We start from the raw sequence: 72,089 nt of genomic DNA, 5'->3' as shown, positions 1-72,089 counted from the left end.
TCTTTTCGCCAAAGATTCTCGTTCAGTCGTCATCAGCTGAAGCTTCGAATACATCAGATTCAAATTGGTAGAGAAATGGTCATTATGTTCAATGTAGCCCTCTTCCAATATATATCACCGATTTCAAATTTGTACAGATCTATGGAGTCTTGCCATTTGCAGGCTACCATTCCATCAAATAAATTTGAGCTTTTATCCAATTATTTGCACTCTTAATTGTTTCAATTCAACAAATGTTTTGCATGTTTTAATTGATAAAATGTCATTGTTTTAAACAAACAAAATTTTTGTTCATAAAAATTGTTTTTTAACAAAGTGAACATTCACAACGATGAAAGGATACTTAAGAATTTCTCAGTGCTCTCCCAAGGGTGGCATGATTTCCAACAGGGTAAGACATTTGTTCATATTCCTGGCATGGCTGTATCCTCTTTCTCCAGATTGTTGTTGGGGTGCTCCCCAAGCGGAACTTCTGTTGAGTATTTGTTCCCCTAAGCAAGGTATTTGTTGTGTTTTCACCCGAACATGATTGTTGAGCAGAGCCTTTATTATGACTCCTCCTCATTCAGAGTAATTGTTGAAGACTTCAATTTTCCTCTTCAACAATATTCTCTCCCCAGCATGGGTGCTTTCCTCTCGGAAGATTCGGTAGTTGGTGGGTTGACATGCCGGTACTTCTTCATTTTCCTCGGATAGATCCCCAACGGAGTTGTTGGTATGATGTACTTCATCTATGCTATCTCCCCCCATCAGAGTGTTTTGTTGAGGTTTTCACCTCTCCTCCCTTCAGCAGAGCAGTGATTCTTTCCTCCTCAGTAGTTGTGATTTCTTTTGGAAGGTTCAATATTTGGTGGTTGATCCCCAGTTCTCCTTCTCTGTCTCAGATAAATCCCCAGTAGATTTGTGGTGTGGTGGATTGTATATGTGATGACCCCATCATGCAGAGATTTGGTGATTTCCTGATGTTTCTGATCCCCAGTAGAGTGGCTCGTGTGGCAGAATCTACTTGTGTGATCTTTTCTCCCTCAGTGGGTTTCCCCCAGTGGAGTTGTTTGGAGTTGCTTTCGTGGCAGTTTTCGTCGGTGCAGTGGGCTCCTTTTCCCAGTTGAGACTGATGATCCCCCTGCAGAAACCTCGTGATTTCTCCACTTCCCCAACAGAGTTGCTTTCGTGGCAGTTTCTGCCTGCTGTGAACTTCTGATCCCTAGTTGGGTTGATTGATGATCCATCGCTCAGAGATTTTGTGATTTCTTGATATCTCTGGTTTTTTCCCAGCAGATCTTTGCTTTTTAGCATTCAGATCTCCAACAGATTGGCTTTCCAGTTGGATTTCTTGGTTTTTTCCTCTGGAAGTGTAGTACCGGGCGTTTGATTCCTGGATCTGTTTGTGTTAGATATGTCTGTTTTGTTAGCATTCATCAAACATAAATCACGCATATTCATGCATACTTTCAACATTCAGATATTCATGTTGCATTTTTTGCCATATATCTTTGTTTGTTGTCTCCTGCTGATTGGTGATATAGATCTCTCCAAGCAGATGTCGGGTGTTTAATCTCTCAATACAGAGTCAGCCCCATAAGCAGAAAGTGTCTGTCTTTTCTTCTGCAGTTCCCCACTGAGATATATCCTCATGGATGACGGTTGTTTCCGTTTCCTCCCAACACATATATATTGGGATGGGTTTTCCCTATTGAGTTATATCCTCATTAGGATGAGTCTTGATTCAGTTTGCCTTTGTGGTTTGATCCTGAATTGGAAATTTTTCCAACTGTCTCTTGTGCTTCCCTGTGGAATAGATGAATAAATTGCCCAGTAACCGGCAATAGTTCATCTTATCCCCAACGGGGTTTGGGCTTCTACCCAGTAACCGGTAGTTATAAGTCCTATCTTTTTGGGCGTCTACCCAGTAACCGGTAGTTGTAAGTCCTATCTTTATGGTTTTCTACCCAGTAACCGGTAGTTGTAAATCCTATATACCTTTTTCCCTCTTTGTGGAATCTGTGGTTGTTTACCCAGAGATTGGTATTTGTGAAATTTTTGTTCCTCGGCAAGAGTCGATGGTTTTCTACCCAGTATTCGGTAGTTGTAAATCCTATTTTCTTGCTCTCCAGCAGAGTTTGTGGTCTTCTACCCAGTAACTGGTAGTTATAAACCCTATTTTGTTTCCCCGTGCGGAGTTGTGATCCTTTCACTCCCCACGCAGAGGCTTTGGTTTTCTACCCAGTATTCGGTAGTTGCAAACCCTACTTTTGTATCCTCATCAGAGTTTTGGCCCTCTACCCAGTAACTGGTAGTTGTAAGTCCTATCTCTATTCCCCTAGCAGAGGTAACCTTTGTGGTTCATCCTGGTTAATGGTGGATTTTGTGGTCTTCTACCCAGTATTCGGTAGTTGTAAATCCTATGTTGTTGTTGTCTCCCTAGTGGAGTTTGTGCTTCCTTCTGGAATAGTTGGGATAATTGCTCAATATATTCAGCAATCATTCACCCTATCCTCAGCTGAGTCTTTGGTTTTCTACCCAGTAGTCGGTAGTGGTAAACCTCTTGTTTCCTCAGCCAGAGTCTTTGGTCTTCTACCCAGTATTCGGTAGTTGTAAATCCTTTGTTTACCCCTTTGCAGAGTTAACCTTGTTGTTCATCCTAACCGATGATGGTTACTCTTGTTGGTTATCCTCATCCAGTATTCGATGTTGATATTCCCTTGTCTGGGTAATTGCTCTGAGTAAGCAATTGTATCCCCAGCATGTTTTTGTGGATAATTGTCGTATGCTAGCAATTTTATCCTCAGCGGGTCCTTTCACCGTTTGCCAGTGATTTGTTCCCCGGATCATTGATTTTTATCAATGCATCCCCGGTGAGTCCTCTTTCATTTACCCTTTTGATTGGTAATGATTGTTGCTCCCTTCGATCAGTCATCATTATATACCTAGTTTTGGTATCCCGATGCCTTTCTTGTCGGTTGATTTATCCTTTATTAACCCAGTAACAGGTTGTGGATAATCTTCCGTGCGAGTGTGTTATCCATGTTCTGACGGTAATGGATAATATATCTCATGCACTCTTCAGTCGAAACCTGTTGTGTTTCCCCGGTCGAGTAAGATTCGTGTTCCCTTTGTGGAATCGAATATTCTTTGTTTCCCCTTTTTAAGCGTATCTCCCAATAGCCGGTGATATGTTTCCTGGATAATTGCCGTATGCTTGCAATTTATCCCCATGTGAGTTATCTTTCGTCTACCCTGTTGTTGTTGGTAACGAGTGTTTCTCTTTTCGATCGGTCACCTATTATATACCCAGTAACCGGTATCCCTGGTGTTCCTTCCATGCGAGTATATTATCTACGTTCTGACGGTAATAGATAATATATCTCATGCGAGTATACTATCCACGTTCTGACGGTAATGGATAATATATCTCATGCACTCTTTGGTTGAAGCCTTCTGTCCTTCCCCGTTTGAGTAAGTTTCATTTTCCCGTTGTGGAGTCGAATGTCCATCCTGTATGTCGATTTGCTTTTTCAAGCCCTCCTTTCGGATGATGAGTGTCTTGGCAGTAAAAACCAATTCACGCTTTGGTTGGTCACCTATTATATACCCAGTAATCGGTATCTCTGGTGTTCCTTCCTTTCTGCTCCCTATTATGACCTTGGTCCCCTGCGGAGTCTGATTTTCCTGAGTTGATATGCCTTTTTCAGGTCTTCCTCAGATGTTTTGGTTGATTGATATCTCTCACCCTTATATCAGTCTTAGATATTCTTTCTTCCTGAGCTTGTTGTTCTTTCATCCAGTAACCGGTGTTTAGATCACATGTCTCTTTGAGTTTGTTACCCAGTAATTGGTAACACCTCATCCCTGTTGTTTTCCCTTGGAGAGTCTTTGTTAGGCATTCCCCAACAGAGTTTTTGTTGTGATTTGCCCTTTTGCTGTATTGGCATAACTCCCCAATATATGCAATTTTACCTGGAAGGAAGGTTCTGTGTGAATCTTTTCCCCAGTCTGCGTCCGGATTTTTATCCGAAGTATCCTTTGTGGATAGTTGTGCTGTATTGGCGTTTTCCCCAATACACGCGTTTTCGGGTCAACTTGAGTCTTTCCAATGGATTTGTTCCCTTTGGAAACTCTTTTCCCCAGTTTGAGTCCTTAACTCCCCGGTAAAGTCTCCAGTCGAGTCGTGTCCTGCTCACGCAGTGTCAAGTTCTTGCTTTCCCTAATTCAGAGTCGTGTCCTGCTCACGCGTTCTTTTCTTATCCCCATGAGAGTCCTGTTAGAGTCTCTATTCCTGGTGAGTGTATTACTCCGATGGATCGTCTTTTCTTCTTTGTGGACCTATATCTCCACAGAATTTGTTTGTTTTACATGCATACATCTGCATCATGAGGTCTCTTAGGGACCGCGTCGAGATGAAGTTTTTAACCTTCACTTCTCCGGCTACAATGACCTTAAATAGGGGCATCTGTAAGACCTCAATTTTGTCCCTAAGATCCCTCATGGCATCATATCATAACATTACATAGCCTCAAGGATCATTGGACACCTTGCTTACTTCCCTGTGGGTAGGATCCCTTTGAGAGTGATTCTTGATCACCAAGCATTGCTTGCATTTGTGTATCATTGCTTTTCTCTTAATCACTAACCAAAAATGTACAAAAATATGTCATCTAACCTTTGTTACTTGCAGCTTAAGCAGTCAACAGGTCAAGGCAGTTCAGGTGAATCATGGTACAAAGAGCAGATGGTATTTTATTGATATATGAATCATGTGATCATTATATGGAGCTTATATGAGCTATAGGTTCATTTTGAAGCAAATTCCCAAGTGGCAAAGGCCCCAAATTCATCAGAACATTTTCAGGTCATCTAAGGACCAATGCAGTCAACTGAAAAGTCAACTGTGGGTTTTGAATGTGAGAATTGAGTTTCTTCATCCCATTCATGTCCAAACAATGCTTATTCATCATGTCAAACTTCAAAATTGAAGAATTTGAGGTCAAGCCAAAAGTTTCCCAAAATGGAAAGTGACCTATAATTTCAACTTTCCAAAAATGAAAAGTTTTTGGTCCAACTTCAACTCAACTTTCCAACGTCAAGGAAGCTTCAAACGAAATTTTGTCCAACATGAAAGTTGAAGATCTCTCTCTCCCATTTCCAAAAAGTCCAAGATCATGAGCATCTGATGAATGGTTAAGGAGATATGGTCCAATCATTGCCAAGTGTGCATGGAACTTCAAATGGCCATATCTTTTGATTCATAATTCCAAATTTGGTGCCTCTTTTTCTAAAATGCTTGTCATGACATGAAGTTTCCAAAACATCCATCACATTGCATGAACTTCCATCATATGATCATTTGCTATTTCAAGTCAATTTTGGAGGGAAAATGGCCAATTCAAAAATGGTGCATCATGGGAACTTTCTACCATTGCCAATGTGTTTAAAAAATGATTTTGAGTGACTTTGATCAAGCACATGACACTGTTCACGTGGGTTTACTACATGCACCATGCAATTTTCAAATTTTGTCAAAACACCTTATTTTGCTAATCTCTAATTAACCAATTGCTAATTACATTTCAGTATGATTAGTACAGCATATAAATACCATAATCATAACAGAATTCGGGACTTTTCACCATTTTTGAGATCTAGAAATTTTTCCCTCCAATTTTTTCTCTTCATCATAATTCAAATTTTTCTCACATAACCTTGCCATATTATTGCATATTCTTGTTCTCTGGCTTTGATATAGTGCAGATCAAGCTTTGGATTGTTGAATTCGTGTGGAAATTGTGCATAGCAAGATCAAGAACTCAATAATGGAAGTTGTTTGGTGAGCTAGATCTACACGTTTCCAAGCTTCAAATTCTTCATCAATCATCATAACAAGTGCCATGGAGTTGATTTGGACCATTACAAGCCTTGGATCGTGCGTTTTCAAGAACTGTTCTTCAAGAGGTCATATTTACGAGCTTCTTAATTCACTATTTTGTATGCATAATCTTGTAGAACATTGAACGCTGAGCAATCTGATATGAATTTTGTGTGATTTAGTGCAATATTGAGTGAGTTATATGTGATGGAAGTTTGATGCATCAATTTTATTTTGCTCGATCTGCATTTGTTGTGATGATTTAGCATGAATTGACATTGGATTATTGATGTACGTTGCATGAGCTTTGATTTGGTATAATTTTTGATGAATTCTGGAAAATTCTGGAAAAATATTTTGAAGCTCATACTGTTCATCATCGTCTTCGCGAGGAAGACGATGTTTTCCAGCTTAGCGACGGCCTAGCGTCCGGTTAGCGTCCACTCTGGTTCGCTAGGGTTTTTCGTGTGAAACGACTGTGTTTCAGTCAATGGCGCGCGTTTTTGAATCTGGACCGAGTTCGATTCCAACTGGCTCCACTTTTTCAAATTTCGCTCCCATTTATCCAATTCCCTCCATATTTCATGTATATGCTTCATTTTTATTTGAATTTTTTTTGTTAACTTTGAAAAATCATATAAAATTGAAAAATGCTCCAAATAATCCCTGGTTTTTTTGCTACTTGTTCATTGAGATGTCCTTTATTTTATGATGTTAATTTCTGAAGTTGTGCATGGCTGGATTTTGAATTGTGTTAGAATATGTGAACATGTGTACATTTGTGACCTTGCTCCATTCATCTTATCATGAAATGCTTGATATTGATCCAAATGCTTTGAAATTTTGCATGATTGTTCCTAACATGTTAATGGATGTTTGAGGCTTGGTTTGGTATTTTTCTCATTTTTCCATTTCTGTTTTATGCACATGTTTGTATGGTGTGACAATATGTGTCACACAATTTGATGATCAACTTGTGCAATTTTATTTCCATATCAAATGACCTTTGTTGATTCTGATTTTTTGTATGATGATTGTATTGGATGTGTTGAATGCTCATGATTTTTTTCTGAATTATTTGAATCATTTCTGTTTTGATTTGGAATTTTCATTCTCAATGTCCATTTGAATGCTTTGAAATTGTCTTTGACTTCCCTTGCACATGAAATGACTTTGCTTGATGATTTTGTTTTGGTCCTTTTTAGGACATGTTAATATGTGGTTGAAGTTGCATTGTGTTGAATATTAGCCCCTGTTTTGAATTTTTTCTTCACCTTTGACCCTAGGCTTTGACCTAGTGGTTTGTACTTACATGTGAGCTTTGAATTTCAGGACCAAGCACCTAATCTCCATGGTTGATGTTGCCTCATCATTTGAATGTTGATATTTGCTATTGATTGCTAACATTTGGTTGTTTTGTAGGTTGATGATAATTCACTTGAGTTTGCCTTATGCCTTATTTGTTGTACCTTGGGATTGTCTGTTTGTTGTTGACTGTTGTCTGTTTGTCTGAATACTGTACTGATTTGTTTAGTTGTTTACACAGGTACCTAAGTTGCTTTAAGTTCATTTGAACTTTGCTTTGCTTGTGGTTGGCATACCACTTAGGTATTTTCCTTGATCTTCATGTAGTCTGGAAGACCCGCTGTTATTGGCAGGCACCTGTCTGAAGCCCTCCTTAAGAGGCCATGTTCTTGTTTGTTTAATTTTGTACCAAGCAGGTTAAGTCCTCTTAAGAGGCAATTGGCAGATAAAAGGGATGTGTAATCCATCCCCTGCTCCTCAGTTGTGTCATTCATTTTGCTCACACCATGTGTTGATGCACTTTGAATAAAAAACCCAAAAATCTTGTAGTGTCAGTCATGTGGAGAAGAGTTCCTTCATTCTGAGCTCCCACACTTTCTATTGATTAAAGCTCTCCCAGGCCAGGGATAAGAGCTATGAGGCATAACCCTCATCTCCATTTCATCTGCTTCACCCTAACTCTCAATGTTAGGGTTAAGAGCTCAAAACACCCATTTCCAGTTGGCTTGTTTGTCGAGGTTGATGTGACCCCTTGACTAAAGCCTAACCTTGCTTGAGCCTATTGATTGTGTATAGTGTGTGATAAGTGACTGCTTGTTTGCTTATTTGCCTATATGTGCATAATTGTTTGTGTGTGCCTCTGTGAATTGTTTTCATCTTTGAGCATTAATTGTATAGCATTTCATGATCATTGTTCATATTTTGTGACATCTTGTTTTGTCCATTGAGGAGTCAATTGTAAGTCCATTTATTGGCAGTTGTTTCCTGTGATCTGGTAGGAGTTGGAACTAAGACCATTGATTGACATTCCATTTCCTTGGAGTCGAGTGTAAGACCATTTATTGGCAACTTGTTTCCTCTTGCTTATTGCATTTGTTTTCTTTGTTTTGTGAGACTGGTATAAGTCCATAGATTGGCATCTGGTATCCATGTTTTCTTTGTTTTGTGAGACTCGTATAAGTCCATAGATTGGCATCTGGTATCCATGTTTTTCTTTGTGTTGTGGAGGTGGACATAAGACCATTGATTGGCACTCCATTTCCTATTTTTGTCTTGTGAGGAGTCAGATGTAAGACCATTGATTGGCTATCTGATTCCTGTGATCATTTTGTGGAGTCAGGTATAAGACCATTGATTGGCAACTTGTTTCCTATTCTGTTTTCTTTTGTGGAGTCGGACGTAAGACCATTTATTGGAACTCCGTTTCCCATTTGCTTTCGGAGTTGGATGTAAGACCATTTATTGGCATTCCATTTCCAGTTTTGTTCTCTTTGAACCTGCTTACTTGTTTATTGTGTTTGTTGCCTTTTCCAAAGGAATCACTTGGATCATCTACATATGATTTCAAGAGGTGAACTCTTAAGAAGTTTTGCATCCCTTAACCTCCCCCCTTTTGTTCTTAAACCTCCATTTGCATGTTAACCCAAACCAGAAAACTTTGTGCAAACATTTTCACTTCTTTTCAAATTAGAAACCTAGGCCTTAGGCCTTTGATTTTGAAACTTCATTTTTAACAATACTTCTTCTGAATTGAATCTAATGTCAACTTTGACTTCATTTTGTGAATAATCCTAAATGGTTAATTTCACTCACTCAATTGCTTTTGTGGCTTTTGTCCACTTCCTGATAAGTTTTCATACATTAGCCATAGATCTCAATTATCTTAGTGGTTGATGTGAATCTCACCTTTTGTCCTTAGTGATTGAATTGTAAGACTTCCTTGCTTATTATAGGGCATGGCCCCTCACTAGCAAGTTGAAGCTTTTCTCACATGGTGGACTTGTGGTTGTATAGGTTGAGTTTTCTCCCATAATGAAAGACCTTAAGGCTTTTGTTTAAAATCAATCCACTTACTTTTTGGAAATCTTTTAGCCGAACTACGAGGTTTTGATCCTGTAAAGGTACGTAGGCAATGGTTATCCATCCAAACACAAAAATAATAAAAATTGTATATTCTTCTCTCATCCTCCCAATCAATGTTTGCATAATAAATATTTTCATAAACAATCATCTAATACAACAAGTTGTGAAAAGAGGTTCCCTAGGAGTACCTAGGATGCATTGGGTGCCTAACACCTTCCCTTTGCATAATTACCCCCTTACCCAGATCTCTGACCTTTTATTGGTTTTCTATGCGTAAAACTTCTTAGGCTTTTGTTCGCTTTTTAGCCATTCCTTTGGATAGATAAAAGTGCGGTGGCGACTCTATCTTTGTATGCTTTGCTTTTGATTTAGTCAATAAATCATAAAGTGACGAATACACCGCTACATGAGCATATTTAATTAAAGGCCTAATTGACTATGTCAATGATACTTATATTTTCATTAATCCTTATGTAGGTTACCATGACAGCAAACACCTCTAACAACATCCTGCGATCAATCCTTGATAAGGAAAAATTGTCTGGGACAAATTTTCTGGATTGGCACCGAAACCTGAGGATTGTCCTCAAACATGATAAAAAGCTGTATGTCTTGGAGACACCTGTTCCTGAAGAGGAACCTCCTAGTTCTGCACCTAAGGCAGAAAGAGATGCTTATAAGAAGCATGTCGATGATGCCAATGAAACTGCTTGTCTCATGCTGGCTACCATGAACTCAGAATTGCAAAAGCAACATGAGAACATGTCAGCGTTCGATATGATCGAACACCTGAAGATGCTCTATCAAGAGCAAGCAAGGCATGAGAGGTTTGAAGTTTCAAAAGCCCTTTTTCAAAGCAAGTTAGTTGAGGGAGCCCCTGTAGGTCCCCATGTACTCAAGATGATTGGGTATGTGGAAAACCTTGAGAGATTGGGTTTTCCCCTCGAAAAGGAACTTGCAACTGATTTGATCTTGCAATCGTTGCCAGATAGTTTCAGTCAATTTGTCCTAAATTTCAATATGATTGATATGGACAAATCTCTTCCTAAACTGCTCGCCATGTTAAGAACTGCCGAGCAGAATCTGAAGTCAAAAGGAAAGTCCATTCTGATGATCGGAAATGGAAAGAGCCAGAACAAAAGACCCACCAAGCAGGATGATAAAGGGAAATGCAAGGAAGTTGCCAAACCCAAACCCATTGCTCCTGCTTTGAAGCCTAGTGGAGGCATAGCAAAGGAAGGCACCTGCTTCCATTGCGGTAAGACCGGACACTGGAAGAGAAACTGCCCAAAGTACCTGGAAGATAAGAAGAATGGAGTAGAGACTTCAACTTCAGGTATTTTTGTTATTGAAATTAATTTATCTACTTCTGCATCATGGGTATTAGATACTGGATGCGGTTCTCACATTTGTACCAATGTGCAGGGGCTAAAAAGGAGTAGAGATTTAGCAAAAGGTGAAGTTGACCTACGAGTTGGCAATGGAGCAAAGGTTGCTGCTTTAGCCGTAGAAACTTATGTATTGACTTTACCTAGTGGTTTAATAATTCAGTTAGAGAACTGTTATTATGTACCTGCAATTAGAAGGAATATTATTTTTGTCTCTTGTTTAGACAAGTTTGGTTTTTCATTTATCATAAAGAACAATTGTTGCTCCATTTATTTGAATGATATATTCTATGCTACTGCACAAATGAACAATGGACTATATGTCCTTGATCTTCAAATGCCTATTTATAACATTAATACTAAAAGGATGAAACCTAATGAGTTAAATCCAACTTACCTTTGGCATTGTCGATTAGGCCACATAAATGAGAAACACATTTCCTAACTCCATAAAGATGGACTCTTAGACTCTTTTGATTATGAATCATATGAGACATGCAAATCTTGTTTAATTGGAAAGATGACGAAGTCTCCATTCACAGGAAAAGGTGAAAGAGATAATGATCTTTTGGCCCTCATACATACTGATGTATGTGGACCATTGAACATACCATCCAGAGGAGGTTTTCATTACTTCATCACATTTACTGATGATTTCAGTAGATATGGTTATGTGTATTTAATGAAACACAAATCAGAGTCCTTTGAAAAGTTCAAGGAATTCAAGAATGAAGTACAAAAACAAATAGGTAATAATATTAAAACTATTCGATCAGATCGAGGTGGTGAGTATTTAAGCCTAGAGTTTGATGACCATCTGAAAGAGTGTGGGATCATATCCCAACTTACTCCTCCTAAAACACCTCAATGGAACGGCGTATCTGAGAGAAGAAATCAAACCTTGTTAGACATGGTCCGATCCATGATGAGTCACGCCGATCTTCCAAACTCCTTTTGGGGACATGCACTATTGACAGCAGCTTACACACTTAACCGTGTTCCATCCAAAAAGGTTGAGAAAACACCATATGAGATATGGAGTGGTAAGAAACCACATATGTCTTACATGAAGATTTGAGGTTGCGAAGTTTATGTGAAACGATAAATTTCAACTAAGCTTTAGCCCAAATATGAAAAATGCTTATTTGTGGGGTATCCTAAAGAAACAAGAGGGTATTACTTCTACAATCCTTCTGAGGGCAAAGTGTTTGTCGCTCGAATTGGAGTTTTCCTAGAAAAGAATTTTATTTCCAAAGGAATCAGTGGGAGGAAAGTAGAGCTTGAAGAAATTCAAGAACCACAAAGCATTGATACACCTATGGAGGAATTAGAGCAGGAAACACAAGTAGTTGTGGAAGAGCAACCTGCTCAAGTAGAACAATACCAACATAGGTCAAGCAGGATACGTCACCTACCTAAGAGATATGGATATCTCATAAATGATCAAGGTGATGTATTACTCATGGATCAAGATGAGCCTGTGACCTACCAAGAGGCAATAACTGGTCCCGAATCTGAGAAGTGGCTAGAAGCCATGAAATATGAAATGGATTCCATGTACACAAGCCATGTTTGGACCTTGGTAGAGCCTCCTGTAGGAGTTAACCCTATAGGATGCAAGTGGGTCTTCAAAAAGAAGACTGACATGGATGGTAAAGTACATACCTATAAGGTAAGACTGGTCGCAAAATGATATAAACAAATTCATGGGGTTGACTATGATGAAACCTTTTCACCAGTTGCAAGGCTTAAATCTGTTCGGATTTTACTTGCTATTGCTGCATATCATGATTATGAAATATGGCAGATGGATGTCAAAACTGCTTTCCTAAATGGGAATATACTTGAGGATGTGTACATGACACAACCTGAAGGATTTGACATACCAGAAGAAGCCCAAAAGATATGTAAGTTAGAAAGATCAATCTATGGATTGAAGCAAGCTTCCAAAAGCTGGAATCTTTGTTTTAATGAAACAGTAAAATAATATGGATTCATCAAGAATGAGGATGAGCCTTGTGTCTATAATAAGGTTAGTGGGAGCATGATCGTCTCCCTGATATTATATGTAGATGACATATTACTCATTGGAAACATTGTCCCTACCCTACAACAAGTAAAGTCTTGGTTGGGGAAATGCTTTTCTGTGAAGGACCTGGGTGAAGCATCCTATATCTTAGGAATCAGGATCTATAGAGATAGATCATAAAAACTGCTTAGCCTAAGTCAGAGTACATACATAGGCAAAAGTGCTGAGACGCTTTAATATGCATGATTCCGAGAAAGGATTCATGCCTATGCAACATGGCATGTGTCTATCAAAAACACAATCCCCTTCAACTAAGGAAGAAAGGGATCGCAAGAATAAGATTCCATATGCATTTGCAATAGGATCTATCATGTATGCCATGTTATGTACTAGACCAGATGCCTCGTATGCTTTAAGTGCAATGAGTAGGTACCAATCTGATCCCGATGATGCTCATTGGGTAGTGAAGTTAGTAGAAATATACCCGAACATATCGCACGTTCGAACATACAACAGAGTCTCCATCGAACTTTATTTATCCCCAAAGGGAACAGAAAACATCAATAAAACTCGAGGGAAAAAAAGATATATCGGGTAAGGAAGTCGGTTATGCAAGGGGAAGGTATTAGCACCCCAAATATCCATGGTACTCCATGGGAACCATTTTGACTGTTCTCGCTCGAATAGGTGTTATCTAAAGATTACTCGCAAAAGAATGGGAAAAGGAAAAGAAATAGATAAAGTGCTCGGTGAGGATTAGGGCCCTCATGCCTACGTATCCTCATAGTGCAATGAGGAATTCAAAGCTTCGTAGTCCAAGGAACTAGAGGCTAGAGGTGGAAAGAAGCGTGATAGAAGGTATGATTTGAACCGAAGGATTGTGTTGTTTAAACTCCAAAAAGGGGTGACGACGTGAACCAAAGAGTAAACAGGTATGAACCGACAAGTGAGGGCGTAGAGCACTTATATCACTATACTGGAACCACCGAAAAGAGAGGAATTAGGTGTTTGGGATGAGAGCCAAATAACTCTTGGTTCACAAGGTGACGCCAGAAGGAGCACAAAGAAGTAATGTATTTGGCTCAAAGAATAAGTATATCACATTGAGTGAATGAAGGTAGAATATGAGTGTATCCTTGAGATGAATGAAGTGGAGTGACCAAAGTCACAGAATAGAGTATCTGGTGATAAGTGACTGAAGAAATATTGTTTGAAATCGAAAAGTGAAAGTGTATTGGAATCCATAAGAGAGATGAGATTTCTACCATAGAGGGAAACAACGTTAACCGATACGTGGACTAGCAGGCCGCCACTGTAGGGTTTTGGCTAAAAAAGAAGGAATTAAATGTTTGGGATAAGAGCCAAACAACTCTAGGTATGAAATGCAGACTATTCGTTAGGCGTCCTAAAAGGGTGTATATGGAATTCCAAAGAAAGTGTATTTCTATGTCAATGAGACAGATATGTCACTGGGTGAACGGTTTATGATCGAAGGTAGATAATGGAGGGTGAAAGATATGAGTGATGCCCTAAGGCGGAAGATGGAATAATTAGAAGTATGCTCGCCAAGGATTCACATCCTCATGCCTACGTATTCTCATTGTGAATGAGAAAATCAGAGCAATCGTAGTTCGGAACTACGAGAATAGAGGGAGAGGGATGTTTGTCTAAGCAACAAGGACTCACAAGACAAACACCAAGTCAAGGAAGGATTATAGTACTGGAGTGCAAGGAGTTGTGTGTCACTTGCTGGGGAATTGGCAATTCGAGATCAACTCAGGATAGTATCTTGGATCCAAGAGAAGGATAGACTCTTAATCGAAGAGCAAAGTGGCATGTTAGCCGAAAAAGAATGAATTAAATGTTTGGGATGAGATCCAAACAAATCTCAATTGAAGATATGGACTGTCTTCAGGACGTCCTAAAAGGATGGACAAGGAGTCCAAGAAGAAATATGATTGATCTCAAAAGGATGGTATAAATTGCATGAATGAAGAATGATTGATTGGATAGAAAAGATAAGTTGATAAATAAGATAGCTCGCGAAGAAAACGGGTTCTCCTGCCTACAGTGCAATAAGGAAATCAGAGTTTTCGTAGTTCATCCCACTAGGGATGAAAAGAAATTGATTGGAGGCAAGAAGAAATGGATGATTGAAATTGAAGTGATTAGAAATGGAATGATTGAGAGTGGAAAATTGATAGACTTGATAGTTACTGTATGAGAATCACACTAAAGTCTATGGGTAAAGGTGGATACGATAAGCAACGAGCCAAACGTCTCACACCCAAAGATATCCAGAATGAGTGTAGGAAAGCTCGAATCTCATTCCTTCTTTACCACTTAAGGCTCGTGGCATGTAATTCTCTTCTTAAACTTCAAGTGAAGAGAGAGGAGTCTTTGTAGTTGTTTCTTGTTTTGATGATGAAGACCTTATCAATCGTTCGATCGAATCGTACTAAAGTCTATGAATGGAGGTGAATACGATGAGCGCTGGGTCATATGTCCCATACCGAAAGATACTCAGAATGGGGGTAGGAATACTCCAGTCCCACTCCTTCTCCATTACTTAAGGCTCGTATCGTACAACTTGATTCAAGATTGATAAGTTGTTGATTGTTGTTCTTACTTTTATTGTTTTTTCCTTTTTTGTGAGAGACTTATCAATCGTATTATTAGAATTGTGATAAAGTCTATGAATAGAGGTGAATACAATAAGCGCTGTGTCATACGTCCCATACCCAAAAATACTCAAAATGGGGGTAGGAATACTCAAGTCCCACTCCTTCTCTATTGCTTAAGGCTCGTGTCACACTCTTCTAACTTTGACTTAAGAAGTGTTGAAGATGCCACGTTTGATGTGCTTGAATAATCCGCTACTTGGTATGACTAAGGATGCATTGATTGAAGATCTTGTCTTGAGGCCTTGAGCTCCACAACTTGGAAGAAAAGTCTTATTAAGTGACCGAGGGTCTTTTGGTCACTCAAATTAGACTGTGGGATTATACAAGTTCAAAGGATTTAATTAATCAAAATTGCTTTTGATCAATTTAATCATGGGTTTTGCTATGTTTTTAGGGAAATAAGTTTGGATCTAATCAAAGTTAGTAATTGTTAGAAACTATCCTAAGGGATCATGCATTGATTTATTAAAATTGAATCAAAATTCTATGTTAAAGGTCATAAGGGAGCATGTACATATTAGTCAAAATATTGATTAAAATTCTATGTTAAGTCCTAAAATTGTAAGGAAATGATTAACTTCTATGTCACATTCTAGTCCTAAAGGGATCATGCAATTCTAGCACAAAAGTACAAAATTAGGCCCATAAGGGCAAAATGGTCAATTGCAAAATACATCAAATTCTAACCATGGTTTAAAGTTGATTAAATCCTAAAGATTGAATTCTAATCCTAATGTTGAAAATGGAATGATTCTAAATTCAATCAAAGACCAATTAAAATCTAATCAAGTTCCTAATTAAAATTCTAATAAAAGTCCTAATTAAAATTCTAATAAAACCCTAATTAAAAGCTAAAATCCTAAAAATCAAGATTTTATTTCTAATTGTCAAACTTAACCTAATTGATCTAATATTATCCTAATTAACCTAATTACATTGCAAAAATCAATTAAGAAAATAAAAGAAAAAAAGCAATTAAAATGGGGGTATGACTTGAAAATAGGAGTGTAAAACAAGACTTGATTAATGGGCTACAGGATGAGCCCAATGTTGTTTTTTGCTCAACAAGAAAATCTAAAAAATTGGGGGTGTGAATTATTAGTCAGGCTAATGGGCTACCAGATAAGCCCATTGCTGGTTTTTTTGTTCAGCCAAAGAAAATCCAAGACAGGGTGCGCGTAGCAAAAGTGGAAATGGGCCATTTGAGCCCAAAACGCGTCCAAGCGCTCACAACTGAGTGACCAAAAGACCCTCGGTCACTTAGAAAAAGTGGCGTGAAAAGGAAATTTCTATGGGCCTCAATGATTGAGCCCACTACCTCATCTCTGTTGACTTATCCAAGTCAACAGAGTTTGAAACTCAACTCAAAGCGCGTGTTTTCTCACCCTCAGTCTCACTATGCATCCACCGTGGACCACTACGCTGGCGGCTGTCGCCGGCGACGATGGTAGCTAAAACCTAAATTCTAACCACCATTTTATACACAAAGATGCGCTGATGATGAAATTGGGGCCGGTTGTGGTAATTGATGCTGCATTGGCCAAATCGAAGAAATTTTGGGAAGAACCCTAGGTCTCTAATCTCAAATTAAATGGAGTTCATCACGAATTAATCTCTAACACCATAGGGCTTTCACTCCCTAGCCTCAAAGCTATGCTCTAATATGCTAAATGCAAGAAAATACCACAGAAGAGAAATGGACTTACCAGAGAAGACGATCGGGAACTTCAGCAGGTGAGTTCTTGATCTCGTTTTGCACGTTCCTTATTCCTCTTTCTTCTTTTTCTTTTTCTTCTTCTTCTGAATTGAGAATCATGAGCAATGAAGTTGTTAAGCTCAAGCTAAATTGAAGCTTTAATGTGAAGCTTCAATGGATTTTTGAGGGAGAGAGAGCAAGAGCGAGAGAGAGAGAGAGAGAGAGAGAGAGAGAGAGAGAGAGAGAGAGAGAGAGAGAGAGAGCTTTGGTGAGGGTGAGGTAAGAGATTGCAGAGATAATTCACACAGGTTCACACAACGTTCCAAGGGTTCAAAAATGAGAGAGGTGAATTGTTTTAAATAGAGTTTAGGTTTGGAGTTAGGTTAGGGTTGGAATGAGGTTTTGATTCAGTTAGATTTAGGTTAGGAGTTAGTTAACCTTAGCTCACTGAGTTTGAATTGAACTCAGTTATTTATACATGCCTCAGTTAGTTAAGTTGACTTTAGTTGGTTAATGAATGAAGTGAATTTTGACTGGCTATTGTAGGTTAGAAGGAGATTGAGATTAAGCTGAAGTGTTTTTTAAGGACCTGCTATCCAAGTTACAAGTTGATTCAAAGTGACTTTGGCTTGGCTTGAAATGAAGGGTAATTTTTGTGTAGGTGAATGTTAGTGATTTATGAGAAAAGTTATGTTATGTGTACCAATGCCTTGCAAGCTCTGATGTCCATGTGTCTTTCGCATAACCCCTCAATGGTTTCACTGCAAAGTTGGTTCATGTTATTCATTGTAGGTTTTGAGCATAATCATTGAACCACACTCATGGTACAACTTGGTCATGGCATGTTAACTGGTTAGTAATGAACTGTTAGTACACTCCCTGTGATAACTTGATGCTTGATATTTGATGACTGGCAGGATATTATAGTCATGGTTGTTACACCATTAAACTCAAGCTGCAGGTAGCTTGAAAGTGAATGAATTCTGCAAACAAAGCAAGGGCAGTGCTGTAGGTGATTGCTGATGATAATGACCTTGTATGTCAATGCACTTCATGCTGGTTTAAGTGTTTATCCATACTATCCTTGTCCTGTTGTCCACTATGCTATTGTTTACAACTTTAGTATTTTCTTGTCAGGTTTTGTTTTGTTTTGGGTAGCATAGCTTCCATATTCAACAATGCATTTCCCCATTGGTTTTGATGTGCAATAGACCCCGATTTGGACAATTTTGCAACATGCTTTTACCCTGGCTCTGTGGATGCAGGATCGCTTATGAACCTTGTTATTGTGGCTTTATGTTAGCTGCCACACATACTATGATGATGTTGTTGTATTATGGCATGTGTGATGTCTAGTCAAATTAAGTTAGGTATTGTGAAATGGTTTTGGTTAATTATTTTGGATTTTCTTTGGCATGGTTTTGCAACTGGTTCAGTTGAGACCATGACACTTGAACTGCATGATTTTTTTCACTGAACTGTTTTGGATTGTTGGACAGGGTGTTGGTGTGCTTGGAACAAGCTTTGAAGGTTTGGCTTGGTGCAAGTTGGACCTAGCAAGTTTGGCATGAATTTAGAACAGGTTTGTTACAAGTTCATAGGTTGCATTAGGTCAGCAACCAGTTCCTTGCTGCAAGTTAACTTGGTGCTCATGATATGCTGTGGCAGGTAACCTTGTAAGTTGCTAACTTGTGTTCTCTTCCATTTGACTCAGATGCTGCAACATGGGTGGTTCTGCAGCGGTGAAGCCTTGCTGTTGAGATGCTTATTGCTAGATTAATGTCATGATATGCCTCAGGTTCAGACTTGGCCTCATGGTTGTTGTATCCAGTTTGTTCATGGCCTGATTATGCTTGCAATGCACATGTATGATCTATGTTGAAACCTCATTTTCTGCATATGGTGTATGCTTAGTCCTGTTTATGATGGTTGATGTTGGATGAACAAGGATGCTGGTTGCAGCCTGTTGTAATTTCACTAGAAGGTCTGATGGGATGTAGGTGCATGAGATGTTTGAATATGCCATGTTGTGATTTTTTTGTCTATGTTAGTATAGTTGTTTGCAATGCATTCTGCAGGTCTGGGTTTGTGTTACAGGGGCATGTTGATCAATGTGTGGATGGTTAGCTGCTCATGATATAGGTTAGGTTGTTTCATGGTATGTCAACAACATTTCATGGCTTGTGCATTGATGGAGTTTCTTGTTGGTTATGACTTGGTTGACAGGTTTTGGAAATTTCCTGGTTTGTTGCAAGTTGATGTACATTCAGATAGTGACTTACATTGGTGTTTGCTTCTTGCTTGTTGGCATGTTGCAAGATGAATGAGAAGGCTGCATATGCAGGGCCTGGTTGAATGAGGCTACTGGATTTTGGCACAATGGTTTGTGGGCATAAACATGATGTGTGGATTTTGCAGTGGTTGTGCAGCAGCAAGCAAGGTAGGACAAGGTTCATGTACCTGCAACCATGGTGAGCCTTTCCTTCTTGTTGAGTTTTGGATTCAGTCAAGTATCATAATGCACTTCAAGGTATCTCAGGCCATGTTTATGTGGTTGTGTGAATGTAGGACATGTTTGGCCAGATAGAGTTAGGGTTGGAAGTGCAGCAAAGCATAGGTCATGACATGGTGGACATGAAATTGAACATGAGCCAAATTACTTGAAAATGAAGAAACCAAACAAAAGTATATCAAATCAAGACCTTTGGATGATGCATCAAGGCCAAATGGGTTAGATTAGGTTTTTGATGGTAAAAAATAGGGAGGTTGACTTCGGTCAAAGTTGACAAAAAAGTCAACTGTTGACGAAAGTTAACAATTGGTCAAACTTTATTTTTTGGAATTTTCTTTGTAAATGGACAATGGATTGATGATCATGGTGAAATTTAGGGTATTAGGGTCTTGGGTTGACTTGGGTCAAAGTTGACCAAAAACTCAACTGTTGACCAAAGTCAACAATTGGTCAAAATGTCAAATTTTGTATTTTCTTGTGTGGAATCACATATAATGGTATAAAATGACATGGAATAGATTGAAATGGATTAACAAATGGTTTGAAGTTGGTTTCCAAATTGTTTTTGTTTTATGACTTGGATGTTGGACTTTGGAAAAATAACTTGACTGATAATGTACATGAACAAGGCCATCAAATGAGACCATAAGGTTAGGGTTTTGACATAGTGTCCATGAACCAATGGCATGACCAACAAGTGGCTTGAAACACAAGGGGTTTGGTTGCTCAGATGATCAGGACCAAAGGTATATCCACAACCATATGAATAGAATCATTGACTTGGGACAAGACCAATATTCCAAGAAGGGTTAGGCCAAGCAAAAATGACAAGGGTGAAGATGGAAGGGTCATGAATGCCCAATGAAGCCACCAAGTTCATCTGATTCCCCATCTTCTGATTAGGGCTTTGGAGACCAAGATTGTCTGGTCACACATTTGTTGAAATCAAACCTTCACCACCATCATTAGGGTTTCACATCCCCCATTCTGATGATGTGATTAGACCATTCCCTTGATCTTTGATATCTATACAAACCCTAGCTTTATGGGCCAAGTTTCTTCTGAATCCATGGTGAATGATGCATGTGGATGAATTATGAATGTATGCAAGTCATCTCCTGATCAAGTGATTGGATGCATAGGTGAGAAAGGGGAGGGCAAATTTTAGGGTACAACAGTTGCCCCTATTTAATCTTCTTGGACCTGAATGCAGGAATTGCAGAAGCTTTTCAGGTATTCAAGGTAGAAGAGGATGAAATACCTAAGTGCCCTAAATTTTCTAGAACATGTGGTTGAAGTCCTATTACCGGTGTGGGGAAGATGCTTTATGTAGTGCATGATGTATGATTATTTTTTATGATGCATGTTTTTTCTTGTTTGCCGTATGTCGAGATGAATCTTTCTTGTGATGGGAACTCCGACTCGTCACCGAAAATTAGAACATGATTGCCGAGAAGTTTGATGGGTGCCAATACTTCCATTACGAAATTCCCTGCCTGTTGAGGAAAACTGAAAGGCCGAGACTCCCACTGTGTCCCAGCTGATTGAATATCACAGGTATCCAAGCAACACTACTGTTGAGTAACCGATCACCTATCAGGTTTATCGGGTTTCAACGGTAATGCAAAGTGTTTCTCTCTAGTGTAGCTTTTTATTATTCCCTGAAATTTTAAAGCATTATGCGAGTAAGACAAGCCAATTATTTTGCATACAAAACATAGAGTAACACGTTCGATGGAATAACTGAATTTTATTGATATGGAATCTGTACATATGGTGAGTACAAGGATGCAGACGCCCTTAATGAGGACGTTGCAAAAATTGAAAAAAATAATTGAAATGGAAATGGGAAATATTTTTGTATGATTTACTCCATTGATTACAACATTGGCCTTAGTATACCATATAATCTGAACCCTAAGACCTTGCATCGAATGGAGGTGATTGGATCAGTCCTTGACCCTCTGATATCTAGCTTATAGCGTGTGGACTCAAGGATCATAGTCAATGCCCTTATCCCTAACTTTTGCCTGGATCTTTCAATTCTTTTTGTCCACCGGGATGCTCCTTTTTGTCTAAGTCGCCCTTTCGGGTTTTTGGCCAAACGAGCTTCATATGTATTCCCTAACTTTTGCATGGACAAATCATTTTTTGGTCCATCGGGATAGCCATTTTTGCCTAGATTCACCTTGCGGAGGTTAATCTAGCGGGATTTCATCATTTCTTTTTAGGCATAATATTTTTTGACTATGTCTGCATTCACGGGCGAAGGCAATCTTCCCCATCCATTGTTGTGAGGATTAGAGACCCACATGACAAGGCCTTTTTGACTACAAAAGGTCCCTCATAGTTGGGACTCCATTTGCCTCGTGGGTCTGAGTGAATAACAAAATACCTCTTGAGCACGAGGTCTTCAACGTGGTACACACGAGGAAGAACCTTCATGTCAAAAGCTTGTTTGAGACGTCTTTGGTATAACTGACCATGACAGACGGTCGTCAAACGCTTCTCTTCAATTAGATTCAGCTGGTCATACCGATATTGAACCCATTCAGCTTCATCGAGATCAACTTCCATGATGACCCTGAGTGAAGGAATCTCGACTTCGATCGGTAGGATGTGTAACACCCTTCTAAAATACCCCAAATATTTAATAACAACAACAAGTATATATATATATCAGAGTAAATACACAAAACAAGGGTGTCACCTCTTCGAAAATAACATCTGTCATGCTCATTATTTAATCAAAATAACATTTCTTTTTTTTTTGCACAATTCGCAGCGGATATAAATCAACTCAACCATTCCAAAACATATAGCGTATTACATGAAAAATGGTTCAACAACCGACAACAAAATAATTAAAACATCCCGTCCCGATGTTACATCTATCAGAGCATGACCCACTAAAGCGACTACACTAGACTCCAAGCACTAGCTTCTACTCACTCACTGCTCGTTACCTGAAAAATAGTTGTAAGGGTGAGTTCCTCAATCGACATAACAAACATTATAATTTATCATGTTATGTTAAGTAATTCAACACGTTTCATCACCCAAATCAGATTACACATACAGCAACGGCAGTTATCAACTCAATATCATACTCAATAACAACATAAAATGCAACTCAAATGAGACTCGACTCGTCATGCATGTGGTACCATTCGGAGTAAAACTCCCAACTTAAAATCATTGCCATTTTAGTGGGCATCAAGGCATAAGCCTTCAACTTTCAACTTAAAATTTTGCCAATCCAGGCCAACGTGGTGTGAGCAAAGCTCCGACTTAATGCATATGAATGTACATGGCATACACGACTTTAAACTGTCAACAACATAATAATAATATCAACACAACAACGTTTTCAACAAAAATCAACTTATAATCAACTTTGGCTCATCAAGCCTCCAACTCAGTATTTTCAACAACTTTAATACAACTTATCAACATATTTGGATCAACCATTTATAACATCAATTCAACAAATTTACTCATCACAAGTAATTATAATAAGCCAATCACCAATTAGGTTCACAACATGAAAATATCAATTTTTTTCTAATTTCCAACAGTGTTAACCGGTTAACGCCCTGGGTTAACCGGTTAACGCAGGACAAAAATACATTTTCTGGCAAAACGCAACAGTGTTAACCGGTTAACGCCCTGGGTTAACCGGTTAACGCAGGCAAAACAGCAGTCCCTGCGCTAACACAAGGCAGAATGCAGAGTTTCCGCATTTTCCGCCGTTGGAGGACTTCCGGACCTCCGATTCAATTTCCGTAAAAAGCTACACGTTTGGGAAAACACTACTCATCCAATTACCGATTTAATTTCAGGTTTAACACAACTTATTCATCACAATTTTCAGCGCCAACAATCTCAATTAGGGTCAATTTAACGGCTTATCACTACCCATGACATGTTAATCTATAATACCCATTAAACGATGATAAACTCCCCTTACCTGAGATAATCCGGCAATCTCTAAGCTTCAAGCTTTTCCGTTCTTCAACCTTTGCTCTCTAGCTCTTCCTCTTTGCCCTTTTTTCCACTTTCCACTTTTCAGCCGCTTCTCTGTTTCACGTGAAAACTCTTTACCAAAACTGAAAACCCTTTTCTCTTATTCCAACTTATATATTTTCCACTAATTATTATTCCAAATAATAATAATAATAATAATCCAATAATTCAATTTATTTAATTAAATTAATAAATATATTATTAACTTAATTTAAATAATTTTCTTATTTTATTCGGGGTGTTACAACTCTCCCCCACTACAAGAGTTTTCGTCCTCGAAAACATACCTCAAGCGAATAACTCCGGATAGGACTCCTTCATCCGACTCTCAAGTTCCCATGTCATGCTTTCGCCCGCAGCTCCCAACCAAACGACTTTAACCAACACAATCTCTTTTCCTCGAAGAGTCTTTGTTTCCCGATCTTCAACTCGTACAGGCTTTGTCTCTACTGTTAAATTATCTCGCACTTGCACATCATCCATACTAACCACATGAGACGGATCTGAGATATACTTCCGAAGCTGCGACACATGGAATACATCATGCAAATTCGAAAGATTAGGTGGTAATGCCATCCGATAAGCAACTTTTCCAACTCGTTCTAAAATTTGATACGGACCAATGAAGCGAGGAGTGAGCTTTTTAGACTTCAAGGCCCTCCCAACTCCGATCACAGGCGTGACTCTCAAAAACACATGGTCACCAGCTTGAAATTCTAAATCCTTCTTCCGCTTGTCATGGTAACTCTTCTGCCTACTTTGAGAAGCTTTCATCTTCTCCCGGATAAACTTCACTTTCTCGGTAGTTTCTCGAACTAACTCTGGTCCAAGTACTACACCCTCACCAGATTCGTGCCAACACAACGGAGTTCTACATCTACGACCATACAATGCTTCAAAAGGCGCCATTCCGATACTAGAATGGTAACTATTATTGTATGTGAACTCGATCAATGGGAGATAAGTGTCCCATGAACCTCCTTGTTCAAGAACACAAGCTCTCAGTAAATCTTCCAATGACTGAATAGTCCTCTCAGTTTGGCCATCAGTTTGAGGATGATATGCCGAACTCAACCTCAACTTAGATCCCAACGAATCTTGCAAACTTTTCCAAAATCCCGATGTAAACCTCGGATCTCTGTCCGACACAATACACAGAGGAACACCATGCAACTTTACAACTACTCGGATGTAAATCTCTGCCAACTTCGCAATTGGGTAAGTGATGTTAATAGGTATGAAGTGAGTTGACTTCGTGAGCCTATCAACGATCACCCAAATCGAATCATGCCCTCGCAAGGTAGCAGGCAACCCCGTTACAAAGTCCATAGAAATGCTATCCCATTTCCATTCTGGAACTTCCAACGGTTGCATCAACCCAGCAGGCTTCTGATGCTCAATCTTCGACTTCTGACAAGTTAAGCACGCATACACAAAACGAGCCACATCTTCTTTCATTCCGGGCCACCAAAATAATTTCCTTAAATCCTGATACATTTTAGTAGCTCCTGGATGAATACTCAAACTGCTTCTATGACCCTCCTCTAAAATACTTCTCTTCAAAATCGCATCATCAGGAATACAAATTCTTTCCCCTAATCTCAACACACCTCTCGCATCAACCTTAAAGTCACTTTTCTCTGATTGACCACAACGATTAAGGATATCTACTAATTTCACATCCAATTTCTGTGCCTCTCGGATACTATCCATAAAATCATTATTAATCTTTAGCATTCCTAGCATCACACTCTGCGGTGTTACTTCGCAAACCAAACTCATATCCCGAAATTGCTCAATTAATTCCAACTCCTTAATCATCATTGCTGACACATGCAAGGTCTTTCTACTTAAAGCATCGGCCACAACATTTGCTTTTCCTGGATGATAATTCAAACCGAAATCATAATCCTTAAGCAATTCGAACCACCTACGTTGTCTCATGTTCAGCTCTTTCTGATCAAATAGATACTTTAAACTTTTATGACCGCTGAAAACTTCGAATCTGGAACCATAAAGGTAATGCCTCCAAAGTTTTAGCGCAAACACTACAGCAGCAAGTTCAAGATCATGCGTAGGATAGTTCTTTTCATGAATTCTCAACTGTCGCGACGCATAAGCAATTACTTTATTATTCTGCATGAGCACACCTCCCAAACCCATCAATGAAGCATCACAGTAAATTATAAACGGTTCCTCCGGATTTGGCAAAGTCAAAACCGGCGCCGACGTCAATCTCCTTTTTAATTCATTAAAACCCCTTTCGCACTGAACATCCCACACGAAAGCTTTACCTTTGCAAGTTAATTTAGTCAACGGAAGTGCTAACTTAGAAAATCCTTCAATAAATCTTCTATAATATCCAGCTAATCCCAAAAAGCTTCTAATCTCGGTAACCGACTTAGGAGTTTCCCATTGCAATACAGCTTCTACCTTGGAAGGATCTACAGCAATACCTTTTCCTGAAATTACATGGCCGAGAAAACTGACTTCTCTTAACCAAAACTCACACTTGGACAACTTCGCATACAATTTCTTATCTTTCAAAACCTCCAATACTAATCTCAAATGTTCCTGGTGCTCTCCTTCGGACTTAGAGTAAATCAAAATATCATCAATAAATACTACCACAAACTGATCCAGATAAGTATGGAAAATACGATTCATGTATTCCATAAATACTCCCGGCGCATTAGTCACACCGAAAGGCATCACAGAATACTCATAATTTCCATACCGAGTTCTGAACGCTGTCTTCTGGATGTCTTCATCTTTCACTCTGATCTGATGATAGCCCGATCTCAAATCAATTTTACTGAACACACAAGCACCCACTAATTGGTCCATCAAATCATCTATCCTCGGTAGTGGATACTTATTATTGATCGTTACTTTATTCAATTGTCTATAATCAATACAAAGCCTCATACTACCCTCTTTCTTCTTTACTAGCAACACTGGAGCTCCCCACGGTGACACACTTGGTCTTATAAACTTCTTCTCAAGTAAGTCTTCCAATTGCTTCTTTAGTTCATACAATTCAGATGCCGACATTCTATACGGTGCCATCGAAACAGGCCTAGTACCAGGTACCAGATCGATAGTAAATTCAACTTCCCTCTCTGGCGGCACACTAGGAATTTCGTCAGGAAAAACTTCAGGGAATTCTTTCACCACTAACAGTTCCTCTATCTTAGCTTTACTTTTAACTGACAACGTCGCCATCAAAGAAAACATCTGAGCTCCCTCTTTCATCAATTTTCGCAATTCTCTGAAAGGTAATAAGTCAACTCCTTCCTCTTCAGGAGTGGAAAACCTCACCGACTTATGATGACAATTTATATGAACATAATTATACTCTAACCAGTTCATACCAAGAATTACATCCATCCCATCCAACTGCAAACATACTAAATCAACATAGAAATCTTTATCGAAGATCGACAAAGGACATTTTAAACATACCAAAGAAGTAGTTACTGATCCCTTAGCTGGGGTCTCAACAATCAATTCACCATCCAAAGCGGACAATTTTAAACCCAGTCTTCGAGTACAGTTAGCAGAAATAAAACAGTGGGTCGCACCGGTATCAATAATAGTAATTAAAGGAGTACCATTTATGAAACATGTACCTCGGATAAGTCTGTCCTCACAGGAGGTTTGAGTTCCGGTCAATGCGAACACCTTCCCAGTCTGAGATTTCTTTGGCTTATGACACTGGCTTCCAATATGCCCTTCTTCGCCACAATTAAAACAAATCATTTCCTTGTGCTTGCAATCAGCTATTGCATGACCAGTCTTACCACAGCGAAAACACCTCTTTACTTCAGCAGTGCATACATTACTCTTATGACCAGCCTGACCACATTTGAAGCAAACTATACCAGCAGGAGCACCTCCCCTACTAGTCCTCTGAGCCGGAGCAGCTCCTTGTTTCCCTTTTCCCACTGGGGCATCATACGGCTTGCCACGGTTTTGATGCTGCTTTCCCTTGCGGTCACTGACAACCTTGTAATGAGCATTATTGTCTTCCTCAAATATCCTGCAGCTATCAACCAATTCAGTAAAAATGCGTATCTTCTGATACCCAACAGCCTTCTTAATTTCAGAGCGCAATCCGTTCTCAAACTTGATGCACTTTGAAAATTCAGCACCAGCACCAGTGTAATGAGGATAAAATTTGGACAGCTCCACAAATTTCGCAGCATAATCAGTGACAGACATGTTTCCTTGCTTCAGCTCAAGGAACTCGATTTCCTTCTTACCACGGACATCTTCCGGATAATACTTTCTCAGGAATTCCCTACGGAATACATCCCAAGTAATGTCTTCACCTGCCACGGTCAACCTCTCGTGAGTCTCTAGCCACCAGTCATCAGCTTCGACTGCTAGCATGTGAGTACCATACCGAACCTTCTGAGCTGGAGTGCAATCCATAACACGGAAGATTCTCTCAATTTCTTTCAACCATCCCAAGGCTGCATCTGGATCATGCTTCCCTTTAAACACCGGCGGATTCTCTCTTTGAAAAGTCGCCAAGCTACGTGATCCAGCATCTCCACCAGCATTTGGCAAGTTCTGCACAGCTTGTGCCATTGCTTGCATTGCGGCAGCCATTGCAGCGTCATTCCTTCCAGCCATTTCAACTTATCAACACAACACAACTTAAAGTTAGATTAGTAACAATACACAATTGTTAGACAGTAACGACACGACAACTGGCCGGACAGACCGACCTGCTCTGATACCACTAATGTAACACCCTTCTAAAATACCCCAAATATTTAATAACAACAACAAGTATATATATATATATCAGAGTAAATACACAAAACAAGGGTGTCACCTCTTCGAAAATAACATCTGTCATGCTCATTATTTAATCAAAATAACATTTCTTTTTTTTTTGCACAATTCGCAGCGGATATAAATCAACTCAACCATTCCAAAACATATAGCGTATTACATGAAAAATGGTTCAACAACCGACAACAAAATAATTAAAACATCCCGTCCCGATGTTACATCTATCAGAGCATGACCCACTAAAGCGACTACACTAGACTCCAAGCACTAGCTTCTACTCACTCACTGCTCGTTACCTGAAAAATAGTTGTAAGGGTGAGTTCCTCAATCGACATAACAAACATTATAATTTATCATGTTATGTTAAGTAATTCAACACGTTTCATCACCCAAATCAGATTACACATACAGCAACGGCAGTTATCAACTCAATATCATACTCAATAACAACATAAAATGCAACTCAAATGAGACTCGACTCGTCATGCATGTGGTACCATTCGGAGTAAAACTCCCAACTTAAAATCATTGCCATTTTAGTGGGCATCAAGGCATAAGCCTTCAACTTTCAACTTAAAATTTTGCCAATCCAGGCCAACGTGGTGTGAGCAAAGCTCCGACTTAATGCATATGAATGTACATGGCATACACGACTTTAAACTGTCAACAACATAATAATAATATCAACACAACAACGTTTTCAACAAAAATCAACTTATAATCAACTTTGGCTCATCAAGCCTCCAACTCAGTATTTTCAACAACTTTAATACAACTTATCAACATATTTGGATCAACCATTTATAACATCAATTCAACAAATTTACTCATCACAAGTAATTATAATAAGCCAATCACCAATTAGGTTCACAACATGAAAATATCAATTTTTTTCTAATTTCCAACAGTGTTAACCGGTTAACGCCCTGGGTTAACCGGTTAACGCAGGACAAAAATACATTTTCTGGCAAAACACAACAGTGTTAACCGGTTAACGCCCTGGGTTAACCGGTTAACGCAGGCAAAACAGCAGTCCCTGCGCTAACACAAGGCAGAATGCAGAGTTTCCGCATTTTCCGCCGTTGGAGGACTTCCGGACCTCCGATTCAATTTCCGTAAAAAGCTACACGTTTGGGAAAACACTACTCATCCAATTACCGATTTAATTTCAGGTTTAACACAACTTATTCATCACAATTTTCAGCGCCAACAATCTCAATTAGGGTCAATTTAACGGCTTATCACTACCCATGACATGTTAATCTATAATACCCATTAAACGATGATAAACCCCCCTTACCTGAGATAATCCGGCAATCTCTAAGCTTCAAGCTTTTCCGTTCTTCAACCTTTGCTCTCTAGCTCTTCCTCTTTGCCCTTTTTTCCACTTTCCACTTTTCAGCCGCTTCTCTGTTTCACGTGAAAACTCTTTACCAAAACTGAAAACCCTTTTCTCTTATTCCAACTTATATATTTTCCACTAATTATTATTCCAAATAATAATAATAATAATAATCCAATAATTCAATTTATTTAATTAAATTAATAAATATATTATTAACTTAATTTAAATAATTTTCTTATTTTATTCGGGGTGTTACAGGATGACCTCCATTCCATAGACCAGAGAGTATGGAGTTTCCCTAGTGGATGTGCGGACTGAGGTTCTGTAACCATGTAAAGCGAAAGGTAACATCTCATGCCAGCCCTTGTATGTCTTGACCATCTTCTGGAAGATTCTCTTGATATTTTTGTTAGCTGCTTCTACGGAGCCATTCATCTTGGGCCGGTATGGTGGAGATTTGTGGTGCTCGATCTTAAATATTTCGCACGACTCCTTCATCATAGTGTTGTTGAGGTTACTAGCGTTGTCAGTGACGATCTTGCTAGGTACTCCATAGCGGAAGATTATCTCTTTCTTGATAAACTGGGTAACCACTTGTCGAGTGACGTTGGCATACGAAGCAACTTCGACGCACTTAGTGAAGTAATCAATAGTGACTAGGATGAATCGATGTCCATTGGAAACCTTGGGCTCTATCATACCAATCATATCGATGCCCCACATAGAAAAGAGCCATGGAGAAGTTAGAACATTCAATGGAGTTGGTGGCACAAAGATCTTATCACCATATATCTGGCACTTATGGCATCTTTTCACAAAGTTGTAGCAATCAACCTCCATTGGCCGTAGCAGGATCCTTCGCATGTACACCCTCGCAACCCTCGTGTATGGATTTTTTGATTGTACTAGCTTCGTTTCTATCCACGCATCTGAGCAGTAAGGAATCATAATTCCTCTTGTATAGTACATCACCGTTTAGGAAGAACTTGGAAGAGAGTCTTCTCAGAGCTTTCTTATCGGTAATGGATAAACCCTCGGGATATTGCTATTTCTCCAGAAATGTTTTTATGTCGTAGAACCAAGGCTTATCGTCAGGATCGGCCTTAATTGCTAGACAATGTGCTAGTTCATCTAAGTGGTCAATCTAGATGGATGGTGCTTCATTATTCCATTTGACTTTGAACATAGATGCAAACGTGGCTAAAGCGTCTGCTAACTGATTTTCCTCCCTAGAAATATGGTGAAAGGAGATTTCATCAAAATATGGTATCAGTTTTCTGATGTGCTCTTTGTAGGGTATCAACTTGCTATCCTGAGTCTCCCAATCACCTTTCACCTGACTGATTACCAGAGATGAATCACCGAATACCTCAAGTATTTTGATTCTCAAGTCGATTGTCGCGTCTAAACCGTAGATACATGCTTCATATTCTCCCATGTTGTTGGTGCAGTCAAAACACAATCTAGTGGTAAAAGGAATGTGGAAACCAGTTGGAGAAGTGATAACAACACCTATACCATGACCTCGGGCATTGGAAGCACCGTCGAACACGAGCGTCCTTTGCGATTCTGGTTCGGGGCCTTCCTCAGGGCTTACCTCGAAGCCTGGCATAGTAAAGTCTCTGATAAACATGATGTCTTCGTCTGGAAAGTCAAACCTCAACGGTTGGTAACCTTCGACAGGCAGGTGAGAGAGATAGTCAGACAGAACACTCCCTTTTATTGCTTTCTGGGTCACGTACTGTATATCATACTCGGTTAGCAGCATTTGCCACCGAGCAATTCTACCAGTAACAACAGGCTTTTCGAATATATACTTTATCAGATCCATCTTGGATATCAATAATGTAGTGTGGCAGATCGTATATTGTCTCAGGCGTCGAGCAACCCAAGTCAAAGCACAACAAGTCTTCTCTAAAAGTGAGTATTTGGCCTCACATTTAGTGAATTTCTTGCTGAGATAGTAGATAGCATGTTCTTTCTTGCCTGTGTCGTCGTGTTGACCCAAAATGCAACCCATGGATTCATTAAGCACTGCGAGATACATAATGAGTGGCCTACCAGGAACCGGTGGTACCAAGATTGGTGGTTCTTGCAAGTAATTTTTTATTTTATCGAATGCCGATTGGCAATCGTTGTTCCACACAATCGATTGGTTCTTTCTCACCAATTTGAATGTCGGTTCACAGGTAGCCGTTGATAACGCGCAAATATATCGTATATTTGCCTTGAATTACATTCAACAATCGCACTGTTTTCATTTATATTCCGATTATTCCGCAAGTGTTTGAGTTGTTTTTGCAGGTATTTCAATTCCCAAGCTTAAATGAGCAAAGTATAGAAAAGGAAGGAAAAGAAGAAGAAACAGAAGAGAAACAGCAGAAAAACCAAAAAGTATAAATTTTGTGCATGTGACGCTCGTCACAAGCCCCATCACGATCGTCACTCCCTGGTTATGACGAACGCCACAGGTCCACCACGACCGTCACAAAAGCAAAGGCAGCGTAAGAAATTTTCTAACAGAAGTGATCCACACGCCCCATTTTTCGCTCCTCAACCCACTTTCCCATGAATCTCTCACTCAACCAAGTCACCCTTATTTCTCTCAACTACGAAGACCAAATGGATACTATGAAAGGATGAAAGTTGGAAACCTACGGGCATGCTTATTTTTCCTCTCTGAAGCCAACTCTCAAGCTATTCCTCTACATTTATTTTTCCAATGCAAATTTGTTTTCCGTTATTTTTCTTCAGCAAACATTGTTTTCTTTTACCGCAATTTGTTTACCGTTCCGTTCAGAGCTTTGATTTTTCCCTTTCCTTTCCGTTTTTCATTTAGCCAATGTAGTAGTTTCCTACATTGGGGAACTACTGCAAATTATTTGATTTAGTTTAAGCAATTGTTTCGAAGAAGCAGAATCCTATCGACTTGTGGAGGACTGCTCAAGTACTTCAAGATTCGGCATATTCGATTAATCAAAGTTCTAGGTTTTTATTCTATTATTATTATTATTATTATTATTATTATTATTATTGCTTTATTATTAAATAATCATGTTTGGTTTATTGTCAATTTGTTTTTGTTCGTCTGTGTTTGCATTATTTAACATGTCCGACTAAACTACCGGTATCGGTATGTAAACAATTTAATTAGACGGGATTCAATAATAATCAGTGTAAACTTCTTTTCGCAAATAATCTTTTTGGTTGTGGTTTTTAATTTGAATTTAATTAACTTTGTTACGAGAGTGAGAGGCTATTTAATACGGTTTTGCCATGAGAGTGGGAAATTAACTAAGGTTAGAACCGACAATCGCGAGAGCGTGAGGGTCGGACTGGATAGTAAAAACTAGGCATTGATTTTAAAAACAGCGAGAGCACTTTAAAAGAAATTAGAACTTATCTATTTTCAAAAGGTATTTTTAACTTCAAATGGGACAGCGAGAGCGTACATTCTGACTTAAAAGTATAGTCTGAGTCAACAATCATGAGAGTGTGAGATAAAGCCTTTTAAATGAGTATTTTCTACTGAAAGGTATTTGGTAATTAAAATATACACCGGTGAATTATCAAATCCCCGATAATTAATGCATTGCATACTGATATCCCTTCATTAATATTATCTTTAAAACTTAATTTTCTTTAGATTTAATTTTTATTCAACCAAACCTCTAAAAATCATCGCCTTAGCTAAACATAGTAACATCGATAGCATTAGTTTGACCATCGGTCCCTGTGGGTTTGATATCTTTTAAACCTAAAACGACTAGATTGTACACTTGCAATCAAGTATCCGATAGACTATATTTTATATACAGTCACGATACGTATCAAGTGTTTGGCACCGTTGCCGGGGACCTGATTTAGTCAAATAGTGTGATTCTTTCGTTGCTCATTATAGACTAAGGTAAAAAACTAATTTCCTTTCCATTATTTCTCGGTTGTATGCCGAGTACTCGCTCACAAGGAGAAAACTTAGTACCACCAATCGCAGAATTAGAGCGTTTCTTATATTTAAGACGCCGAATACTAGAGTACCAACGAAGGTACAATATTCCCGATATCTTCTTTCCTAATACTGAACCAGTTGAAAAACCAACCATGGTTGCAGTAGGACCACATAATCATCCTCTTAAGTTCTACGCTACCCCATCCCAACAAGAACCTCACAACAACATTGTTGCCCCTGCTATCGATCGAAATGATTTCGAGTTAAAACCCTCATTGTTCTCAGCTGTCCAACAACATCAATTTGCTGGAAATCCTATGGATGACCCTAATGAACATCTGACCAAGTTTGTGCAGTACACACACAATGTGAAGGCAAATGGTGTATCTCAAGATGCGATAAGACTACACCTTTTTCCTTTCTCTCTAAGAGACAGAGCTTAGGCTTGGTTGTAATCCTTGCCATCCAACTCAGTCACTACATGGGAAGAACTGAAGAACATTTTCTAAGCCTGATATTTTCCGCCAAGCAAAATTGCTATGCTAAGAGCTCAAATCAATGGATTTGGACAAAAAGATGCAGAATCTCTCTACGACATGTGGGAAAGATACAAAGACATGATGAGGATATGTCCACATCACGGTCTCGAAGACTGGGTGATCATTCACAGATTTTACAATGGGCTTCTGTATAACACAAGACTGACAGTAGACGCTGTCGCGGGCGGTGCACTTATGGACAAGCCATACAACGAAGCCTATTAACTCATTGAAAACATGGCCCAAAACCATTGCCAATGGGGAAGTGAAAGAACTCCAGTAGAAAAGTACCAAACAAAAGGTGGAATGTACAAAATCAGTAGCCTTGATCACGTCCATGCAAAGGTAGATGCCCTTGTTCAAAAGTTAGACAACTTGACCATACCACCCGTAGCCACAGTGGCTGCCGTAACTCCAAACTGCGAGTTATATGGAATTCCTGGACACACTGCACCAGAATGTCAGATATTAGCAGGAGTCCCCATTAATCAAGTAAATTATGCACAAGGAAACCCTTATTTGAATATCTACAACCCAGGTTGGAAAAACCATCCTAACTTTTCAGACAAAAACAACAACGCCTTGTATGCACCTGGCCAAGCACCCGCTGTTCCACCTGGATATCAAAAGCCAGCTACTAATGCTCCTAACATGCCTAGGAAGTCAAACCTTGAATTAATGATGGAAAGCTTCATAGCTACCCAAGATCAAACAAACAAAGACTTCTTGAACCAAAACATACACACTAGTGAGCAACTTAAACAATTAGTGAACAAAGTAGACGCTTTAGCTACCCACAACAAAATGCTTGAAACACAGATTTCACAAGTGGCTCAGCAACAAGCATCTAGTGCTGCTCCCGCTGGCACATTTCTTGGATAACCACAACCTAATCCAAAAGGACATGCAAATGTCGTTATATTGAGAAGTGGAAAAGAACTAGACGGACCCGTAGATCCAAGACTCCAAAATTCTGCCATGTACCAAAAACCTGACAAAACAACAACTGAGAAGGTAAGTGAACCGAAGGAGAAGGAAGATAACACCCAAGAGGCCGAAGAGAAAGAAAAAACTTATGTGCCTCCACCACCTTATAAAGACTCTCAAATTCTAAAACTGCAGGGAAATTTAAGAAATTTGTTGAACTTTTGAAGCAACTGAATATTACAATTCCCTTTACAGAAGCTATCACACAAATGCCCTCATATGCCAAGTTTCTTAAAGAGATCCTATCCAATAAGAAAAAGATCGAGGATAACGAAACAATTACACTTACTATTGAGTGTAACGCAATAATCCAAAACAACATGCCCCCGAAACTAAAAGACCCGGGTAGTTTCTCCATACCCTGTGTTATTGAAAAGTTCATCATATACAAAGCTCTATGCGACTTAGGAGCCAACATTAGTGTAATGCCCTTATCCATCTGTAAAAGGCTCAACATCGGAGAACTAAGACCAACCAAGATGTATGTTCAACTAGCTGACCGCTCAATCAAATATCTTGTTGGTATACTAGAGAATGTCCCAGTACGTGTAGGATAATGCTACATTCCTACAGACTTCATAATCATGGACATCAAAGAAGATGCCAGTAGACCTATTATATTAGGAAGGCCATTCTTAGCTACCTCCGGAGCCATAATAGACGTGAAAAGAGGTAAGCTAACATTCAAAGTTGGAGAAGAAAAAGTTGAATTCATCTTGACACAATTCTTACAAGTGCCAGCTATAGACGATACTTGTTATCTACTTGATGTCATAGACGAGTGCGTAAGAGAGATGGAGATGCAAGAAACCACATATTCTGATATAATGAAAATCCAAATTTCTTCAATCTTTGAAAATGATAATTGGTGTGAACCATACCAAAATGACAGTCTAAGCGAATGCCTAGCACTTAAACCCAACCACATGCCATGCCCGAAGAAACCAAACTTAGAATTAAAAACACTACCCAAGAACCTAAGATACGAATTCCTAGACACTGAACTCAAAAGACCAATGATAGTCAACACAGACTTAGGACAAATAGAAACTGAAAAGTTACTAGATGTCTTAAGAAAATATCCAACTGCGTTAGGCTACATGATCGCCGACCTGAAAGGAATAAGTCCTTCTATCTGTATGCATCACATTATGCTAGAGGAAGATTGTAAAACCTCTAGAGAACACCAGAGAAGGATCAACCCAATCTTAAGTACTATAGTCATGGATGAAGTAAAGAAGTTATTAGATGCAGGAATCATATACCCGATCTCCGATAGTCAATGGGTTAGCCCCGTTCATGTAGTACCCAAGAAAGGGGGTGTTACAAATGTTAAGAACGAGAAGGGAGAATCTATAGCACAAAGAGTTGTGACTGGAAGTAGAATGTGCATCGATTATAGGAAACTAAACAAAGCCACTCGAAAGGATCATTTTCCTCTACCTTTCATTGATCAAATGCTTGAACGATTGACTAAGCATTCCCACTTCTTCTATCTAGACGGTTATTCAAGATTCTTTCAAATTCCTATCCATCCTGACGACCAAGAGAAAACAACCTTCACATGCTCTTATGGTACATTTGATTATCGATGAATGCCATTTGAACTATGCAACGCTCCCGCAACATTCCAAAGATGCATGATGTCAATCTTCGCTGACTTTATAGACGACATTATGGAAGTCTTTATGGACGATTTTTCTGTTTGTGGGAAGAGCTTCAAAGTATGTCTATCAAACCTTGAAATGGTACTTGAAAGATGCGTAAAGGTGAATCTCGCATTGAATTGGGAGAAATTCCATTTCATGGTCCAACAAGAAATCGTGTTAGGACACATAGTATCTGATAAAGGAATTGAAGTAGACAAAGCCAAGATCGAAATTATAGAGAATCTTCAACCTTTAAAGACCATACGAGAAATACGAAGCTTTTTAGGACACGCCGATTTCTACTGACGCTTTATCATGGATTTCTCGAAAATTACCAAACCACTGATTGGTTTATTAGTGAAAGACGCTGACTTTATCTTTGATGAGAAATGTTTAATAACGTTTGAACAATTAAAAACATCTTTAATCACCGCACCTATCATGCAACCACCTGACTGAAGATTACCATTCGAAATCATGTGTGATGCGAGTGACTATGTCGTAGGCGCAGTGCTAGGACAAAGAAAGGATAAAAAAGATCATGCGATCTACTACACAAGTAGAACCTTAGATCCTGCCCAAATGACCTACGCCAGCACTAAAAAAGAACTTCTAGCCGTTGCGTTCGCTTTAGACAAATTCTGTTCTTACTTAGTAGGAGCGAAAATCATCATCTATACTGATCACGCTGATATTAGATATTTGCTAAGTAAGAAGGATGCCAAACCAAGACTCTTAAGATGGATCCTACTCTTACAAGAATTTGACTTAGAAATAAAAGATAAGAAAGGTACTGAGAACGTAGTAGCATACCACTTATCACGAATCGAAGGGAATAAGCCTGAACAAATTCCAATCAATGATGATTTCCCTTACGAACGACTTATAGCCCAAATGGAAAGCGACATGTCTGAGCTAACCTTAAGTGATACCAAAATAGAAGAATCCGTGGAAGAAATTCATACGAATACAACTCTACCATGGTATGCTGACTTTGTCAACTACCTAGCTGTTGGAGCACTTCCATCGGACCTATCATACCAACAAAAGAAGAAATTCTTTCATGATCTAAAATAGTACTACTGGGATGAACCTCTGCTTTTCAAGAGAGGTACCGGCATTATTTTCCGTTGATGTGTTCCTGAGGATGAAATAGACGATATAATCTCTCATTGCCACTTCGCTCCCTATGGTGGGCACGCAAGCACTTCAAAAACTTGTGCTAAGATCTTACAATTTGGCTTCTTTAGGCCTACTCTATGGAAAGATGTCCATAATGCGGTTATAAATTGCGATCGGTGCCAACGCACTGGTAACGTTTCAAGACGCGACGAAATGCCACAAACATGCATTTTAGAAGTGGAAGTCTTTGATGTGTGGGGGATTGACTTCATGGGACCATTCCCGTCTTCTTTTGGTAATAAGTACATACTCGTAGCTGTCGATTACGTTTCAAAATGGATCGAGGTTGTAGCTTCTCCGACAAATAACACACAAGTAGTGATTAAGCTGTTCAAGAACGTAATCTTTCCTAGATTCGGTGTGCCAAAACTAGTAGTTAGTGACGGTGGCTCCCATTTCATATCAAATATCTTTGGAAAACTTCTTCTGAAGTATAGAGTCAAACACCGTGTAGCAACACCTTATCACCCAAAAACTAGTGGGCAAGTCAAAGTTTCGAATAGAGAGATCAAACAAATTCTAGAAAAGATTGCCAGAATATCTAGAAAAGACTGGTCATCTAAACTAAATGAAGCTCCATGGGCATATAGGACAACCTACAAGACCCCAATAGGGACCGTACCCTTTAAATTAGTCTATGGTAAATCATGTCATCTCCCTGTGGAGTTAGAACACAAAGCTTATTGGGCAATTAAGACCCTAAATCTAAATTATACTTCCGCAGGTGAGAAGCAAATTTTAGACATTCACGAATTGGAAGAACTTAGACTAGACGCCTATTAGAATGCCAAGATATACAAAGAACGAACTAAAAAATGGCACGGTAAACATATATCTAGGAAAGAGTTTAATGTCGGCGACTTAGTGTTACTATTTAATTCAAGACCTAAGCTTTTTCCGGGAAAACTTAAATCTAGGTGGTCAGGTCCTTTCGAAATTACAAAAGTTTTTAAAAGCGGTGCGATAGAAATCAAGGGTAGAAATAGTGAACCGTTCATTGTAAACGGGCAGAGATTAAAACATTATCATAATATTGACAATAGCAACTATACAAATAGTCTAAGACTTATAGAGTTTCCCGCTCAACCCCAAAACTAATATATCGCAACGTTACTGTCGAACTTATGACATTAAACAAAGTTCTCGGTGGGAGACAACCCGCCTCTTTTTAATATGTTATTAATTTTGTTAATTTTATGTTTTGCATTTTAAGTGTTTTCCTTCTTTGATTATTACTTTTATTTTGCTCCCTTTCCTTAATTCTTTGCAGTAATGTACTTGTGGTTTCTCGTTACTAACTTAGTAATATTGGATACTGATTAACAGGCAAACTTAAAACTAGTTAGTAACTAACTTTCATCATGCAACAAGTAGATACAGTTTTTAGAGGCAGAGTTCAAAGAAGGCATTATGATTAGTTAGCTCAGAAGGATATGGCTTTATCCATATATTATGATGGACCTACCATGGATAGGTTAGGTATCCACGATAGTATCTTGTTTATGTTTAACCATCTAGGTTGGGAGAATGCTGCTCTTAAGAGAAGGTTTGTCACATACCGTGAGCTTACCTTAGAATTCCTTAGCTCCCTAGTTTACAACCCCGAGCATGGTTACAGACTCAACAAAGGGTTGATTTCCTTTAGGCTGTTTGGTATGGATTTCACTTATAACTGAAGAGACCTTGCTGACCTTCTAGGATTTCCTAGTGGCCTATTTGTATTCACTACCCGCCAGGAGGAATTAATCGATGACATTGACTTAGATTACTTTTGGGGTAGTTTAAATGGAGATCACCACCCTGACCCACACCAGATGCATTCTCAAGCGATACACAATCCTGCTATCTGCTACTTCCACAAAATACTAGCCCACACCCTATTTGGAAAAGAAGAGAACAACACCTTAGTGTCAAGGGATGAACTTTTCATCTTACTCTGTGTCGACCAAGGTCGACATGTCAATGCTATAACATTCATGATGGAAAGATTTGTTTACCTTGCACAGAACAATCACGCCCCAATCATAATAGGCGGCCTAGTAACCATGATAGCTGACGCCATTGGACTTAGACGCCCACTTAACGAGCGTACACCTTTTGGACACATCCGACCCATGGATATTGACTTTTGCTTCAACCGAAGAATTTTAGGAAACCTTGGGCCGGACACTTCCGACTACCTAATTAATAATGAAGTTGTCCATCTATTTACCTTACAAAACCATGAGAGAATGAGTGTTCATAACCAAAATAACTAGCTATATGATTTAGACGAACATCACATTGCTCCACCATCACCTCCTAAGACACCACCTATTTATGAGTATTTAGATGACCCTATCTCTGTTGATGAATCTGACCCTGAAATCCCTCCAAACTACTATAATCTGAATGAACCAGAAATTCCATCTTATGCCGAAAATCTGACCATAATTCTTACACTTTTGGATGGTTTCCGTACTGAAATTACTAATGTGAAAGATGAACTAAAAAGCATGCTCCTCGATGTCTTAGGCTTAATGGATGTCACCGTCAAACAATTTGATCACTTGAACTAGGTTGTAGCTTCTTTGGGACAACACCGTGGCTAATTACACCGACCGCTGAATTTTCCTACTCACATTAAAGCAATGAGGACACTGCTATATTTTAGTGTGGGGAGGGAGCACTTTACTCCTATTATTCTTTTAATGTTTACTGTTACATTTAACCTTAGTCTTTACATTTAGACTAAATGACATTGTTATTTCTTTTTCTTCTATGATCAATTTAATTTACCTTCGTCAGTTTAATTTTATTATTTTTACTGTTGTTATTTTTACCGCAACTATTTTATTTGTACTGCTGTTGCAATTGTTTTATTACTTCGTTTCTATACTGTTACTGTCTTTACCTTCTTCTAGTTATTATAATCTCTATTTTTTCTATGGTACTGACAGTATAATTCACTCATAACATGCAAACAGTTAGAAATTAAGCATGTAGTAAAATTTTCATTTTTTGGCGTTTCTGCAAAAATGTGACTGTTGCATGTGACGATCGTCACATGAAGCGTCACGACCGTTACACACGACTGTTACACATGACCGTTACACACGACTAATACACGTGACGACCGTAACAGGTACGTGACGTTCGTCACGACTCCAGAACGCGCGTACTGTTTTCCTTATTAAAACAGGCTCTACTCCTTCTGTTTCCTTAACTGTCCCACTCAAACCCACTTATTTCTCCATTAACCCTTCCATCACTTCTTATTTTAAGCAAGAAATAAGTGAGTTTCCTATAACTCACGAAATCCAACTCTTCCACCAAAACCTCATTTTGCATACTCCGTGGCCCGACAAGAGAGACCTGCTCCCAACCTTTCAAATATCATATTCAGAGAGGGAGAAGCCGACGAACGACAAAGAGACAACTACCTCGGGTTCTATCAATGTTCAATCAAACCTACGAGGTACGTTGATAATGATTGTTTGACGGAGTTAGGGCTTTCAGATGGCGTGGAATGGATGTTGAACACCTCTAGTTTGACGCAGCTCTGCACTAACCCACATCCGACATATGAAGCTCTCACCTTGGAATTCTTGAGTTTGTTCTCCTACATAACACCTCCTGGTGCAACTCAGTTTCTCATCGGACTCGCCACGTTCAGAATGTTCGGCACCGAGTATTCCTTGAACCAAACACAAATAGCGCAAATACTTGGTTTCCGACATGGAGATGGAGTTCACTGCCGTATCCCTGACGTATGGTCATAAATAGCATTTGGAGTATGGAACAGCCTTACCAACGTGAATGTCACAAGCTGGGATGCACTCAACACAACGTACATCCGCAACCCGACTATCAGATATTTCCACCGAGTCTTAGGACACACGGTCTTCAAAAGACTCAATAACCATAAGGTAAACTCTAAGGAGCTTTTCTTCCTTCACTATGTGTTCACTCTGGTGGCGTTCAACGCCACCCCGTTCTTGTTGGCCAACATTCAGGCTGCCTGCATGAGAGGCAACACGACATTCTGTTTTGGAGGAATCATCACTTCCATAGCATTGGGCCTGAATCTGGGGGATAGGCTTGCTAACGTAACTGCCTTGCCGTCCGATTTCCTCAATATCGACTATTGCCGCTCCTCGCACCTTATCAAAGTCAGAGACGATGGGAGATACCACCATGTGGTTCAGAACAAAATAGTTCGATGCATCATTATGCCTAACATGAATCGTATAGATCCGCAGAATATGGAAAATTGGATTTTTAATCTGAATGCTCCTGATCCTAATGAAGAAGATCCTAATAATAATGGAGCCGATGAAATTGAAGAAGAGATGGACCGACAAGTGCCATAGCAACCTCCCGAGCATGCTGCAGAGACATCTTCCCGAAACTAACGAAGAAATGAGCGCCGACCCGCTACCATGGAAGATATCTATGCTAAGATGTTGCGACATAACCAAAGGATGGAAGAGCGCCAAACGAAAATGATGCAAGCGATCCAGCAAATACAAAGAGATCAACATGACTATGCAAACTGGCATAACCAAGGGATGGTGGAACTATCCTACGAAATGAGTGCCTTGACACATTGTGTTGATGCCATCCAAAAATACACTCAGCATGTGGGGTTGGACCCTACCCAGTATGGTATAAGTGAACATGCACGAGCAAGAGATAGAGCACGCAGAGCCCAACGTCGTGGCGAAAAGTAGCGATCCTCCCGTTTCTCCCCTTTTCCCACTTTATTTTGTCGCATTAAGGACAAGCTTTGTTTAAGTGTGGGAGGGAATCCTTGTCTTTCGTTTATTCGTTTCTATTTTTAGCCATAACAAAGTTCTTTGTCCTTCGTTTATCTAATCGTTCATTTATTTCTATCTAATTTTCCATAACATTTTTTTTCCTTTTTATGTTAAATGCATACCCTATGAGTATATAGGTTGTCTTACATAGGTTCTGTTAGGAAGTTGAGAAAAATCTAACAAGATTAAAATCGTCCTGACACCTTAGATCTCTCACTTTTGCGAGATCATTTTGAATACCCATTATACCGATATCTTAAGTTTTCGTTCTAGATTAACCCCTAGTAATTTATACTAGTAGTCAACACCGTCTTAAACACGAACCATGTGAAGAGCCGATGAATATAAGTGATTGATGCCTACAAATTGAGGAGATCCTTTTGCTATTGAGAAATTTAAAATGCACCATACAAACGGTTGCAAGATATACAAAAGGAAAGAAAAAAATCGTTGTCGGTTGGTTCAGAGGTACCTGGTACTGGACTCGGTAGGGCGAACTACGGTTCGATCCCCCACAACCTTCAAATGGGATATATAAAGGGTTACCATACTAATGTACCAGACCCCGTGCTAAAAAAGGATCGAAGCCACTAACCGGATACTTCACTAAGTGCGTGTAAAGGCAAAGGGCTTAATATGATTGCGCTAGAATGAAACCGGGTGAAATAGGAACAAGAAGCATTAGGTTGAGCTATAATAGCATGATTCGAACTGGTTTGTATAAAAGAGAGATCTATGTTAATGCTTGTTGCTTGTGTCGTCACTGTATCTTTAGTGTTTTACTTGAGTATCTGTCATTCTAACAAAATACCTAACAACCACGTACAAATTGGAAATGTGTCATGTATTCGCATTTAACTAGTGTTTCAAATTTTATACTGATTATTTGCTTGAGGACAAGCAAAGATTCAAGTATAGGGGAGTTTGATAACGCGAAAATATATCGTATATTTGCCTTGAATTACATTCAAAAATCGCACTATTTTCATTTATATTTTGATTATTTCGCAAGTGTTCGAGTTATTTTTGCAGGTATTTTAATTCCCATGCTTAAATGAGAAAAGTATAGAAAAGGAAAGAAAAGAAGAAGAAACAGAAGAGAAACAACAGAAAAACCAGAAAGTATAAATTTTGTGCATGTGACGCTCGTCACAAGCCCTGTCACGATCGTAACGCCCTGGTTGTAACGAACGCCACAAGCCCACCACGACCATCACAAAGGCAAAGGCAACGTAAGAAATTTTCAAACAGAAGTGATCCACACGCCCTATTTTTCGCTCCTTAACCCACTTTCCCGTGAATCTCTTACTCAACCAAGTCACCCTTATTTCTCTCAACTACGAAGACCAAATGGATACTATAAAAGGATGGAAGTCGGAAACCTATAGGCACGCTTGTTTTTCCTCTCTGAAGCCAACTCTCAAGTTATTCCTCTGCATTTATTTTTCCACTGCAAATTTGTTTTCCGTTATTTTTCTTCAACAAACATTGTTTTCTTTTACCGCAATTTGTTTACCGTTCCGTTCAGAGCTTTGATTTTTCCCTTTCCTTTCTGTTTATCATTTAGCCAAAAATAGTAGTTTCCTACATTGGGGAACTACTGCAAATTATTTGATTTAGTTTAAGCAATCGTTTTGAAGAAGCAGAATCATACCGACTTGTGGAGGACTGCTCAAGTACTTCAAGATTCGGCATATTCGATTCATCAAAGTTCCAGGTTTTTATTCCATTATTATTATTATTATTGATTTATTATTAAATAATCACGTTTGGTTTATTGTCAATTTGTTTCTGTTCGTCTGTGTTTCCATTATTTAACATGTCCGGCTAAACTACAAGTATCGGTATGTTAACAATTTAATTAGACGAGATTCAATAATAATCAGTGTAAACTTCTTTTCTCAAATAATCTTTTTGGATGTGGTTTTTAATTTGAACTTAATTAACTTTGTCACGAGAGTGAGAGGCTATTTAATACGGTTTTTCCACGAGAGTGGGAAATTAACTAAGGTTAGAACCGACAATCGCGAGAGCGTGAGGGTCAAACTAGATAGTAAAAACTAGGCATTGATTTTAAAAATAGCGAGAGCACTTTAAAAGTAATTAGAACTTATCTATTTTCAAAAAGTATTTTTTAACTTCAAATGGGACAGCGAGAGCGTACATTCTGACTTAAAAGTATAGTCCGAGTCAACAATCACGAGAGTGTGAGATAAAGCCTTTTAAATGAGTATTTTCTACTGAAAGATATTTGGTAATTAAAATATACACTGGTGAATTATAGAATCCCCGATAATTAATGTGTTGCATACTGATATCCCTTCATTAAAATTATCTTTAAAACTTAATTTTCGTTAGATTAAATTTTTATTCAACCAAACCTCTAAAAATCATCGCCTTAGCTAAACATAGTAACATCGATAGCATTAGTTTGACCATCAGTCCCTGTGGGTTCGATATCTTTTAAAACTAAAATGACTAGACTGTTCACTTGCAGTCAAGTATCCTATAGACTATGTTTTATATACAGTCACGAGACGTATCATCCGTCAGGTGAAATACGAATCTGGAGATGTAATTAAGTCTCCCAAGGAAGCCTCAAACTTCTTTTTCTGTTCGGGGAGCTGGCATATCTTGGATGGCTCGAACTTTGTCGGGATCAACCTCGATACCCTTCTGACTGACTATGAAACCCAAAAGTTTACTCGATCGGACCCCAAAAGTACATTTAGCCGGATTGAGACGCAGTTTAAACTTTCGAAGTCTGACAAACAACTTTCTCAGATTTACCAGATGATCTTCCTCAGTTCTGGATTTGGAAATCATGTCGTCCACATAAACCTTAATATCTTCATGAATCATGTCGTGAAAGAGTGTTACCATGGCGCGCTGATATGTTGCCCATGCATTCTTCAAGCCGAATGGCATGACTTTGTAGCAGTTAGTTCCCCAAGGTATGATAAAAGTTATCTTCTCCATATCGTCTGGTGACATCTTTATTTGATTGTACCCGGAGAACCCATCCATGAAAGAAAAGACGGAGATTTGAGTTGTGTTGTCGACCAAAACATCAATATGAGGCAATGGGAAGTCATCCTTTGGGCTGGATCTATTGAGGTCTCTATAGTCTACAAACATTCTGACTTTACCATCCTTCTTCGGAACTGGAACGATATTAGCAACCCACTGCGGATACTCAGAAATGGCTAAGAAGCCAGCATCTAGCTGCTTCTTAACCTCTTCCTTGATCTTGGGTGCCATATCGGGCCTGGTCCTTCTGAGCTTCTGCTTGACTGGAGGACATTCAGGCTTGAGTGGTAAGTGATGTTCAACAATGCTGGTGTCTAACCCTGGCATATCTTGATACGACTAAGCGAAGACGTCAACATATTCATGCAACAAATCTACCAACTCGGAGTGTACATGCTCGGCAAGATATGCCCTCACTTTTACTTCTTTTTTGTCAGTTTCAGAACCCAAGTTAATGACATCCACTGGTTCTTTGTATGGCTAAATCTATTTCTCTTCGTGCTCAAGGAGTCGTGCTAGTTCAACTGGTAATTTGCAATTTTCCTCACTATCGTCTTCAGCTTGGTTAATTGGAAATCCAGATTCATACTTGATTTTAGCTGTGTCGTAATTAATGGTTTTATTTTCTCTGCATATGATGAGCTCATTTTAGTATGCTTTTTTTTGAGAAAAAGTGGGAAAAAGAAAAAGAAATCTTTTTCCATTTCGTTGTTTTTAGTGAAAACGGAAAATAACTGAAAGGAAGGGAACACAAGTTTTGCATGCAAAATAGTACTTTTTATTTATTCGCATAATACTTTTAAACACGGGGGCCCTTACAAGCTATCCTCTCGTCTCGGGCGAGGACGAGGGATGGAGAAAACAAAAATGCATTACATTTTTTCCGAGTACACCATAGGGATTACGGTGGTTGTTCAGTTGGGAAGCTTGAATCCTGGAGGACATCTACGAACAAGGTTGGGTGCCCCTGGCTTGTTGCTACTGGACTCTCCAACGACTTCCATGGTGTGCTTACTTTGATAGTCGGCGCTGCTGAACTTGACCGGGTTGAATTGCTTTTTCTTTGGACTCACCTTGCGTGTTGCCGGGTGATAACCGATACCAAACTTGTCGCGCTTTTCTGCCACATTGACGACTTTACCCCATCCGGGAAGCGGGCCTTTCTCCAATGTCTGCTTGGCACTCTTTTCTGAGGATAGGATGGTAGCAGATGATTGATTGTTGTTGGCTAACGCGGAACTGACATCAAATTCTAGAAAGTGGAGCGGCACCTCGACGATCCCCTCATCTGTTTCAACATATCTGAAGGAGGAGAGTTCACTTACCAACAAATCTTATTCCCCACACACAATTACCAACTTGTCATCTATCAAGTATTTTAGTTTCTGGTGCAATGTAGAAGTGATTGCCCCAACGACATGAATCCATGGTCTACCCAACAGATAACTGTAGGCTGGGTTGATGTCCATGACTTGGAATGTGATGTCGAGCTGGTGGGGTCCAACAAAGATAGGCAAATCGACCTCCCTAATTACCTGCCTCCGGGAACCGTCGAAAGCTCTAACGATCAATTCACTGGTCCTCATTTTGGGCCCTTTAAACTGTAACTGGCTTTATGTAGACTTTGGCAGTACGTTAAGCGAGGAACTAGTATCAACTAGGACTCGGCATAAGAGAGAGTCAGTACATGTGGCCGAAATATGTAGTGCTTTGTTGTGGGCCTTTCCCTCCGGAGGTAGCTCTGCTTCATTAAATCCCAGATACCTACTGGCAGTGATGTTGGCAATCACGTCTTCAAATTGATCAACCGTGATATCTTGCATCACGTGAGCGATATTTAGAACTTTCAGCAGTGCTTTGCGATGAGCCTCAGAACTCAACAGCAAAGAAAAAATTGATATTTTGAAGGGCGTTTGATTCAACTGGTCAATAATTTTAAAGTCACTCTTCTTGATTAGCTTGAGGAATTCTTGACTTTCATCGAAGGTGATGCTCTTCTTGTGATCCTCAGACTGTTCTTTCTCAACCATCGACCCTTTACCCTTGGATGCTTCGGCCTCGACAACTTTATTGTTGTCAATAACCTTCGTCAACACCAGAGCAATTGTCACGATTGGAGTGGCCGGTACGGCTGCCCCTGCTTGTGGAGTCAGAGAAAAAATGACCTTCTCCTTAGGCGGGACAACTGTGGGTGCTGGAGACACCCTAGGGGTGTATTTAGGAGAGAATACACGGCCGCTTAGAGTCATGCCTCCCGTCCCAGCAATGTTGACGATTTCTGTGTCAGGAATGCAAATTTCTTTTCCTCCCAAATACGTTGTGGTATCATAATTCCAAGGCACTGCCTTATTATTCTGATATGGAAACGGAGTGGGAACACGGAAATGAATCGGCTTAATCCTCCTGGGGGGAGCTTTAACTTTGTTTTTCTTGTATACTATTGTTATTGGTTCGATTACTGCCACCTCTTCTTCTGCTTGAGATTTAGAGAAATGTATTAACCCTTGATCCATTAGTCCTTACACACACTCTTTCAACTACTCGCAATTATCCAGATCGAACTCGCATACCGTGAAATCATCATGTACCCCTTATAGAAACCCAAACTGTTCAAGCCTCTGCAATACAATGGACATCAGAGTCTTTACTTCTTCACCCTCGGTATAACTTCGGTATTTTCCTCTTCAATCACGGCGTGAACTGTCGCACCTCCATGATTTGGCAAAGGATTTGTCTTTACGTTCTATTTTTCTTCGGAAAAATGACAGAATCCCTTGGTCAATTAACTCCTGGATCCTCTTTTTGAGGGTCCAACAGTCCTCGGTGGAATGTCTTATATACCCTGCATGGTAAGTGCATGTGGCATTAGGATTATGGCGGCGGTTGAAAGGAGGAGAAGCTGTCGGCAATTCCCTTGGCACAATAGCTCCCACATGGATCAGATACGGTACTAACTTTGCATATAGAACCGGGATCTCATCAAACTGGGGACGGTTACCAAAGTTGCCTATGTTATTCTGGCCTTGGTTTTGCACTTTGTTATCGCTATTATATTGTTGGTTTGGATTTTTCTGAGCAGGTGTTGATTGTTGATTGCCTTTCTGCGGTTGATACTGAAAAGACGGTTGCTGGTATTGAGTTGCGGTGACGTATGAATATGGGTAATATGGCATAGGGGCTTTCAGAAATTGATATTGGGGGTTAGCCCTCGCTGTTACAGCGTTTGCTTCCCCCTCCTTCTTTTTAGCGAAGCCCCCATGCAGTCTCTTTTTGGTTGCCTGCTGTGCGGTAGTGTTTGTTATTTTCCCTGATTTCAGCCCACTCTCAACATGTTCCCCAATGGTTACCATGTCAGCAAGATTTTTCGATGAACTGCCAATCATCTTTTCAAAATACAACCCTTGTAGCATACCCATGAAGATGTTTATCAATTCGTTGTCAGATAATGCTGGCCGAAGCCTAGACACGATTTCGCGCCAATGTTGAGCATATTCCTTGAAGGTTTCATTAGAACTTTGCGACTGATTCTGCAATTGAAGCCTTGTCGGAGCCATGTCAAGGTTGTACTTATATTGTTTCAAGAATGCCTCGGAGAGGTCCCTCCATGACCGGATCTTTGAACGCTCTAGACTCATGTACCAATCCAAGGAAGCCCCAACCAGGCTATCTTGGAAGCTGTTGGTTCTATGTGTTGGCAGCAATTTTGGTAAAACCTAAAGTATTCACAAGTTGTCACAAGTGTTTTCTTGACATAAGATAACATGTACCTGTAAGATGTTTAAAATGAGAAAATGCAGGATTTTACTGAGATGTCAGACCCGGTGTCATGACATCTGTATACAGAACATTCAGTCTAAATGTTATGTCTTGTGTGATTGTGTTTTTTATGCTAATCTATGTATGATTGAAGAGATGATTAAACACACATTCAATCAGTAATTACAACCAGATTGACTTATTTTCCAACGAGATATAATCAACTGTCATGAGAAGATATGAATGGAAAATAGTTTTAGGGTTTTATGATGCCTAAGCCTAGCCAATTGCTTCTATATAAAGGACATGGAAAACCTGGTTTTATACACAAGAAATAACGAACGAAATATTGAGAGAAAATAAGGGTTTGAGTCTTGTATGGTCGTGTGAATTGTAAGCCATTCATTCATCCATAGATGATTGAATTAGACTGATTTTTGAGTTGTAATTTGTCCACTCTAAGTTTTGAAGCATGAGTGTGTGTTTACTTGATTGAAACTTTTAAGCAAGATCAAGTATGTGTCTTTGAAGAGTGTCTTCTTTTCATTATAATTCTTGTTTTATATCACTGCCGTGATTGAGGGGGAGTGAGTAGGATCTCATATCTAAGAGTTCTTAGGTAGAAGTCACACGGGTAGAGATTAGGTGAAAAGACTGTAACTTGAAGTTGTTTACTGAGAGTCTTTGAACTGATTTTGTTTAGTGGATTTCCTTCCTGGCTTGGTAGCCCCCAGACGTAGGTGAGTTTGCACCGAACTGGGTTAGCAATTGCTTGTGTCTCTTGCATTATTGTTCTTTATCTTTTATCCTGTTTGTATTGTTCAGATATTAGTGTCGTGACATTACCTTCGACATCTCATATCTAATACCAGAATTTCGATTGGTATCAGAGCAGGCATCCTACTCTGGTTCTGGGTGAGATCTAGGGACGTTACTTTCTGGTACTATGGATAGAGATGGATGATCTGTTCACAAACCACCTATTCTGGATGGATCCAACTATGACTACTGGAAACCTCGAATGGTAGCCTTCCTAAAATCTTTGGATAATAAGGCTTGGAAGGCTGTTTTTTTTTGTGTAAGCCCTAGAGGCCAATACTTTTGGTACTTGTATCGAATTATTTATTAATAATAAAAGGCATTTTCTTTATTATTGGTGATTAATAAAGTCCCTAGAATAGATAGTCCGTTTAATGTATTAAGTGTGACTTAATCATGAGAACACATTAAACATAAGGGCACTATTCTTAAAGTATCCGTAGTCGAGCTTTAATGTGAAGTGGGATAACATTAAAGCATTAAGACTATTATGTTTGTAGACTGATGATCACATCTCATGGATCATGGATAAAGAGTTATCAAGTTTTAAACATAGGTATGAATATTAGGAGTAATATTTATATCGGATTGACCCGCTATAAGAATACTATATAGAAAGTTATGCAAAGTGTCATAAGTTATTCTCATGGTGATAATAGTGTATACCACTCTTCGACCTGAAACCACTATGGATCCTAGATGTAGAGTCGAGTGCTTTATTGCTGATCCAACGTTGTCCGTAACTGGATAACCATAAAGATAGTTGATGGGTACTCCACAAAGGATGCTGAGGGACATGAGTGTCCTAGATGGAATTTTCCCATCCTGCGTAACAGGATAAATGTCTATGGGCCCAATATTGAACTGGACAAGGATGACACGGTCTATACCTTGTGTTCAATATAGACATAAGGGCAAAGGGGTAATTATACACATAATTATTATCACAGGAGGTTTTGTCAGATCACATGACATTTTCGTGACTTGGGTAGCAGTGATGTGTTGCTAGATACCGCTCATTGTTTATTATGTTAAATACGTGATTTAATATAATTGCCAACGCCGCGAAAACCTATAGGGTCACACACAAAGGACGGATTGATGAGAGATAGAATAATTAAGGAACATCGTAATGTACGGTGTACTTAAGTAGAATACGAAATATGGTAAGGTACCAAGTATTTAAGTGATTTTGGCATATTATGAGATATGGACCAAAATGCACTTAAGTGGGCTTTTTGGCTTGAAGCCCACACAAGTGGTTCTATAAATAGAACCCCTTGGGTAGAAGCATTGTGACTCACTGAGACAGAAAACACAACTGAAGAGTTGGAATTTCGTATCTCTCTCTCACTCAAAGCCTTCATTCATAACAGCTAGCACTGCGATTGAAGGAATCCGTTCGTGTGGACTGAGTAGAGATGTTGTCATCGTTCAACGTTCGTGATCGCCCCGTGGATCTATATCAAAGATTTTGATCATTATCAGAGATCTGCACCAAAGGTTTGAATCGCCACAAAAGGTAACGATTCTATCACTGATCATGCCCATTCGTAAGGATCACTAAATGGAGAAATTTTTAAATTCCGCTGCGCCTTGGATGGTAATTCTCGTACAGTGGTATCAGAGCCACTTACGAAACCATGAATCTGATATTTATTTTTGTTCTGTAATTATATGATTAAAGACAGAATGAATCAAAGGTTAAATTGAGATCGATCAAGTTACATATATGTGATATATGTAATACTGATGCAAAATACATTATATATGATATAGTGTTCTCGTTTCGTTCATTCAAACCCTCGATGATTTTTTTCCTTTGAGTGATCAATGGTCGTTTTCTTCTTGATCCGACATTAGTATGCTGAAGCAATGACGTGTTGATCAATCATACTGAATTAACAATCGAGATGTGTTTGACGGTCTGAAATTGGTGCATCAGGGTTGGTGACGGCACAAGGGTTGTGTTGTCAGAGAGTTATGCGATTGGGGTTTGACTGCACAAGAGTTGTGCGTTCTAAACACTTTTCCGAACAGTGTTAACCGGTTAACGCGTATGGTTAACCGGTTAACGAGAAACTGAATACAGCCTTCTAAACATTTTTTGGAACAGTGTTAACTGGTTAACGCATATGGTTAACCGGTTAACGGAATGCGAAATAAATTTTTTGAGATTTTCAAACAGTGTTAACCGGTTAACGCATTTGGTTAACCGGTTAACGCAAGGCGGAAAACAGTTTTCCAAGACATTTTCAAACAGTGTTAACCGGTTAACGCATTTGGTTAACCGGTTAACGCAAGGCGGAAAGCAGTTTTCCAAGACATTTTCAAACAGTGTTAACCGGTTAACGCATATGGTTAACCGGTTAACGCAAGGCAGAAAAGAATTTTCTAAAAGTATTCAAACAGTGTTAACCGGTTAACGCATATGGTTAACCGGTTAACGCAAGGAAAAATTCACCCGTTCGGCTAGAAAAAGTGCTTTGAAGTATCAAGTGTTGATACGAAAAACGACGTCAATTTTAAATGAATTGTTCATTAAAATTTTAAATGAAGTGTTGATACGAACACCCGTTCCCGCTGTCCGGGCAGCGGACCCCCGGCTAACTCTGCGTAGTGTGATCGGTCGTCGAAATTTAATTTGATTTTAATTAATTAAAGGAATTAATAATAATAATAAAGTGTTTATTATTGTCTTGTGGTGATCGGTTATGGCCTTAGTTTTCCTTTATTCTGCTTTGGATTTTTAAAATACGACCTGCGTGTCGTGCCTCTCCCTTAATCTCCCAAATGTAACTTCTCTTCTCATCTCACTCCCTCGTATGTAAAACGAGTTTCTTTTATGTAATGTAATGATATGAAGAAAGCAAAGAAGTTAGTGCCAAAGGAGGACAACCTTGAAGATCTTGCTTGGAGAAGCTTAAATCGTTGTTAGGTTAGCTTAGGTTCTCTCATTGGCTTGGGAGAACAATTGCGCTAGGGGCCATAACTGTTTCATTTTGTTTGTGTGTATGTTGATGCATGTGTATGTTGATGCATGTGAGAGACGGTTTATATGATAAACAAGCCGGTGAGATCAGAAAAATTGCAATTCCCTCAAAATAAATATTAAGTTTTAAGCTTTCCAAGTTTTAACACTCATCAAGACTAGTATCGAATAATGTAGGTTTCGCCTACGCGAGGTGCATGTGCTATATTAGTAAGGTGCGATGGGATAATTGTAATATCCAACTGTTAAAACAATGGGTCAAACTTAACTAAACAAATTATAATAAGATTATATATATGTTTAGAAGCAAGAGTTGGGAATGATCCATATGATGGATTGGAATAAGGAGTTATTCACCCAACTGAAATTTTCGAGAGTTGTATGAGATACAATTGGAAGGAGTTCCTACCTAAATAACCTAGTTTTGTGTAATCTACCTACGCGGACTTAGAACGAAGTGAAATATGGATCTCGACCCACTAGGAAATCTTCCAACGGGATTTTCCGAATCAAATGATGAGGGTCATTTGTTTTGAATAAAATAGTGGGAGCATGTTTAATTAAAGGCCTAATTAAATATGTCAATGATACTTATATTTTCATTAATCCTTATGTAGATTACCATGACAACAAACACCTCTAACAACATCTTGCAATCAATCCTTGATAAGGAAAAAAATTGTCTGGGACAAGTTTTCTGGATTGGCACCGAAACCTGAGGATTGTCCTCAAACATGATAAAAAGTTGTATGTCTTGGAGACACCTGTTCCTGAAGAGGAACCTCCTAGTTCTGCACCTAAGGCAGAAAGAGATGCTTATAAGAAGCATGTCGATGATGCCAATGAAACTGCTTGTTTCATGCTGGCTACCATGAACTCATAATTACAAAAGCAACATGAGAACATGTCAGCGTTCGATATGATCGAACACCTGAAGTTGCTCTATCAAGAGCAAGCAAGGCATGAGAAGTTTGAAGTTTCAAAAGCCCTTTTTCAAAGCAAGTTAGCTGAGGGAGCCCCTGTAGGTCCCCATGTACTCAAGATGATTGGGTATGTTTAAAACCTTGAGAGATTAGGTTTTCCCCTCGAAAAGGAACTTGCAACTGATTTGATCTTGCAATCGTTGCCAGATAGTTTCAGTCAATTTGTCCTAAATTTCAATATGATTGATATGGACAAATCTCTTCCTGAACTGCTCGCCATGTTAAGAACTGCCGAGCAGAATCTGAAGTCAAAAGGGAAGTCCATTCTGATGATCGGAAATGGAAAGAGACAGAACAAAAGGCCCACTAAGCAGAGTGATAAGGGGAAGGGCAAGGAAGTTGCCAATCCCAGATCCACTGCTGCTTTGAAGCCTAGTGGAGGCATAGCAAAAGAAGGCACCTGCTTCCATTGCGGTAAGACCGGACACTGGAAGAGGAATTGCCCAAAGTACCTGGAAGATAAGAAGAATGGAGTAGAGACTTCAATTTCAGGTATTTTTGTTATTAATTTATCTACTTCTGCATCATGGGTATTAGATACTGGATGCGGTTCTCACATTTGTACAAATGTGCAGGAACTAAAAAGGAGTAGAGATTTGGCAAAAGGTGAAGTCGACCTACGGGTTAGCTATGGAGCAAAGGTTGCTGCTTTAGCCGTAGGAACTTTTGTATTGACTTTACCTAGTGGTTTAATAATTCAGTTAGAGAACTGTTATTATGTACCTGCAATTAGCAGGAATATTATTTCCATTGCTTGTTTGGACAAGTTTGGTTTTTTTTCATTTATAATAAAGAACAATTGTTGCTCAATTTATTTGAATGATATATTCTATGCTACCGCACAAATGAATAATGGACTATATGTCCTTGATCTTGAAATGCCTATTAATAACATTAATACAAAAGGGTGAACCCTAACGAGTTAAAACTAACTAGGTAAGAATATTAAAACTCTTCGATCAGATCGAAGTGATGAGTATTTAATCCTAGAGTTTGATGACCATCTGAAAGAGTGTGGGATCCTATCCCAACTTACTCCTCCTGGAACATCCCAATGGAAGGGTGTATCTGAGAGAAGAAATCCAACCCTGTTGGACATGGTCCGATCCATGATGAGTCACACCAATCTTCCAAACTCCTTTTGAGGACACATACCATTGACATCAGCTTACACACTTAACCGTGTTCCATCCAAAAGGTTGAAAAGACACCATTTGAGATATGGAGTGGTAAGAGACCACATATGTCTTACATGAAGATTTGGGGTTGCGAAGTTTATGTGAAACGACAAATTTCAACTAAGCTTAAGCCCAAATCTGACCAATGCTTATTTGTGGGGGTATCCTAAAGAAACAAGAGGATATTACTTCTACAATCCTTCGGAGGGCAAAGTGTTTGTCGCTCGAACTGGAGTTTTCCTAGAAAAGGATTTTAATTCCAAAGGAACCAGTGGGAGGAAAGTAGAGCTTGAAGAAATTCAAGAATCACAAAGCATTGATACACCTATGGAGGAATTAGAGTAGGAAACACAAGTAGTTGTGTAAGAGCAACCTGCTCAAGTAGAACAAGACCAACGTAGGTCAGGCAGGATACGTCACCTGCCTGAGATATGTGGATATCTGATCAAGGTGATGTATTACTCATGATGATTCTGTGACCTACTCATGGAATCTTCGTTTTGATGAAACAGTAAAACTGTGTGGATTCATCAAGAACGAAGATAAGCCTTGTGTCTACAAGAAGGTTAGTGGGAGCATGATCGTATTCCTGGTATTATATGTAGATGACATATTACTCATTGGAATCGATATCCCTACCCTGCAACAAGTAAAGTCTTGGTTGGGGAAATGCGTTTCTATGAAGGACCTAGGTGAAGCAGCCTATATATTAGGAATCAGAATCTATAGAGATAGATCACAAAACTGCTTAAGTCAGGGTACATACATAGACAAAGTGATGAGACGCTTTAATATGAATGATTCCAATCTGGGTATGTGTTTTGCTTAAATGGTGGCACTGTGAGCTTGAAAAGTTCAACGCAAGATGCAGTTGCGGATTCTACAACTGAGGCCGAGTATATTGCTGCCTTAAGTGCAGTAAAGGAAGTTGTTTGGATCAATAAACTTGGCATAGTCCCTAGCATTATGGATCCCATTGGTCTCTATTATGATAACAATGGTGTTATCGCACAAGCTAAGGAGCCTAGATCTCACCAACGATCCAAACACATACTTAGGCGTTGTGCGAAAATATGTAAAGTACCTACACTTGACAATATAGTTGACCCACTGACAAAGCCTCTTGCGCAGCAGAAGCATGATGGCCATACTAGATCAATGGGCATACGGGGTATGCCTGATTGGCTCTAGTGCTAGTGGGAGATTGTTGGTGTAAGCCCTAGAGGCCAATACTTTTGGTACTTGTATCGAATTATTTATTAATAATAAAAGGCATTTTCTTTATTATGGTTGATTAATAAAGTCCCTAGAATAGATAGTCTGTTTAATGTATTAAGTGTGACTTAATCATGAAAACACATTAAACATAAGGGCACTGTTCTTAAAGTATCAGTAGTCGAGCTTTAATGTGAAGTGGGATAACATTAAAGCATTAAGACTATTAGGTTTGTAGACTGATGATCACATCTCATGGATCATGGATAAAGAGTTATCAAGTCTTAAACATAGGTATGAATATTAGGAGTAATATTTATACCGGATTGACCCGCTATGAGAATATTATATAGAAAGTTATGCAAAGTGTCATAAGTTATTCTCATGGTGATAATAGTGTATACCACTCTTCGACCTGAAACCACTATGGATCCTAGATGTAGAGTCGAGTGCTTTATTGCTGATCCAACATTGTCCGTAACTGGATAACCATAAAGACAGTTGATGGGTACTTCACAAAGCATGCTGAGGGACATGAGTGTCCTAGATGGAATTTGCCCATCCTGCGTAACCGGATAAAGGTCTATGGGCCCAATATTGAACTGGACAAGGATGACACGGTCTATACCTTGTGTTCAATATAGACATAAGGGCAAAGGGGTAATTATACACATAATTATTATCACAGGAGGTTTTGTCAGATCACATGACATTTTCGTGACTTGGGTAGCAGTGATGTGTGGCTAGATACCGCTCATTGTTTATTATGTTAAATACGTGATTTAATATAATTGCCAACGCCGCGAAAACCTATAGGGTCACACACAAAGGACGGATTGATGAGAGATAGAATAATTAAGGAACATCGTAAGGTACGGTGTACTTAAGTAGAATACGAAATATGGTAAGGTACCAAGTACTTAAGTGATTTTGGCATATTATGAGATATGGGCCAAAATGCACTTAAGTGGGATTTTTGGCTTGAAGCCCACACAAGTGGTTCTATAAATAGAACCCCTTGGGTAGAAGCATTGTGACTCACTGAGACAGAAAACACAACTGAAGAGTTGGAATTTCGTATCTCTCTCTCACTCAAAGCCTTCATTCATAACAGCTAGCACTGCGATTGAAGGAATCCGTTCGTGTGGACTGAGTAGAGATGTTGTCATCGTTCAACGTTCATGATCGCCCCGTGGATCTGTATCAAATGTTTTGATCATTATCAGAGATCTGCACCAAAGGTTTGAATCGCCACAAGAGGTAACGATTCTATCATTGATCATGCCCATTCGTAAGGATCACTAAATGGAGAAATTTTTAAATTCCGCTGCGCCTTGGATGGAAATTCTCCTACAGTTTTAACAGGCTGGGAACATCTAGTTATTACTAAGGAAGGAGAAGCTACAACTGAGAAGAAGGCTGAGGAACATTAGACCAAGGAGGAGGATGATCTAGCCCTTGGGAACTCTAAAGCATTGAATGCTATATTTAGTGGAGTAGATAAGAACATCTTCAGATTGGTAAACAACTGTGAGGTGGCTAAAGATGCTTGGAACATTCTCAAAACCACTCATGAAGGCACCTCTAGAATGAAGATGTCTAGACTGCAGCTGCTCACTACCAAGTTTGAAAATTTGAGGATGAAAGAAGATGAAAATATTCATGAATTTCATATGAATATCCTTGAAATTGCTAATGCCTCAGGAGCCCTGGGTAAGAAGATGTCAGATAAAAAACTAGTGAGGAAAATACTCAAGTCACTTCCTAAGAGTCTCAAGACATTTCAAAAATGAGAGTTGATGAGCTAATTGGATCCCTCCAAACATTTGAGATGGGAATGTGTGATGGATCTGAAAAGAAAGTCAAAAGCGTAGCCTTCATCTCAAATACTGAAGAGAAAGAGCTAGAAAGTGGTCAAGATACTGATGAAGATCTAGCAAATGATGTAGCATTACTGGGAAGACAGTTTAACAAACTTCTGAAAAAGATGGATGTAAGGTCTAAGTCTAATGTCAAGAGCATCTCATATGACATCAGTAAGTCCAATAATGCTGGAAGAAGAACAAGATCTGATGAAAAGTCTAAAGAAGGAAAAGGAGTTCAGTGCCATGAATGTGATAGGTATGGACACATTAGAGCTGAATGTGGAACCTACCTAAAGAAACAGAAGAAGAGTCTTGCTACTACTTGGTCTGATGAAAGTGAAACAGAAGAGTCTGCAAATCTTGTGATTGCCTTGACTGGAAGATGGGGTTCTGATGAAGACTCAAGTGATGATGAAGTAACCTTTGATGAGTTAGCCACTACCTACAGAAAGTTATGTCACAAAAGTGAAGAAGTGTGTCAACAAGTTGAAAGTCGGAAGAAAGTGATAACACAACTGGAGAATGAGAAGGCAGAACACTTGGAAACCATCTCTAAGTTGAAGACTGAAGCAGTGTTCTTGAATTCCAAACTGGATGAGATGACAAAGTATGTCAGAATGCTAAACAATGGATCTGACACCTTAGACAAAATTCTCCAGACTGGAAAAATGGCAGGAGACAAGTCTGGCATTAGGTTCAATGAATCCAAACCTGAGTGTTGTCACATTAGTAGCAAACCAAAGATGTCACATAATATGTCACAACATTATAAAGGAAGACAGCAGAAAGGGAAACATCAAAGATGGAGATGTCATTACTGTGGAAAATTTGGCCACATAAAACCATTCTGCTATAAGTTGTATGGCTATCCTATTCCTTCTCATTATCAACCTAGACCCAAACATCACATATCCGTCAACAAAAAATAATGGGTTCCTAGGAATGGTGTTAAAAACCTGATAGCTCACACTTCCTTCAGAGTTTCAGCCAAAGAAGATTGGTATTTTGACAGTGGGTGCTCCAGACACATGACTGGAAACAAAAACCTGCTAACTGACCTTCATCCTCATGCCACTAGCTATGTAACCTTTGGTGATGGAACAAAGGGTGAAATTAAGGGGATTGGTAAGCTAAACTGCCCTGGAGTCCCTAACCTTGATAATGTCCTACTTGTTAAGGGACTAACTGCAAACCTAATAAGCATCAGTCAACTATGTGACCAAGGTCTAACTGTAAACTTCACAAAAACTGAATGTCTGATTACTAATAAAGAAAATGAAGTAATCATGAAAGGAGTCAGGTCTAAGGACAATTGCTATATGTGGAGTTCTTAAGAAACTGGTTATTCATCAATGTGTACTCTAGCCAAAGAAGAAGAAGTGAATATATGGCATCAAAGATTGGGCCATTTGCATCTTAAAGGAATGAAGAGGATTATATCTGTTGAAGCTGTCAGAGGAATTCCAAACTTGAAGATTGATGAAGGAAGTGTTTGTGGGGAGTGTCAGATTGGAAAACAGACAAAGATGTCACATCAGAAGCTCAAACATGACACCACTTCCAGAGTGCTGGAACTTATCCATATGGACTTGACGGGACCCATGCAGGTGGAAAGTCTTGGTGGGAAGAAGTATACTTATGTAGTGGTGGATGACTTCTCCAGATACACCTGGGTCAATTTTATAAGAGAAAAATTTGATGTATTTGAAGTCTTCAAAGATCTTTGTCTAAGACTTCAAAGAGAAAAAGAAAGTCAGGTTATCAAAATCAGAAGTGATCATGGGAAGGAATTTGAGAACGGAAAATTTGCTGGATTCTGTGCATCAGAAGGAATTAGTCATGAGTCCTCATATCCCATTACTCCTCAGCAAAATGGTGTGGTAGAAAGGAAAAATAGAACTCTCCAAGAATCAGTCAGAGTTATGATTCATGCTAAGAAATTTCCCTACCACTTCTGGGCTGAAGCTATGAACACAGCCTGTTATGTTCACAATAGAGTAACCTTGAAGAAAGGGACTCCTACTACTCTATATGAAGTTTGGGAAGGGAGAAGACCTACAGTCAAATACTTCCATGTGTTTGGTAGTAAATGTTATATCTTGACTGATCGTGAACAAAGAAGGAAGATGGATCCCAAAAGTGATGAAGGAATATTTCTGGGCTACTCAAGAAACATCAGAGCATTTAGAGTCTTTAATTCCAGAACAAAAGTAATTATGGAATCTATTAATGTTGTGGTTGATGATCAGTAGACTGATGTCACAGACGATGTTGAGACATCCCTAAATGATCCCCTAGTTGATTTCCCAGACAAAAATTAATGAGAATGAACTCACTCAAGCTGAACCTGAAGCTGACAAAATTAATAAGGGGCCCTCTATCAGAATTCAGAAGGATCATCCTAAAGATCTCATTATTGGAGACCCAAATGAAGGGGTCACAACTAGATCAAGGGAAATGATCTCACATGGTTGTTTTGTGTCCAAGATTGAGCCTAGGAATGTCAAGGAAGCCTTGACTGATGAATTCTGGATCAATGCCATGCAGGAAGAGTTGGGCCAATTCAAGAGAAATGAAGTATGGGAACTGGTTCCAAGGCCTGAAAGAATAAATGTCATTGGAACAAAGTGGGTGTACAAGAATAAATCTGATGAACAAGGGGTGGTTACTAAAAATAAAGCAAGATTAGTAGCACAAGGATACACTCAAGTTGAAGGGGTTGACTTTGATGAAACATTTGCCCCTGTAGCTCGCCTTGAGTCCATTAGACCGTTGCTTGGAGTGGCATGTATTCTGAAGTTTAAACTGTTCCAAGTGGATGTAAAAAGTGCCTTCTTGAATGGCTACTTAAATGAGGAAGTATATGTTGAACAACCTAAAGGATTTACAGATCTAAATCTTCCAAAGCATATGTACAAGTTGAGGAAAACCCTCTATGGTTTGAAACAAGCTCCTAGGGTTTGGTATGATAGACTCACAGTGTTCCTCACTAACAATGGATATAGGAAGGGAGGCATTGACAAGACCCTATTTGTTAAGAATGAAGGAGGAAAACTCATGGTGGCTCAAATATATGTGGATGATATTGTGTTTGGTGGGATGTCAGATCAGATGGTCAAACATTTTGTTAAGCAAATGCAGTCTAAATTTGAAATGAGCCTTGTTGGAGAGTTGGCCTATTTTCTTGGGCTATAAGTCAAACAGGTGGAAGATTCTATCTTTCTATCTCAAAGCAAATATGCCAACAACATTGTTAAGAAGTTTGGCATGGAGAATGCAAGTCATAAAAGGACACGTGCTCCTACACATTTGAAAGTCTCCAAAGATGAAAATGGTGTTAGTGTAGATCAAAGTCTCTACAGAAGCATGATAGGAAGTTTGCTATATCTCACAGCAAGCAGACCTGACATTGCTTTTGCTCTAGGTGGTGCTAGATATCAAGCTGAACCAAAAGTCAGTCACATAAACCAAGTGAAAAGGATACTGAAATATGTCAATGGCACCAGTGACTATGGGATGTTGTAGACTCATGGATCTGGATCTATGCTGACTGGATACTGTGATGCTGACTGGGTTGGAAGTGCTGATGATAGGAAAAGCACATCAGGAGGATGTTTCTTCTTGGGGAACAACTTAATATCATGGTTTAGTAAGAAACAAAATTGTGTGTCCCTTTCCACTGCTGAAGCTGAATACATAGCAGCTGGAAGTAGTTGTTCTCAACTGGTTTGGATGAAACAAATGCTGACTGAATACAATGTCACGCAAGATGTCATGACATTGTACTGTGACAACCTAAGTGCTATAAATATTTCTAAGAATCCTATTCAGCACATTAGGACAAAACACATTGATATTCGTCATCATTTTATTAGAGACTAGTGGAAGAGAAAATCATAGCCCTTGAGCATGTTACTACTGAAATGCAATTAGCTAATATATTTACAAAGGCTTTGGATGCTAATCAATTTGAATGTCTAAGAGGGAAATTAGGGATTTGTATCTATGAGAATTTATAGCAATTAGTTTGGAGTGGAAAAGGTAATAAAAATATTGTCTGCCCACTTAAAAGAAAGTGCCCCATTTATGGTAAATCATTACCTAGTATTGGAACTGCCATCTATAGCATTTTCACACGCAACCTCAGCTTAAACATTTCCACCTTCTTCAAACTTCATCAACCTTCATTGCTAGGGCAAGAGAAATCCTTCCACAAGCTCAACAAGATATCACAACATCCTTCACCTTCTGGTTCTAAAAACACCAAACCTGCGCACAAAGCTAGAACACCCTCTATGGACTTTCTTAATGAAGACATTTTGGAAGTGATTCCCCTATAAGTCATCCCAGGCGACGCTACTGGTCAATCCTCCACTGCAGGACATACTCAAGGTAACAATTCTGATAACCCTAGCTCTAAGGATGACATGCATCATACTGATTGTGTCATTAGAAATCTTGTCATGTGGATCCTTAATGAAGGACACTCAGTAAAGGGAGTTTCTACTCATCTATCAAGAAGGGACCCCTCTCCTGAGGTTGGACCATACAATGAGAAAGATGATGAGTCATCTAGGTCTGAAAAAGATATAGTTGCTGAAGGATAATGCTCCTTAGGGCAAACCTTGCCTTGTAAGAAATATGTAGATGCTTCTCAATCTAAGAAGCATGACTCTGCTAAGAAGGTGATTGACTTGGAAGATGAGAGCTCAGATGATGAAGATGATAGCTTGCTTCATCACTTGAAGCCAAGTGTTGCTAAGAGGATGAAGACCAGAAAGGGTAGGTCTGTGGCTGAGATGATGACAGCAAAAACTTCTAAGAAGGGTACTGCTGTAGGCCCCTCAAAGTCTTGGAGTAAAGTGGAGGTAAAGAAGAGAAAGGTAAGAGAAAGTTCTGATTCAGAGGAAGATGTTGAAGACGATATCCCTGACATCTCTCTTGTCAAAAAGTTAATTGTTAGAAAATCCCCTGCAAAGGTTATTGCTGTACACTTGGATAACATTTCCTTCCATCTTGAAGATGGTGCAGCAAAGTGGAAATTTGTAATCCAAAGGAGAGTGGTTGTGGAAAGAGAACTGGGAAAGGATGTTGTGGAGGTTAAAGAGGTCATGGACCTGATAAAGTCTGCTGGATTAATGAAAACTGTTAGTGGGTTATCTCAATGTTTTGAAGGTCTTGTTAAAGAATTTATGGTGAACATCCCTGAGGACGTTGCTGATAAGAACAACAAAGAGTTTTGTAAGGTGTTTGTTAGAGGAATGTGTGTGAAGTTTTCTCCAACTGTGATTAATAAGTTCCTAGGAAAAGGAACAGAAGGTGCTGGTGAACTAAAGGCCATAGACAATGAGGTATGTAACGAAATAACTGCTGGACAGGTCAAGGAGTGGCCAAGCAAGAAGCATCTCTCTGCTGGAAAACTAACTATGAAATATGCTATCTTGCACAAGATAGGGTCAGCAAACTGGGTACCAACAAATCACATATCTACAATCTCAAATGCTCTTGAAAGGCTCATATTTGCTATTGGAACCAAGCTTAATTTTGATTATGGTAGATTCATGTTTGAACAAATTGTCAAACATGCTTCTACAAATGCAGTGAAGCTGCCCATAGCTTTTCCCTTAATAATTTATGGGATAATCCTAAGCCAACAACCTGGAATTATGAGCACAAGTGATATCCCTAGTAGAAGAAAACCTCCCTTGTCAGTTCATTACAAATTATTTGAAGGCAATCATGTCAATGACATTGTCATGACATCTGCTGTGAAGAAGCCAGCCTCTCAAGCTGGTCTGATTGCTGAATTGAAAGAGATCTGTAAGGAATTGAAGACTGGGATAAGGGTGGCTAAAGCTAGGAAAGAAGCTTTGGAGGTTCTGATTAATAGCTTGGATCAAGGAGATAGAGATAATGTTGGTCAAGCCAAGGAAACAGAAGCCCACACTTGTAGTGAGAGGTCTGAATCTCAAGATAAATCAAGTGGTAGTTCTGGGTCTGAAGATGATGAAGATGCTAGCTCCTCTGACTGAGTGTTGGTAAAGATTGTTCCCCTATTATGATGATGTGCTGTTCTAGATGCCTTGATGTTTGATGTTTTTTTGGCAGTCTTATTTTGATGCCTTGATGTAATTTCTTGGGTTCTTTGTGATTTCTCTGGATTCTCTTTATCTCAGCTTATATAGATGTGTATATTTGTGGTTCTGTAACACCTGACAATATGTTTTAACATTCTATGTGACATCCTCTTTGACTAATAGACATTTATTTTGTCTCATTGGTCTCTTTGGTCTATTTTGACTAAAAAGGGGGAGAAGTAGCTAAAGGAGAGCTGTAGTTAATATGTGTTATAGAGAGCTTCAGTTAATATGTGCTATGAAGTAGCTAGGCTATAAACAGATGACAAATGATGTTGAAAAGGATGTTTTGTGGAGTACAGGTGATGTTGAAGGAGATGTCAGATGGGGTGATGTATGTTACAAGTGTTTTTGAAGGAGATGTCTGTGTTGAACAGAATGTGAGGGAGAAGTAGCACATATATGTGTTTAATATGTGTTTACTAGTTGCTATTATAGCTAGTAAATGTGTGGCTTTTTACCTCTTCTACTAAAATGCTGATATGTTTTTTTTACTCTTGTGAACAAATGAACTGATGTATGTTTTAGCCAAAATTTGCCAAAGAGGGAGTTTGTTGGTTCTATGTGTTGGCAGCAATTTTGGTAAAACCTAGAGTGTTCACAAGTTGTCACAAGTGTTGTCTTGACATAAGATAACATGTACCTGCAAGATGTTTAAAATGAAAATATTCAGGATTTTACTGAGATGTCAGACTCGATGTCATGACATCTGTATATAGAACATTCAGTCTGAATGTTATGTATTGTGTGATTGCATTTTTTATGCTAATCTATGTATGATTGAAGAGATGATTAAACGCGCATTCAATCAGTAATTACAACCAGATTGACTTATTTTCCAACGAGATATAATCAGCTGTCATGAAAAGATATGAATGGAAAATAGTTTTAGGGTTTTATGATGTCCAAGCCCAGCCAATTGCTTCTATATAAAGGACATGGAAAACCTGGTTTTATACACAAGAAATAGCGAACGAAATATTGAGAGAGAATAAGCGTTTGAGTCTTATGTGGTCATGTGAATTGTAAGCCATTCATTCATCCATAGATGATTGAATTGGACTGATTTTTGAGTTGTAATTTGTCCACTCTAAGCTTTGAAGCATGAGTGTGTGTTTACATGATTGAAGATTTTAAGCAAGATCAAGTATGTGTCTTTGAAGAGTGTCTTCTTTTCATTATAATTCTTGTTTTATATCACTGCTGTGATTGAGGGGGAGTGAGTAGGATATCATATCTAAGAGTTCTTAGGTAGAAGTCACACAGGTAGAGATTAGGTGAAAAGACTGTAACTTGAAGTTGTTTACTGAGAGTCTTTGAACTGATTTTGTTTAGTGGATTTCCTTCCTGGCTTGGTAGCCCCTAGACGTAGGTGAGTTTGCACCGAACAAGGTTAACAATTGCTTGTGTCTCTTGCATTATTGTTCTTTATATTTTATCCTGTTTCTACTGTTCAGATATTAGTGTCGTAACATTACCTTCGACATCTCATATCTGATACCAAAATTTCAGAAACAATGGATCAAGAGGTTGTGATTATCAATGTGTGAAGCCATCTTCCTGCAGTACATGGTGAGGTGACTGCGGGGACAACTAAGGCCTTTGTATTTGGGAAGGTCAGGCACCTTGAATTTCTGTGGTAGCACCACATTCGGGACCAAGCAGAGGTGTCGAGCATCTATGCCAAAGGAAGAGAAACCCTCAATAGCCCTTATTCTGTCATCCAAGAGCTGGTAATCCGCAGGTCTGACGGATCAACAGCGGGAGGAGCGACCTGACTGGCCGGTCGAGAGGCTTCGGGAGCGATCGGTGCGGACATGTTCGGGGTGAACCACATCTGTGGCGGGTAGGAGAAACCCGGCCGCACGGTTTGAGCAACGTTAGCAGGCTGAAGATATTGCATTCCAGGATGAGCATTAGGGGCCTGAGGTGCCCCTGTCTTCACGTACTGGGATGCAGAGTTTGTCATCATGGGCACGGAGGTTGCCCCCGGGTAACCAAAGGGAAAAGTCGGGATCTGACCAGTGCTCGTAGCTTGAGCGGTCTAATTGGGAAGCTGAAAGTGGAGGCATGGGCCTCGGTAGTTCTCTTCATCATTAGGGAGGTCGTCAGGGACCTGACCCTGGTTGTCATTCGTATCAGCAACATCAACAAGAGTAGTTTAAGTAGCGGGGAGAGCCCATGGGAAACCAGCATTCCCAGCAGCAGTAGTGGCAGCAAGAGTCGAGTGAGGGAAGAGAGCTCCCCCACTAACGAGACTAGCAGCTAGGTGTGGCGGCATTCCCCATGGGTAGGCAGCAGCAAGCCTAGCGGAGTCCATGGGGACCATCTGACGGTTCCCAAAGTTAGGCACCACAGTATCGACGGTAGTGCCAGCAGCAACATCAGGAATGGTCACCCCAGCAACACGGGTGATGTTGGCAGCAGCAATGGCAAGGTTCCTCTGAGACTGGAGGATCTCGAGAATAGTCTCCATATTCCCCCTGAATAGGTTCATCTCACCTTGCACCTGGGCAAGGGATTCGCGGACAACAGCATTGTTAGCTTCGTATTCGGCCATGATTCTAGACTTGCTAGAACGAGTGTAGTACTGATGACGAGTCGTCGTTATTGCTGTGGAAAAATGGCGAGTGTAAGCATTTTGTTTTCTGATGGATTTTGGCAAGTAAATGCATGGATGCATGTATATATGCAAAAAGATTTGATATGTGAATTCATCATTATTATTATTTTTTATAAAGGAAACAATTCCAGGGAATCCGCGAGTTTACTCATTTAACACAAGCAATTATAAAGCGAGTAAAGAGAGAAAGTTTATGAAGCCAATAATCGAGAAACTCTTTTATTCAATGTTGATAAAGCGGAATACAAGTATATCAAGGAAATGTCCATCGACTACAAGAAGGTCATGTTAGTCCTATCAGACCTCAATCTAGTGAATTATAAGCGATTAAAAGCACTTGGATAACAACTTTTCATAGTAAGCCTGAGATTTGGGAGACAGGAAGGCGCCCCACTTCCCCAACATCGCACTCCCTTCAGGTGGGGTATTGTGGTCTGGCTTGCTCGGAACGTTGTTCACAATTGTCTTTCCTCAGTTGGAGAGGTCTTCAGGATGCTTGTTCACTTGTATGTTGCTGTCTTTCAGGTTCCCATGTGATTGCCCCTTCAACTCTTGAATATCTTCTAGTCTCTGATTCAACTCGTACTAGTTTTGGCGAAGGGTGACTTATAGTTGTTTGTTGCGGCTTCTCTCATCCTTCAACTCTTTCTTACAAGCTTCTAGCAGGCTTTAAAGTTTCTTCATTTGCTCCATGTGTTCTAGTTCTACTTTGCTAGCTCGGTATTGGGCTTCGGCTAACTGCTTCTTTTTGGTTGTCAGGATGGCATAAGTCCCTTTGAGAGTGTCACCCATTTTGAGTCTTTTGAAGACCTCTGTCTGTACCTCATCATCTGCTTGACGAACTCGGTCTCTCTTCTGATTTAGATTGAATTTTAAGGTTTCCTTTTCCAATGAGATCTTAGCAAGCCTAGATTTGAGGTCGACATTCTCTTTCTCTAGGGTCTTGATAACCTTCTTCAATTCATCTACTTCAGAACTACGCTGGTTCTCTGGCTCGGGGGGTTGGAGGCTCATGGATGGTTCAGGAGGGAACGATAACAAGACCTCACTAACTTTTCTCTTGACCCAACTGGTGTAAGCTTCCTTGGCGATACAATTCTTCTTACCCATCTCTGCTCTTCCTTGAGGACAAATCAATCCCCAAGCCTTGACAATCTTCTTGATCAACTCTGGCTCTTCGACCCCTTCGTATAAGAGAAAACCCTCTACACTTTTGAGATCAGGTTTGTCCACCATAGGGTATCCAAGTTGTCGCAACGCTAGCCTCGGGTTGTAGTTGATCCCTCCTTTTGTACCAAGAAGAGGTACATTAGGAAAATCCTCACAATTGAGGATGAACTTGACACCATCGTATACTCGAGAATGCCAAGGAATGTCTTTGGCTTTTAAGGACATGATCCGCTGGGACCATTTTAAGTTATCTTTGTTCTCAACGAAAGGGCCTTTGTTGGGTAGATGCGAAATAAACCATCTATACAGCAAAGGGGTACAACAGACGATAGTCCCTTTCTTCTTCTGGGTTCTCACATGGATGGAATAGTAAGTTTCAGCAAGAAGAGTAGGAATCGGATTCTGAGTCAGAAGGATGTGAATAGCAGCCAAGTCTACGAACTCCTCCATATTCAGAAACAAGACAATCCCATAGATAAGTAAGGCTAGATTGGCGTTGAAGGCCGTCTAGCTCCCAGTTTCAGTGAATGTGATAGCTTTGTGTATGAGAAACTTAGAGGTGAAGCCATGGATTCCACCCTTTGGTTTCAGGTTCAGTTCTATCTCCTTCTTTCCCATATGCAGAGCTTCAGCAAGATCTTGATATTCAGGAAGTTCCTTAGTGCGGATGTATGGCACTTGGTTCTTAATCCTAATACCCAGAATATGAGAGTACTCTTCCAATGTCGGTGCTAGCTGGTAATCTTGGAAAGTAAAGCACCTTAGTGGTGGATCATAGAACTGCACCAAGGTATGCACAGCGGTGATGTTGACCTCGGTGTTCAGAATACCCAAAAGGTTACCATAAGTTTCCTTGAAAGCGTCTTTGTGGGTCAGATCTAAACGTGCCCCAAGTCCCCCCAATACAGCCAACTGAGGTTCCACAAACTTGTAATTATGGATGCTCTTTCTCTCAGGATTCATACTTCACTTCAATTGCTTGGTAAATAGACTGGACTCTTGGATTCCTGGAAAATACACACATATGCAAAAATGTGTCATGATGAATGATAATGTAATGATGAGATGATAATAAGTTACATGGATTCGAAACTCTGGCTAGTTCGGGACAATCTGTAAGTGCCACATGTTGCAAGCTCAAAAGTTCGACGTAACATGAGTATCAAGCTAGGTAGAGTCTATGGTTTCCTGCAATAAAAAACCCATATCCCCCTCATAGGTGTGGACTATGCTCCAAGGTGGTCCCTAGAAGGTCTCCTAGAGTCATCGACTCGAAATGGAAATACCCTGTCGTAGTGAATACTCACAGGACAAAAGTACTTCCAGTGAATCTAGTCTGGGTGTGGTTCTCGTGACACCCAACTCACGAAACACAAGTGTACACGACTATCCACGAGTCTAACCTATGTGTATACTAAGCTCGGGTACATAGCTTTCCTCTCATGTAGTCTAACCCATCCCAACAATAATATAACAAATATATCCATAATATAAAGCGAATAAGAAATGCGATAAATCAAAGCGAGTATAACTATGAGTTAAGCACCTAAACTAGCGAGGGAACAGCCTAAACTAGGCTCAACTCCTTTTACCGACTAGGAAGTACTCTAAGTAGTGAAGTATCCCCAGCAAAGTCACCAGCTGAAGCTAGCGTAAATATACCCGAACATATCGTGTGCTCGAACATACAACAAAGTCGCCATCGAACTTTATTTATCCCCAAAGGGAAGGGAAAACATCGATAAAACCCGAGGGAAAAGAGATATACTGGGTAAGGAAGTTGGTTATGCAAGGGGGAGGTATTAGCATCCCAAACATCCATGGTACTCCATGAGAACCATTTTGATTGTTCTCGCTCGAATAGGTGTTATCTAAAGATTACTCGCAAAAGAATGGGAAAAGGAAAAGAAATAGATAAAGTGCTCGGTGAGGATTAGGGTCCTCATGCCTACGTATCCTTATAGTGCAATGAGCAATTCAGAGCTTCGTAGTTCAAGGAACTAGAGGAAGGAGGTGGAACGAAGCGTGATAGAGGGTATGATTTGAACCGAAGGATTGTATTGTTTGAACTCTAAAAAGGGGTGACGACGTGAACCCAAGAGTAAACAGGTATGAACCGACAAGTGAGGGCGTAGAGCACTTATATCACTATACTGGAACCGCCGAAAAGAGAGGAATTAGGTGTTTGGGATGAGAGCCAAACAACTCTTGGTTCACAATGTGACGCAAGAAGAAGAACAAAGAAGTAATGTATTTGGCTCAAAGAATAAGTATATCACATTGAGTGAATGAAGTTAGAATATGAGTGTATCCTAGAGATGAATGGAGTGGAGTGACCGAAGTTACAGAATAGAGTATTTGGTGATAAGTGACTGAAGAAATATTGTTTGAAATCGAAAAGTGAAAGTGTATTGGAATCCATAAGAGAGATGAGATTTCTACCATAAAGAGAAACAACGTTAACCGATACGTGGACTAGTAGGCCGCCACTGTAGGGTTTTGGCTAAAAAAGAAGGAATTAAATGTTTGGGATAAGAGCCAAACAAATCTAGGTATGAAATGAGGACTATTCATTTAGCATCCTAAAAGGGTGTATATGGAATTCCAAAGAAAGTGTATTTTGATGTCAAAGAGACAGATATGTCACTGGGTGAACGGTTTATGATCGAAGGTAGATAATGGAGAGTGAAAGATATAAGTGATGCCCTAAGGCGGAAGAAGGAATAATTAGAAGTATGCTCGCCAAGGATTCGCATCCTCGTGCCTACGTATTCTTATTGTGAATGAGAAAATCAGAGCAATCGTAGTTCGGAACTACGAGAATAGAGGGAGAGAGATGTTTGTCTAAGCAACAGGGACTCACAAGACAAACATCAAGTCAAGGAAGGATTATAGTACTGGAGTTTAAGGAGTTGTGTGTCACTTGCTGGGGAATTGGCAATTTGAGATCAACTCAGGATAGTATCTTGGATCCAAGAGAAGGATAGACTCTTAATCAAAGAGCAAAGTGGTGTGTTAGCCAAAAAAGAATGAATTAAATGTTTGGGATGAGAGCCAAACAACTATCGCTTGAAGAGATGGACTGTCATTAGGACGTCCTAAAAGGATGGACAAGGAGTCCAAGGAGAAATATGATTGATCTCAAAAGGATGGTATAGATTGCATGAATGAAGAATGATTGATTGGATAGAAAAGATAAGTTGATAAATAAGATAGCTCGCGAAGAAAACGGGTTCTCCTGCCTACAGTGCAATAAGGAAATCAGAGCTTTCGTAGTTCAGCCCACTAGGGATGAAAAGAAATTGATTGGAGGCAAGAAGAAATGGATGATTGAAATTGGAGTGATTAGAAATGGAATGATTGAGAATGGATAATGGATAGACTAGACAGTTACTGTATGAGAATCACACTAAAGTTTATGGGTAAGGTGGATACGATAAGCAATGAACCAAACTTCTCGCACCCAAAGATATCTAGAAT

At 39.4% G+C, this 72,089-nt stretch overlaps 2 protein-coding genes, 1 non-coding gene and 1 pseudogene across 3 annotated transcripts; 1 reads left to right on the top strand and 3 right to left on the bottom strand.

The window, feature by feature from the left end:
* Window positions 1–30,880: 30,880 nt before the first annotated feature.
* LOC127131952 (uncharacterized) lies at window positions 30,881–31,783 on the bottom strand. Its single transcript, XM_051060829.1, has one exon. The coding sequence runs from the start codon at window positions 31,781–31,783 to the stop codon at window positions 30,881–30,883; it is 903 nt and encodes a 300-aa protein (XP_050916786.1).
* A 2,441-nt stretch (window positions 31,784–34,224) lies between these two features.
* On the bottom strand, window positions 34,225–34,331 carry LOC127134142 (small nucleolar RNA R71). Its single transcript, XR_007807904.1, has one exon. It is a non-coding gene; the product is annotated as a small nucleolar RNA R71 (small nucleolar RNA).
* Window positions 34,332–35,420: 1,089 nt separating this feature from the next.
* Window positions 35,421–40,600, top strand: LOC127131951 (uncharacterized; annotated as a pseudogene).
* A 27,508-nt stretch (window positions 40,601–68,108) lies between these two features.
* On the bottom strand, window positions 68,109–69,059 carry LOC127131950 (uncharacterized). Its single transcript, XM_051060828.1, has one exon. The coding sequence runs from the start codon at window positions 69,057–69,059 to the stop codon at window positions 68,109–68,111; it is 951 nt and encodes a 316-aa protein (XP_050916785.1).
* Between the last annotated feature and the right edge of the window lie 3,030 nt (window positions 69,060–72,089).

Source organism: Lathyrus oleraceus, chromosome 3 (genome assembly GCF_024323335.1).
Source record: "Lathyrus oleraceus cultivar Zhongwan6 chromosome 3, CAAS_Psat_ZW6_1.0, whole genome shotgun sequence".
Classification (NCBI taxonomy): Eukaryota; Viridiplantae; Streptophyta; class Magnoliopsida; order Fabales; family Fabaceae; genus Lathyrus; species Lathyrus oleraceus.
This window is presented reverse-complemented; position numbering and strand designations above follow the sequence as displayed.

Bases quoted from the DNA above. Each gene is read 5' to 3' on its own strand.
- LOC127131952 (XM_051060829.1), bottom strand. From the start codon at position 31,783: ATGTATCTCGCAGTGCTTAATGAATCCATGGGTTGCATTTTGGGTCAA.
- LOC127131950 (XM_051060828.1), bottom strand. From the start codon at position 69,059: ATGGAGGAGTTCGTAGACTTGGCTGCTATTCACATCCTTCTGACTCAG.